This window comes from Phascolarctos cinereus, unplaced genomic scaffold (genome assembly GCF_003287225.1).
Source record: "Phascolarctos cinereus isolate Bilbo 61053 unplaced genomic scaffold, phaCin_HiC Scaffold_9;HRSCAF=440, whole genome shotgun sequence".
Classification (NCBI taxonomy): domain Eukaryota; kingdom Metazoa; phylum Chordata; class Mammalia; order Diprotodontia; family Phascolarctidae; genus Phascolarctos; species Phascolarctos cinereus.
This window is the reverse complement of record NW_027556402.1, coordinates 234,974,585-235,046,673: the sequence shown is the minus strand read 5'-3', so window position 1 is coordinate 235,046,673 and position 72,089 is coordinate 234,974,585.

The following is a 72,089-nucleotide window of genomic DNA, read 5'->3' as shown; positions in this document are numbered from 1 at the left end:
AGTTTGGAAGAAATATAAAATTCTAGACCCATGGGATCATAAAACTAAAGATGACTGTGGCTTCTGATGGTATCTAGTCTTGTTATTGTTGTTGTTGTTGTTGTTGTTGGTGGTGGTGGTGGTGGTGGTGGTGGTGGTGGTGGTGGTGGTGAGTCAGGTCCAACTCTTTGGAATGCCAGCAAAGAACATTGGATTTGGAGGTAGAAGTAGCCTGAGTTTTAATCTTAGCTCTGCTACCTGTGTGATCCTGGGCAAATCACTCGACCTTTCCTGGCTTCAGTTCCTACATCTGTAAAATGTACATACTCACGTTAATACCAATTGCTGCATGGAATTGTTCTGACTGCACTATCAAAATGAAAGTTATTACATAAATCTGCATATGTATTTTTCTATTAATATATAAGCAAAACTAACACTCTGACCAAGTCTGAAAATATATGCAATATTACACGTACATGATTCTTTACATCTTAAAAGAAAGGAGGAAGATGTCTCATCTCAACATTCCACAAAGGTGGATTAGACTAAGAAAATTTATGGCATATTCACAGGAAGCCTTTTATATGGATGGGTTCTGATCTATGATGATTGTATACATCTATGAAAGCCAAGAGGGCTAGGGCATACATAGACTCATTAGTTCTACAAGACTTTGAGTTCTATATTGTGACTCATACCAGTGCTATGCTATATTCCCCTGGACTTTGTGACCAACTAGCCAGGACAACACAGTCTTCTTCCTTTCTTAGTTCTCTTGACTTGGGTATCTATGTGTGTCAATATTAATACTAATATTAATTTTAATATCTGGCAGTTATATAGTGCTTTGAAATTTGCAAAGTCCTTTATAAATATCATATTTTATTCCCCCTCAAAAAAATCCTGGGAGGTAAGTACTGATATTATCCCAATTTTCTAGAAAAGGAAACTGAGGCATAGAAGTTAAATTGCTAGTGGTTTCCAGCTTCCTTTATTAATCTTTCTTAAAAATGGAAATTTGTGTGGTGGTGCCCAAAGAAGAACTAGGGAGATGAAACTCAAGAAAGCAGCTAAGCTTTTTTGTTGAGGTCACAAAATTGGACCTTGCTTTTAGGTCTCTAGCACTGGGCTAGTTGATGAAAGGGGAGATCTATATAGCTGCTGATCCCCATTGGTCAGGAGAAAAGAATCCATTTTTTCTAGTAATCTCCTTTGGAGAATTGTTACTAAATATGTTCCAAAAGTGTTCGTTAATTTATTTATTTTCTGTCAGCTTGCAAACATTTGCTTTCAGCTGATTTAGAACTGCAGATATGGAAAAAATATTGATGTATGGAGGAAAGCCCCAATCTTTCTCCATAATTCCAGAAATCCTCAAAGACAATTTTATTACAAAAAATTCATTATAAAACATGTTTGGAAAACACACATACACATGCATACACACTGAACTAAACTAGATCTCTGTTCTCCCTCCATCAAACAGACATTTCTTTTTCCTTATCTCCTCTCCCTGGGAATCTTAAAAAAAAATATATATACATATGTATATATATATATATATATATATATACATATATATATATATGCATATGCCAAAGCGACAAGGCTTCAGTGTGAAGCAGTACAATAAGTAGCACAGGGCAAAAGGGGTTTAACCTGAAGGCACCAACATCTAGCACAGAGCCACCTGCTTTCTCCTCAAAAAGGAAAGGTTTCTGGTCATGATGGTCCCCTTTTCTGGAGCCTGTCTTGTGATGATCTGTTGGCTCATTCCATCAGAGGATGAAGCAATATCCTGACTACTTCCTACTTCCTATTACTATGTTATACCTATTGGCGGGCACAATTTACATGCAAGCTTTGTACTGAAGACCCTGAAGAGCTGGTACTCAAGGATGGATGGGTTTTTGCTTGTTTTGTTTTCTTCTCCAAAATTGTATCCAAAGTGTCTCTTCCCTCTTCCTCACATCCTGATTGCATATTTCCTAAGCATAATGAAGATTCCCCAACTAAAAAAATACTGAAGAACAAACAAATATTTAGAAACTTGCCTTGTTTTTAAAAAATATTTATTGTGGCTTATCCCCCCCCTTTAATGATTTATTTAATATTTAAACATTCTGAAGATGGATCTTATTCTATCACATTATATTTATACTGTCTTGTCACATTTTGTCATTTATGTAAAAAAATAAAAGTTGATGTCCCCCAAGGGAAGCTTCTTTACAATTGAGGATTTTCTCCTAAAAAACACAGTTAGTTAACTGCTGGGAACTAGAAGGGTACCCTTCTCTGTTTCATAATGATGTATTCTTTTTATTTAATTTTAAATTTTATTTGACTTGTTTATATTTCATATATTTATCGTATATTCAAGTATTTTGTTTATCTTTCCCCCATTTAAGATTTCTTAGGTACAAACAACTGGCATGAGAGTGTCTTTAAGGTTGTAATTGTATTTTCCTTCAAGTGCCATGGAAAAAAGGCAAACAATATTGATATAGGATTTTTTAAAATTAGTGATCTTAAAGGATAAAAGGCTCATGATCTCCCAAAGAGCTTGTGGCCACCTGACCAGTGACCTTGCAGAAACCCAAACTTGTTGCCTATTCCCCAAAAACATGAGAGAAAGGAATCACAGTAACCTGTTTTCTTAACAAATTCTCTCACATTAAAGGGAATGATAAGGGAAAAGGAGAAGGGAACACAATTAAACACCTACTATGTTTCTAAAGCACTGTGCTATGTGCTTTACAAATATTATCTCACCTGGTCTTCACAATAACACTGTGAGGTAAGTGTTATTATTATCATCCCCCATTTTACAATTGAGGAAACTGAGGCAGGTAGTGGTTAAATGATTTGCCTAGCATGTTCTCTTACCTTTTTTCTTCCCTTCCCTCTGTTTTCCTCCCATCTTTCTCCTCTTCCCTCCCTTCCCCTCCTCTCCTCAATTCTTTTTCCTTCCCTTCTCTTCTTCTCCCTTCTTTCTCTTCTCTTACTCTTCCCTCACATGCTATAATACAATGTCAGGCTCAAAGAATAATGAAAAGTCAAGGAACAGGGACATGCATTTATTGTCTGTATCTAAATTCATTAAGGCATAAGCTCCAAGAATATACATAGCCCAATTCTAACTTAGTATACAGACATGGGGCACTCTAATAACTGAGGCAAATTCCATCCTTATCTTATCTCCATGATTGAAGAGAATAGCCCTACCTTATTCCTCATCAACTGTCATTTAATCATCAGTCTTTTTTTTTTTGCTACTTGCATTTTTAGAATGTATTTGGTACTTTCTTTTTCCCCAGTTACATGTAAAATAATTTTTAACATTAATTTGTAAAACTTTGAGTTCCAAATTCTCTCCTTTCCTCCCTCCCAAACCTATTCCCCATTGAGAAGGCAAGCAATTAAACATAGGTCATACATGGGTAGTTATGAAAAACATTTCTATAACAGTCATGTTATGAAAGAAAAAAAAAACAGACCAAAAAAACCCCCCTCAAAAATAAAGTTTAAAAAAGTATGCTTCAGTCTGTATTCAGACACCATCAGTTCTTTCTCTGGAGATGGACAGCATTTTTCATCATAAGTCCTTCATAGTTTTCTTGGATCATTGTATTGCTAAGAATAGCTAAGTTATTCACAGCTGATCATCTTACAATATTGCTGTTACTTGGAACAGTACATTTCACTTTGCATCAGCTCATGTAAGTCTTCCCAGGTTTTTCTGAGAGCATCCAGCTCACCATTTCTTATGGTACAATAGTATTTCCATCATAATTACATACCACAATTTGCTCAGCCATTCCTCAATTGATGGGCATCCCCTCAGTTTCTAGTTCTTTGCCACCAGAAAAGAGTTGCTATAAAGATGTTTGCACATATAAGTCCTTTTTCTTTTTCTTGCTTATCTCTTTTGGGATACAGACTCAGTAATGGTATTGCTACATCAAAGTTTATGAATGGCTTTATAGCCTTTTGGGTATAGCTACAAATTGCTCTACAGAATGATTGAATCAGTTCACAACTCCATCAACAAATACATTAATGGCCCCAAACCCCTCCAAATACCTGTAAAAATGGGTCTAAAAGTTCTAAAGCAGCAGAACCCACAAAAAGATGGAGTGAAACAAATTTCTAGTCCAAGACAACCTGGATAGTTAATCTAAAAGGTATATCTCACTGGGCGGGGAGAGGAATGCAGTTCGGCTTGGGTGCAGGCAAAACAGGCTACAGCAAACCTGGAGCAGCCCTCAGAGGACTGAATCATGGGCAGCTGTGGTGGTTTCCAGACTTCTTGACCCAAGATTGCCTAAGGCAACTTAGAAGGTCAGTAGGAAAAGTCTGTGACTGAGGTGAGAGAGAAGCTTGGTCGCAGCCCCAGTCCCCACAGCCCCAGGTTGGCAGCTGCTTCTGGAGTTTCCTGGCCACAGACTGAGGGGAAATTGAGTGGCTGATCAGAAGCAGATGGCAGGGATCTCTTTGCTGGGGCAGGATTCTCTTACTTTGCTGGAATCCTCCTCACAGTTCCAAGGCAGAAAGAATACTTGTGGTAACTCAGAGACCAAAGCACAGGCCAGGAAAGGAGTAAACACCTTGCTTCTTATCGTACCACCTTGGATGAACTAAAACTTTACAGGTCTCTAGAAGTATCTCTGAAAACAGCTGCACAAAACCCCCAAAGCTTGGGACAGTACATTCTCTACACTGGAAGCAGACCATCTACCATAACAAAGAGTTTAAAAGTTAACCAATTGGCTGGGATCATGAGCAAGAATCTTACTTTGGTGACAAAGAAGATCAAAACATATAACCAGAAGAAGATGACAAAGTCAAAGATCCTACATCCAACGCCTCCAAGAAAAATATGAATTGCTCCCAGGCCTTGGAAGAGCTCAAAAAGGATTATCAGAAGCAGTAAGATAAGTAGAGGAAAAACTGGGAAGAGTAATGAGAGTGATACAAGAAAATCATGAAAAACAAGCCAACAGCTTACTAAAGGAGATCCAAAAACATACTGAAGAAAATAACACCTCAAAAAATAGACTAACCCAAATGGCAAAAGAGGTCCAAAAAGCCAATGAGGAGAAGAATGCCCTAAAAAGAAAAATTGGCCAAATGGAAAAGGAAGTCCAAAAGATTACTGAAGAAAATACTTCCTTAAAAATTAGAATAGAGCGATTGGAAGCTAATGACCTTATGAGAAATCAAGACTCTGCAAAACAAATCCAAAAGAATGAAAAATCAGAAAACAATGTGAAATATCTCATTGGAAAAACAACTGACCTGGAAAACAGATCCAGGACACATAGTTTAAAAGTTATTGGACTATCTGAAAGCCATGATCAAAAAAAAGAGCCCAGACATCATCTTCCAAGAAGTTATCAAGGAAAACTGCCCTGATGTTTTAGAACCAGAAGGTAAAATAGATATTGAAAGAATCCACCTATCACCTCCTGAAAGAGATCCCCAAAAGAAAACTCCTAAGAATATTGTAACCAAATTCCAGAGTTCCCAGGTCAAGGAGAAAATATTGCAAGCAGCCAGAAAGAAACAATTCAAGTATTGTGGAAACACAATCAGGATAACATAAGATTTGGCAGCTTCTACATTAAGGGACTAGAGGACTTGGTACATAATATTCTGGAAGTCAAAGGAGATAGGATTACAACCAAGAATCTCCTACCCAGCAAAACTGAGTATAATCCTTGAGGGGGAAAAATAAACATGCAGTGAAATAGAGGACTTTCAAGCATTCTTTCTTTTTTTTTTTGCTAGACAATGGGGTTAAGTGACTTGCCCAGGGTCACAGAGCTAGTAAGTGTTATGTGTCTGAGGCCAGATTTGAACCCAGGTCCTCCTGACTTCAAGGCTGGTGCTCTATCCACTGTGCCATCTAGCTGCCCCTTACTTTCAAGCATTCTTGATGAAAACACCAGAACTGAATAAAAATTTTGAATTTCAAATATAAAACTCCAGTGAAACATGAAGAGGTAAACAGGAAAGAGAAATCATAAGAGACACATTAAGGTTGAACTGTTTACATTCCTGCATGGAAAGATGATATTTGTAACTCATGAGATCTTTGTCAGTATTAGGGTAGTTGGAGGGGAAATTATATGTATGTATTATATATTGACAGATAGATAAACAAAAGGCACAGGGAGAGTTGAAGATGAAGGGGTGATATCTGCAGAATAAAATTAAGAGATGAGAGAAAATTATGCTGGGAGAAGGAGAAAGGGAGAGGTAGAATGGGGTAAATTGTCTCCCATAAAACAGACAAGAAAAGGCTCTTACAGTGGAGGGGAAACTGGGGAAGGTGAGAGAGAATGAGTGAGTCTTATTCTCAGGATTTGGCTTAAGGAGGGAATAACATACACACTTAATTGGGTATGGAAATCTATCTTACCCTATAGGAAAATAGGGGGTGAAGTGGACAAGACAGCAGGGGGATGATAGATGGGGAGGGCAGATTGGGGAAGGGGGGTTATCAGAAGCAGACACTTCTGAGGAGGGTGGTATTGAATTAAGGGGAATATGCTTAGTTTTTCACAGCATGACCACTATGGAAGTGTTTTTCATGACTACACATGTATAACTTGTATTGAGTTGCTTGCCTTCTCAGTGAGGGTGGGTGGGGAGGGAGGAAGGGGGAAAATTTAAAACTCAAAGTTTTAAAAACAAATGTTAAAAAAAATGTTTTCACATTCAACTGGGGAATAAGATATACAGGAAATACGGTTTAGAAATCTATCCTGCCCTACAGGAAAATTGAAGGGAAAGGGGATAATAGAAAGGGGGAAGAGATAGAAGAGAGGGGAGATTAGGGGAAAGAGTGTTCAGAATGCATGCCATCTTGGGGTGGGGGAGGGATGAGATGGAGAGAAAATTTGGAACTCAAAATCTTGTGGAAATGAATGTTGAAAACTAAAAATAAATAAATTAATAAAATATAAAAAATGAAGATTGAATGAACAACAATAAAAAAATGCATTAATGTCTCATTTTTCCCACATCCCCTCCAACATTTGCCATTTTCCTTTTCTGTCCTACTAGCTAATCTAATAGGTATGAGGTTGTACCTGAGAATTGCTTTAATTTGCATTTCTACAATCAATAATTTGTTAGAGCATTTTGCATATGGCTGTGGGTAGTTTTGATTACTTAATCTGAAAACTGCTCATAACTTTTGATCATTTATCAATTTGGGAATGGATCTCCTTTTTATAAATTTGACTCTTTTCTCTATATGTTTGAGAAATGAGACCTTTATCAGAGATACTTGCTTCAGTTATTTTTTTTCAGTAAGTATTGCTAACTATTTCCCTCTATCCTATTTCCCCAGCCCATTTAGTGTATCTTCACTCTTCTTTCACCTTGTCCTTCCTCAAAAGGGTTTTTCTCCTGACTACTCCCTTCCTCAATTTGCCCTCCCTTCTATCACCTCCCTTTCTTTTATCTCCTTCTCCTCCTAATTTTTCTGTAGGGTAAGATAGATTTCTGTACCCAATTGAGTATGTATGTTATTCCCTCTTTGAGCCAATTCTGATGAGAGAAAGATTGATTTATTCCCCATCACTTCCTCACTCTTCCCTTCCACAGTAAAAGCTTTTCTTGCCTCTTCTACGCAAAATAATTTGCCCCATTCTACCTCTTCCTTTCCCTTTCCCCAGCACATTCCTCTCTCACCCCTTAATTTCATTTTATTTTGATATCATCCCTCCATATTCAACTCACACCTGTGCCATATATATATGTATGTATGTATGTATATAGATTTATGTATATATAGATATAGATATGTACGTATATGTAAATAGATGTATATGAATAATAAGAAAATTTTATAATAATAAACAAGTTTTTATGAGTTACATGTATCATATTCCCATGTAGGAATGTAAATAGTTTAACCTTATTAAGTCCCTTATGATTTCCATTTCCTATTTACTTTTTTATGCTTCTCTTGAGTCTTGTATTTAAAGGTCAAATTTTCTATTAAGCTCTGGTCTTTTCATTGAGAATCCTTAGAAGTCATCTATTTCATTAAATATCCAATTTTTCCTCTGAAGGATTATATTTAGTTTTGCTGGGAAGGTGATTCTTGGTTGTAATCCAGTTCCTTTGCCCTTCAGAATATCATATTCAAAGCCCTCCAATCCTTTAATTTAGAAGCTGCTAAGTCTTATGTTATCCTGATTGTGGCTCCACCATACTTGAATTATTTCTTTCTGGCTACTTGCAATATTTTCTCCTGGACTGGTGAGCTCTGGAATTTTTCCTGGGAGTTTTCATTTTGGGATCTCTTTCAGGAGGTGATTGGTAGATTCTTTCAATTTCTATTTTATCCTCTGGTTATAGAATATCAGGTCAGTTTTCCTTGATAATTTCTAAAAAGATGATGTCTATGCTCTTTTTTGCTCATGGTGTTCAGGTAGTCCAGTAACTTTTAAATCATCTCAGTTGTTTTCCAATGATATATTTCATATTGTCTTCTATTTTTTCATTCTTTAGGTTTTCTTTTGTTGTTTCTTGATTTCTCATAAAATCATTAAAATCCATTTTCTCAATTCTAATTTTTAACAAATTATTTTCTTCAGTAAATTTTTTGTGCCACTTTTTCCATTTGGCCAAGTCTTCTTTTTTAACACATTCTTTTCCACCTTGGTTTTTTGGACCCCTTATATCGTTTGACCTAGTCTTTTTTTTAAGGTGATATTTTCTTCAATATTTTTTGTGTCTCCTTTACCAAGCTGTTGAATCATTTTTCATGATTTTCTTGCATCACTCTCACTCCTCTTCCAAATTTTTCTGCTACCTCTATTATTAATTTTCAAAATCCTTTTTGAGCTCTACTATGTTCTGAGACCAATTCGTATTTTTCTTGGAGGCTTTGGATGTTGCAGTTTTGACTTTGTTAACTTCTCTTCCGACTATGCATTTCATCTTCCTTGTCACTATAGTAACTTCCTATGGTAAGAATTTTTTCTATCATTTGTCCATTTTCCCTGACTATTTCTTGACTTTTAACTTTTTGGTAAAGTAAGACTCTTGTTCCAGTATGGAGGGTACTCTGTCCCAAGCCTTAGGGGTTCTGTGTAACTGTTTTCAGAGATTCTTCTAGGGACCTGGAGGTTTTCAGTTCTACCATGGTGGTATGATCTAAGGAGAGGTGTGTTTACTAACTCTCCTGGTCTGTGCTCTGGTCTGGGAGTAGCTACAGGCACTCTATTCTGCCCTGGAAATTTGAGGAGGATTCCTGCTCTATTGAGGCTGCAAACTCAGGTGTGCTAGCGTTCCTCCTCTCCTGGGACTGCCATCCAGGATTGTGACTTTTATCTGAGTTTGAGTGAAGCAACAGGGCCCTGCTTCAGTGCTAGTAAAGAGGCCTCTGTAATGTCCTTCTGATTAGCTGTTCAAGCCCCTTATTCTCTGTGGGCTGAGAGCTCTGGAAAGTGCAACTGCACCTACTTGATTCAGTTGCTCCCAAGGCCTGTTCCTGGTTTGGTGGGGTCTGGGCTGTATGCTGGTGTAACCTGCACTGGACTGTGCTCCACTGTGACCCAGGTATGACAGACCATTCCTGCTGACCTTCTAAGTTGTCTTTGCCCAGAAAAAATTTTACCCCACCCTTTTGTTGGTTCTTCTGCTCCAGGAATTGTCTTATAGCATTATTTAAAGGTGTTCAGAGGGATCTGGGGGAGTGCTTAGGTGAGTCACCGCCTTTTCTCCACCATCTTGGCTCCACCCTGCTATTCACCATTGTTATACTTTCCTAAGGTACCAAGGTATTGTCCCCTTGTTACATGGAGGTTTCTGAAAAGGCAGAAAAAATACTATTGTGGAGGAACTATTGGTTAATTCAGATTAAGATGAAACTATATCTTTAGATTTTTTTTTAGCTGTTGAGGGGAGACACAGGTTGTACTGAGAACCTGAAACAAAGGTGTCCCTCAGTTAAATGTACTGAGAGGTCATATTAGAAAACATAGAACTGGGTGATGTAAGAAGAGATGCAGTGCATCGTGGTCTATCAGCTTATTTCCAAATAGTTGCTGTCAGAATTTTGGAGGTTTAAATAGAAATTTTAAATCAAATAACTTTTTTGAGTACTAGCAATATTTATGTAAAGCTTGTTGGGATCCTACTGGACAGAAAGGTGGATTTTTTTGAGGCTCACAATTTGAAGTAAGAGATGAGTCACCAAGTGCAAGGAGACTGTGATTTGAGGCACTAGATGCCTGAAATGACAAGATGAAGATGTAGAAGATAAGACATGAGAAAAAGCAGAGACCAGGAGTAGTCCGAAGCAGCAGGGCTTGAAAGATATAGAAGGTGATGAGAGAAGCTGCATACAAAAAATAGAATACAGAATCTGATAGGAGCTAAGCACTGCTGACAGATTTTGCAGTTAATACAAAGAGCTGTTTCATTGGAGGAAAGTATTGTGACTGGTGAAAACTGGTTGGAGGAAAGCAGAATCATCCTTTTCCATGAAAGTCTAATTGAGTTTATTGTGCAATCTACAGTCTGGGAGAAGAGAAGCTTTCCAGGGCCTTTCTTGATATATCCTTTCCTGCTTTTATTATATTAGAAGAGAGAAAGAGAGGGGAAATTTTTGGATATACTTTGCCATGAGCTATGCCATTTGGAGAAGGTTTGCTTTCCTGAATGCTTACGGGAAGAAACAGAATCCCAAGTATTTGAAGAGTTGGTTAGGAAAGGTATCTGGTCCTGTCACTCCTTAATAGCTTCAAGGAAAAAATTGTTCAAAGCTCCCAAATAGATCTGATATACTTTGATTTTTTGACTTAATGTTAACTGCTTGAAACTGAAATAGTTTAACACTCTGTAAATGCCTTTCAAATGGCAGTTACGTGCTAAAAGCACTTGATACTGCTCCAGAAGCCCAAGAGTGCCATAAAAATGGATTTGCCCAGCAGGTGATATGTGATACAGAATATTTTCAGAGAGATGAAGGACATCAATACCTGTGGTCCAAAGCTATGAGTTAATCCTAGGAGCTCATATATCTCATTGCTAGGTAACATGCTGTGTGTGTCCATCTTTCCTGCTCCCAACCACAGACACCATATGCACTGCTGGGAGATTGTGACTCAGGTTTATGGATTGGGTATGATGTCTTAATTAGTGGTCTCTTCATTTGCATTCTATTGACTAAATGTCAGAATTATTCGTTCTTTTTTCCAACTAATGACTATTATGATTATTATTGTTTTTGCTTATTTAATAAATGCTTCATGTTTAATATTCAATAGTGTAAATATACCTGATTTTGTGTAAATAAGAAGCACACTAGTGGGGGGGAGGACTCAAGAGCTATAATAAAGAGTAGCAGGACTGCATCTTCCTTATGCCCAGGGTTACCCTAGAATATTGATTGAGTAATATCTAAAAAATTATGCCCTCACCTAGTTTGAGAAAATTCCCGGACCTGCCAATATGGGTGCAGGTTGGGCTAGAGAGACAATTAAGGGATATTTAGGAGAGCATAGGTGCCATATTGGATACCATACCAATGGGAATATTCATTAATAATGCATCATCACAATTCCTTTCCCTAGCTCTATGACTTATAGAAATTGGCTATATATAGGCACTTTTTCTCCTAAGACTCCCATTTAGGTCCTATTACCCTTTATATCTCATCTGTGGCTATAATTATTTTCTACTATCATTTTCCTCTTCCATTCTTCAGAATATCTGAATCCCCTGAGAGCACATCCTCCATTCTAAAGCTATAACCATATCTACTAAAGGAAAAGTTTAGGAAACAAGACAAAGGAGAGCCCTCACAGCTTCCCTCAATCCATCAGGTACTTTATTACATGTTGTTTCACTGTATCTGAGCGAATTTTGTATTAGACTGTGGATACCCCAGACTCTAGAAAATATGAGCCCTTTCCCACCTGGGTTGAAGGAAGGAAAGAAGGAAGGAGGAAGGAAACAAGAAAGGAAGGAAAGAAGGAAGGAGGAAGAAAAAAAGTAAGGAAGAAAAGAAAAAAGAAAAGAATGGAGGAAGAGAGAAGGAAGAAAGGAGAAAGAAAGAAAGAAAGAAAGAAAGAAAGAAAGAAAGAAAGAAAGAAAGAAAGAAAGAAAGAAAGAAAGAAAGAAAGAAAGAAAGAAAGAAAGAAAGAAAGAAAGAAGGAAGGAAGGAAGGAAGGAAGGAAGGAAGGAAGGAAGGAAGGAAGGAAGGAAGGAAGGAAGGAGAGACTTTACATTATTTAAGTTCTTGCTATGTGCCAAATGTTATGCTAAGTGCTGGGGTTACAAAAATAAGTAAAACAGTCTATGTCTTCTCAGAACTGACATTCTAAAGGAGGAAACACCTTAAGAAGAGAACAATTTCAACAGAAAACAAAGGATTATGTCTCTCTTCCACATTACATTCCTTCAAATATTCAAATATAATTTTGTTTCTCTGGGATAAACATCCCAAGATCTTTCTACCTTTTGTTCTATGGTATGATCTCAAGATCCTTCAACATTATCTTCCTCAGAATGTTTTTCAATTTGACAATGTGTGTCTTAATATATGGACCCCAAATTGGAAGCTGAGATTCTAATAATGGTCTGACCAGAAATGATGCATTATAACTATCCCTGATTTCAAGACAAAATGATCTCTTTGACTTATTTGGTTCTCATTTGTATTGTTCAGATAATATGGCATGGTGAGTAAATGAGCATCTTCAAGACCAGGAAGATGGGTTTAAGCCTTTCCTGTGACATGCAATAATTTTAGGATATTAGACAAGTCACTTAACCTCTCATTGTGCAAGGTAACTTTCTAAGAATTTTAGTTGCAAATGGGTTGCTATTCCATACTGGGGCTCAAAAAGTTAATAAGTATCTTTAAGCACTGACTTTTAGTGAGCTAGCATACCCTCAAACCCTCAGGTCTTTTTTTCTTTCTGATAAATCACTACTTAGCCATTTCTCCCACATGATAAATCTTGTTAGATTAATCCTCATGTAAAATTATGCTTATTTCTCCATTCTCTTCTTTAGTTCATTCAACACAGTTATGACACAAATGCACTTTATGGAGACAGGCCCTTTGTAGATATAGAATAGGTTGAAAATTATAATAAATAAAGAATGCATCTGTTTAGGCGTATTTAAAAATAGTAATCATGAAACAAACACAAGTGAAAAATACATGACATATTGATATTGTATTCTAAGCTGTAGTTACATAAATACAGTTGTCAGCTAATACTAAAACCTTGAAAGGGGAAATATACAAAGTGGTATTCCTAGGAATATGTCGAATAAGTTGATAAGCACCATGGTCCTAGATGAAGATTGTAATTTTCAGGTTCAGAGCACTTTAGTCACAATCAATATTTCTAGTGAAATACTACTCAAGTTCCGGAGTATTTATCAATATCTACTCTTCACTCACCATTTTACTAAGCATTTCATCTGTTACAATATTTTGTTTTTGTCTTTGTTTCCAATGAGGGGAGGTGGAGTAGAGAAAATAAAAGCTTGTTTAATTGAAAAAAAACTCTAAAACAGCATCCTAGCTCTCACAGGAAACTTCCATTTTATGTGGGGATCTCCCAGTTCTTCCTAAGAAATAATTCTGCATGGAAATACATACTCTAAAACTGACCTAAACCAAGTAATTTGGGGATGTTTTACATTCACATGGGAGATTGACATGCCTCTTCATAACTGGTCAAAAGCACATAATGGAATCTCCTCTATGACTTTCTCCCTCAATCATTTTTTCATCAATCTGAAAGAAAAGTGTTCCTATCAGCTGAACCTTACCCACCATTGCTAGTTCTATTCCCATACCATTTGTTTTTGATACGTATTTTGTGTTCATGTATCTCAGTACATGTGAAATATAAGATTGAAAGTCCCACGAGAGCAGGGAGTATGTGAGTTTTGCCTCTGTGTCTGCAAAGCCTGGAAAGTAGTTTCTGCTTAGTAAAAACCAGTTGAATTAATATTAAATAACTGCAGTTATAATTGCCATGAAAGTGATGAAAGCCTTTTTTTAAACTAGTTCATAAATTGTCTAACAAATATCTCAGAATGCATTAGTAAGCTGCTTTACTTCTCTGTTTTGTTTTTATTTTTGTTTTATCTGGACTCCAACTTTTGATGCTGGATCACAATTAGGAAATTCTTATCGTAAGCAAGTGAGTCCCTCTCATAAAGGACAGTCGGCATGGACTAAATCATGACATTTTGAGTTTTCATTCATTTTAGAATCATAAAACGGTAACAGGTAGGTGGGGCCATAAATTAAGTAAAGTGTAATTTTAACCCATACTTATTTAGGTAAAAATCCATAAATAAATTAAGTAAATAAAATGCTAAACCAAGAGTATAAACACAATGGTTTTGTGATTAGATGCCAGTTTTGTTTGTTTGTTTGTTTTGGTATAAGGTTCTTTTTCTTTTTTTCCAAATTTCTTAATAAAAGAAAATCACTGCAGATATTATAACCATGTTTTTACCACCTAAATCTTTATCTGTATCTTACTCTTCCTTCCTTCCTTTCCTTCTTGTCTTCCTCCCTCCCTTCAGTTTTTTCCTTCCTTCCTTTCTTTTCTTTCTTTCTTTCTTTCTTTCTCCTTTCCTTCATTTTTTCCTTTTTTTATCTCTCTTTGTTTTTGTCTCTGTTTCTATCTCTCTGTCTCAGTCTCTGTTTCTGTCTCTGTCTCTCTCTCTCTGTCTCTCCCTTCTTTTATTGAGTACTTTTTTTTTTTAACACTGGTCCCTTCCCAGCAGTCAACCTCTTCTCTGACAGTATAGCACATGAAAATCATTTAATTAAAACCAAATCAATTTAATTTGAAACAATGACTCAATCCATAACTCAGTACAGTTTTGATACAGTACATATAATGCATTATAATTGTTAAGTGATAATCTCCCAACAGTTTCAGGCACTGTGCTATGTGCAAAAGATTCAAAGATAAAAATAAAACAAGTTTTGCCAAGAAACTTACATATTTGGGGGAAGGCAGGTCACACATATATACACACATATACGTAGATACAACACATATATACACATGCTGTATATATGTGTATATACATATATATATGACCTGCCTTCCCAAATCAATACACATATACATGTATATATGCGTACACACACACACAGTCTATATGTGTACACACACACACACATATATATATATATATATATATATATATATATCATCACACAAAAAATAATTAAGAAAAGCAAGTTTATGGATAGTGACAGAATCAATAAGTCTTGGGGAAGTTGGGAAAGTATTTTTAAGTAGATTTAGAACTGCAGTTTACAAAGACTTAAGCATTCTAACAGCAAAGTTAAGGAGGGTACCCATTCCAGGTGCTGGGACTATCCCATGCAACCACATGGGAAGAAGAGATGGATTATTTTATACTGCAAAAAGCAAATAGTTAGTTTTGCTTTTACTTTTAGTGTATGAGGGGGAATGATATGAATCTATCTTGGAAATGCTGGACCAAAGATGGTATATGAGAGACTATGATTATATGATTAGGTGACAGATAGAGGAGTGTGTATTTTGTTTAGAAGTAAAAGGAGCTACTTAAGTTTCTTGAGCTAGGGTATAACAGATTCTAATCTGTGTAGATGATGGATGAAATAAGGACTGCATATAAGAAAATGAGTTTGGAAGGGCTGTTCAAGTCATCTAAGTTAGAGAGCTTAGGGCCTGAATTGGAGTGTTTTTCTTTTCCATGAGAGAAGGGAACAGATATAAGAGATGAAGTGGAGGTAGAACCAATAATACTTGGATCACTCATTATGAGGGCTAGTGCACCTAACTGATGCTAAATCATTCTACATTGTCCATCTATTGGGCCTACTATGACCTCATAATTGGAAATTCTCCAATTCAGGGTAATGTATGACCGAATATAGTGCTGATTCAGGCAGCTGTGTCCACTAATGACGAGGAAACCTATCCCTGTGTATTCTTACAATGAATTTCACCTCAACCCATTATTATAACTTTAAGCCTCAGATGTCACTTCCTGAACTTCTAAATTTAACTCCAATCATTGACTGACTTGGTCACTGGGCTAGGTGACAAAGTGCATTGAGTGCTGTTCTTGGAATCAAGAATACCTGAGTTTGAATCCTGTACCAGATGCTTACTAGCTATATGGCCCTGGACAGATCTTTTAACCTTCTATCTTCAATTTTCACACAAATTGTGTAGAATACCACCTACTTAAACAAGTTATTGTGAGGATTAAATAGAATACTAAAAGCAAAGAATTTTGCGAATATCAAAGGACTGTATACATGCTAGTTATTTGTTGCTATTGTTCGTATTAAAATGTAAACAAAAAGACTGTAACAGTGAAAGGGAAAGACTGATGGACTGGAAGGTTATAGGAGGGCTTTTTCAGCCTTGAATAGAATATCCAATGGGAGATATGGCATGGAAGAACACGGGATCATTATGACATCCTGAATCACACAGTTAGTAATGGATCACTCTTGGAAGTAAACACAGGGCCTCTGACTCCTAATTCTATGTTCCTTCTATAACACTTCAATATGTCAATATTTAATGAATTTATGGTCCCAGGAATTAATATGATTAAATGGAGGTCAGGCCCAGTGAAGACATTCCATTCCCAGGAAACAGTCACTATCTTCTTTTTACTTTCTCTGTAGACTGAAGTTATGGCACAGCAAGACTCTAGAATAGTCACAGCACAACTGATGCTACTGACCTTTGAAAGATAAAAGTACCATAAAGTATTAGGTCTTCCCATTAATTACTGGAACTATGAATCTTCAGGACTCATGGGGAGCACGTGAAGGAGGAGGATCTATCTAGTGAACTGCCTCTTGGCTCTTTCTGTATTTAAAAGAAAAGACTCTCTAATATAAGGAACCTGGATTCAATTCAGAGTTAAAGAAAGGACAAAAATAATTAAAGCAGAAAACTGATTTAAAACATGCCAAGGAGACAGAAAACAAGTTTTAAAAATCTAACTGAAGCCAGAACTGGGTAGCAGGAGCACAGAATGGGAGGTACTAATTGCCTCAGTGAGTCCTCTAAAACCACAGGTAAGCTTGATGGGTTTTGGTTCCAGGCACACTTCAAAGAAGCCCAGCATCTGGGATCAAATAGGGAGAACTTGACCTCTTTTTCACTCACTAAAAGTGGCTGAATGACTTCAGGGAGCTGAGATGGTGGAAGAAGCATGAAATCTCTGTAACCCGTCCATGTTTATGTCCAAACAACCACAAAATAGCATTTCAAAACAAATTCTAGAACAGCAGAACCAGCAAAGATATGGGGTGAAACAATCTTTGAGTCCAAGAAATTTGGAAGATTGGCAGGAAAGGTCTTTCTTACTTGGGTAAAAGGGGAATGCAGTCCAGGGCAAGAAGAATCCCAGCAGTTCAGCAGCAAGCCCAACTTCAGCCTCAGCTTTAGGGCAGTGGAGCAAGCAAACACCAGTGTAGTACCCCCCACATACCTTCACATAGCCAGGGGATAGCTTTAGAGGCTTCAGCATAGCCCTGGGCAAACAGCTAGCTTCCAGTAGCCAGATGACCACATGCTTTAGTGTGGGCCTACGGAAACCCAGAAACACCTCACCAGCCTCAGTACATACCAGACACCAACACAAGGTCCCTGGCTCAGCACCAGTTATGCTGCCAGACACCAACAGCCTGCGGGCAGTGCCAGCCACTCCCACCCCACCCCCTCAGTTCAGCACCAGACAGAAGGGTCCTCCGTGGGCCTCAGGGCAATGCAGCACCAAGTAAACTGCTAGGGCCCGCAGCCTTTGCAATAAGGAGCCTGAGACTGTGCTTATTACACTCCTGGAGAAGAGCTCAAATTTAAAACTAAAGAGAAAGGCCAGAAAAGAAAGGAAGAAAGGAAGAAGGAAAGAAGGAAAGAAGGAAAGAAAGGAAGGAAGGAAGGAAGGAAGGAAGGAAGGAAGGAAGGAAGGAAGGAAGGAAGGAAGGAAGGAAGGAAGGAAGGAAGGAAGGAAGGAAGGAAGGAAGGAAAAAAAACAGAAACTTAATGAATTGTCAGACTTTCAGGACTTTGTTACAAAGAAACCCGAACTAGATAGAAGATTTGGCATAAAAGAGGCAAGAGAAATGTAAGGTACATACTGATGACTAATTACAAGGGATTAAACAAGGACAGACTGCTTACCTTTTATGTATGCAAAATGTAAAATGTATTTCTAAGACTCTTATTAGTAATTGAGTAATTCACAAGAAAGGTTGGGGTACAAATGAGTATGATATGACTTCAAAAAGTAATTATCTTATACAAATGAGATGCAAGAGGAAGAACTAACATAAAGAATTAGATTAGGGAGGAAGGCTGTTAGTTTTGGAAACCTATTTTCATTGGGAATGTGTTCAAGAAGGAACAATATGTACATATCTAGAAAAGTATAAAAATCTTCTAAATTCAGAAAGAAATGAAATGCTAAGGGAATAAGGAATGGTGAGAGGATAAGGGAGGAATCTATAGAGGGTGAGGGAATAGGTTAAGGGGGTATAGAAGGGTATTTAGATTGAAGAGAATGGGAGAATAAGAGAGGGATCTTTGTAAAGAAGAGTGAGAGAATAGATTAAAAGAGAGTACAGAAGGGAGGGATCCTTGGAGGGAGGGTAGGCTAAGTAATAGGAGAGCAAGGTATCTGGTAGAAGTGAAATAGAGGAGTCAGGAGGGATAGGAAATAAGAGATATGCACAAATATAAAACAAACATTAGGAGTAGAATTTGTTAAGGAAAGTATATGTTTATATACGTATGTATGTATGTATGTGTGTTTATGTATATGAGTATGTATGTATCTATATCTATATATAAAAATATCCACACTTAATTGTAGCCTTCTGAGGCTGGGGAGAGGAGGAAGGAGGAAAAAAGAACAAAGTAAAAAGTGCACAGCAGAGAACAAAAGAAAACTTACAAGGAAGCAAAGAAGAGATGGATAGCACTCAACGCAATGCATAGTATAAATTACATAGGTTTTCTTGAAATGGAAATTTATTGCTATATATTTTGACTCCTTTATTATGCTCTAGTATGTGCATAACACATTTTTTCTTTCCCTTTTTTGTATTTAAGTTCTAATATGTTTATAATACATATCTTTTTTTCTTTTCTTATTTTGTAAAGTTTAGAAAAAAATAAAAAAATAGGAAAGCAAAATAAAAAATTAAACACAACCTAAAAGATATGAGAGGTAGATGAATAATTGGGAAAATAAACTAGAGTAGAGTAATGCAAAATAATTGTGAAAAAATAGTCAGCAGCTTGGAAACAGAAAACAACTGCTTAAAAAGTACAGTTGGCCCAATGGAAAAGGAGATACAAAAATCCACTGAAGCAAACAACTCCTTAAACAGTACAATTGGCCAAATGGAAAAGGAAACACAAAAGCTAACTGAGGAAAACAACTCCTTAAAAGTTAAATATGGGCAAGTGGAAGCTAATGACTCTATGAGACATCAAGAATCAATCAAATAAATTCAAAATTTAGAGACTGGAAAAAAAAGAAGAAAATGTAAAACACCTCATTTGAAAAACAACTGACCTGGAAAATAGATCCAGGAGAGATAATGTTAGAATCATTGGCATACCTGAAAGCCATAATCAAAAGCAAGACCTGGACAGCATCTTTCAATAAATTATCAAGGAAAACTGTCCTGATATCCTATAACCAAAAGGTAATAAGCATTGAAAGAATCCACTGATGACCTCAGGAAACAGAACCCAAAATAAAAGAAAAACTCCAAGTAACATTATGGTCAAACTTCAGAACAATTAGGCCAAGGAAAAAAAATACTACAGGTGGCCAGAAAGAAACAATTCAAGTATTGGGGAGCAACAGTCAGTATTACAAAGAACTTCACAGCTGCTACATTAAAGGATCAGAGGTCATGGAGCATGATATTCCAGAAGGCAAAGCATCACCTACCCAGTGAAATTAAGCACAATACTACAAGGGGAAAATGGTCATTCAATGATATTGAAGAATTTCATGATTTCATGAGACCAGGATTTAACAACCCCCCAAAAATTGATCTTCAATAGAGACACAAGAGAAGCCTAAAATAGATAAAAGAGAAAAGAAAACATAAGGGATTCAATAGAACTGAACTGTTTACATCTCTACATAGGAAGGTGATATTTATAATTCTTAAAATTTTACCACTAGTAGCATAGGTAGAAGGAATATACACAGACCAAGGGTATGGGTATAAGATGAATTTGAGGGAATGACATGAAAAATAATTAAGGAATGAGAAGGAGGAATACACTGGGTGCAAAAGGAAGGGACAGATATGACGGGGTGAATTATTTCACATGAAAAGGCACAAAAAACCTCTAACAGTGGTGGGAAAGAAGGGATGGTAGGTGATGGCCATCACTTGAACCCTACTCTCATCAGTATTGGCTCCAAGAGGAAAGTAGGAGGGGAGGAAATTAATAAAGGGGCAGGAGACTGGTAGAAAAGAAGGCACACCCAGAGAGGTGGTAGACAGCAGCAAAGCACCGGTGAGGAGGGAAAGGGTGAAAGGAGAGAGGACAAACAGGAAGAAAAATAGGACGGAGAGAAATACAGTCAGTAATCATAAACATGAATATGAATGGAATGAACATTCCCACAAAATGGAAGTGGAAAGCAGAGGATCAAAAGTCAGAAACCTCTTCATTTCTCAAACATATACAGCATTGGGTCAAATTTATAAGAATACAAGCCACTACCTAACTGATAAATGGTCAAAGGATATGAACAGGCAGTTTTCAAATGAAGAAATCAAAGTTATTTATAGGCATATGAAGAAGTGTTCTAAATCACTTTTGATTAGAGAAAGGCAAATTAAAATAACTCTGAGGTACCACCTTACACCTATCAGATTGGCTAATATGACAAAAAAGCAAAACGGTAAATGTTGGAGAGGATGTGGGAAAATGAGACACTAATGCACTGCTGGTGGAATCATGAACTGACCCAACCATTCTGGAAAGCAGTTTGGAACTATACCCAAAGGGCAACCAAACTGTGCACACCCTTTCATCCAGCAATACCATTACTAGGTCTGCATCCTGAATAGATCATAAAAAAGGGAAAAGGATGTACACGTGCAAAAATATTTATAGCAGCCCTTTTAGTGGTGGCAAAATGTTAGAAATTGAGGAGATGCCCATCAGTTGGAGAGTGGCTGAACAAGCTGCGGTATATTAATGTAATGGAATACTATTGTGCAATAAGAAATGATGAACAGGTAGATTTCAGAAAAAACGTGGAAAGACTTGTACAAACTGATGCAAAGTGAAATAAGCAGAAACAGGAAAACATTTTACACAGTTTCAGCAACATTGTGTGATGATCAACACAATACATGACTCAGATCTTCTCAGCAACACAATGATCCAAGACAACTACAAAGGACTCATGAAAAAAAATGCTATCCATATCCAGATAAATAACTGCTGGACTCTGAATGCAGATCAAATCATATTTTTTCACTTACTTTATTCTTTTTTGTGTTTTTTTCCCACTTGATCTGTTTCTTCTTTCTGAACTATGACTAATATGGAAATATGTTTCACATGGTAGCACATGTGTGACATATCAAATTTCCTACTATTTTAGGAAGAGGGGAAGGGAAAAAGGGAGAAAAATTTGGAACTAAAACTCTCATTAAAATGAGTGCTTAAAATTGTCTTGTGTATTTGAGGGAAAATAAAATACTATTTTTAAAGAAGAGTGGTTGAAGAGAGAGAGATTGTGTAATTTCAGCTTTAATTTCATCAGCTTCCTTTACTCACTTTCCCATAGTTCTATGTTTGGTGATTGACTTCACAGTGAAAGATTAAACCTATAGAAAAAAGGAAAATTGGAATCATCTATGGCTGTACTTAGACACAGACTGTAATTTTAAATCTTCCACATTTTTCCCCTGAAAGATGTAGAATATCTTGATATGTAAATATCATATAGAGACAGAGATAGTGTATGTATATATATATATGTGTGTGTGTGTGTGTGTGTGTGTGTATATATATATAAAATGTGTATATACATATACTCATGAATATGCATATATGCATATACATATGTGTGTATGTATATATACATATATATGTATATGTATTTGGCTCTCTATCATCCTGAATTTTTATTATACTTTGTCCTTGAGCCTTTTTTCTCTTCCTCTGCTACTGTAAACAGTGATTCACGGCCAGCAGTCAAATTTAACAGAGTAGCAATTTTACCCTTTATAGCTGATATTTTCACACCCAGATCAGGGCAAAAGTATTACTTATCACAGTAATCATTTTGGATAAAGAATAGAAGCTTTGAACAGTTGCATTACTGGGTGTAATCAGTTTTAATAATATTCTAAACACAAAGACTTAAATAATTCCAACAGTGAGAATAACCAAGAAAACTCAATGTCCTAACCCTTTCTGTAGAATGACATAATGAAAGACCAAGATACTGGCTTCAAGATGTAATCTACAATAAAATTACTTCTCAACATACTAAATTATTAGCTTCTTCATGGTAGGGACCATTTATACTTGACTTCGCATTCCTATACTCTAGTATATGTTGCTTTTGTTCTAGACCTATGTTTCCATCAGTGTTGATTGATGATTCCCAATAGGGAGTTATGGAAATTCAATTCAAATCCAATTCAAACAGAACAGTTTGAATTGAATGGAAGGATCTGTGACTCCTTCAGTATGGGTGTTTCCTCTAACAGTCAGGATCACAGCCCTTCAAGGTGTCATAGTGGATAGAATGCTGGATTTGGCATCTAGTCAGTCCTGTGTTGAAATCCAGCCTTAGTCACTTGATAGCTGTGTGACCTTTGGGAAATCATATAAACCTCTCTTAAACTCAGTTTTCTCATCTGTAAAATGGGCATAATGTTAATACATAGCTTCCAGTCATGTTGTAAAAATCAAAAGAGATAATCTATGCAAAGCAAAAGTAAGGAGTAGAATAATAGAATGGAATGAGCACTGGAATTAGAGACAGAAGCTTGGGGTTCAATAAATCATCTAGCATTTAAGTGCCTATGCTATATAAAGCACTGGGCTAGGTGTTAGGGGATACAAAGACAAGGTGGATAAGTTCCTTTCCTCTAAGAATTTATAACCTATCAAATAGTTCAAGAAACCGACTCTGCCACACATGCCCTGTGTGACCTTGCCCAAATGTGACATCTTTGGTTAAGCCTCTATTCCCTCACTTGTAAAATGAGGAATATAGAATAGTTCCTCTTAAAAAATCCCTCCAGCTCTAGCACCTTTGAAATGTGGAGAATCTTAGCACAATAAGTCAGTTCAGTTAGTTATCTCAACACAAAATTATTATTTTGACCATTGACTAAATCTACTGACTTCCAAGATAATTTCCCTGAACAAGTGCTTAATTTGAGGAATAGCAAAATGGCAGATAACTTAGGGAAAGCTCAAAGTATGCCCTACTGAAGTTGCTAAAAGTAAATATAGCATTAAATCAGGGATAGATGCCTGATGCCTTTGTTTTTTTTTTTAAATAACACAATCATTTCTGTATATAGCCACCACTACCACTACCACTACCACTACCACTACCATCAAGACAAGAAGCATCATTACCACCACCACAGCACCAACTGAACTTTCCCTTGTAACAAAAAAAAAAAAAAATTAAAACAATCATCATGATGAGTATGGCTCTGTCAATATATACACTTTTCTGCCCCTCTATTCCCCTTGTCTCTCTCTCCCAGGAGGATTGTTTCACTATTTCTGTTCTGCAACCAAGTTTGCTTATTACATTTACTTAGATTTTGATGATAATCCACAAAGTTTTGGGACTTGTCATGGGGCATGGCTGCTTGGATAGAAGGCATATTAGTCAACTTGGACCTTAGTCATTTGTATCTAGTGGGCCCCAGCATAGGAATCATTGATCCCAACTAAGTGCCATAACTGTAGTGTAGGAGCAGTCCAATGTCAACCTGCAACAGGCTTTGCTAGCAGGTTCCCACTTCATAAAGGAGTCATATTCAAAGCAATATTATCACTTGGACAGGAAAGCACCTATCGATCTATGGTTCTATGGTTCCATGCACAATTCCTATCATTGCAAATACCCAAACCAAAATTCCCTTCCCTAGCTCCTACTCAGTCTGTTAGTTAATCACATTTATTAAAACTGTGCTTCATTCTGGGAACACAAAGAAAACCAAAAGACAATCTTTTCCTTTTGTTTTAGAGCTCACAGTCTAATATGATGAAGATATGATGTGGCCCCCAAAGTAAATATAAGCTCCTTGAGGACAGGTACTATATCACTTTTGTATTTGCATCAGTGAACCTAGTGGAGGCCTTGACTCCATTGCTCAATAAATGCTGGTCGATTGATTTTGTTGATTTGTTGAATCTGTTCATACAAATGCAATGTTTTGCTGAATTCCTCACATCCATTATTTCTTAAGATGTTCAGGATGTTCCTGCCCTTTGTTTTCAGTCCTTTGCTATCACAAAATGTGCTGCCTTGAATATTCTGGTATATATGGGTCCCTTCTTTCCGTCTTATCTTCACAGTGACTTGGGAAACTTCATCTGACTGGAAACCACACAAAGAAGTGTAAAAATTTGATAGATTGAGATTCCCAACCCTTAGTATTTTATTTATTCATCGTTCCCTAAACATTTCTTTGCTTTTGTTTTATTTTACTATTTCACATGGTGACCTTCTTTAAGGGCTTCCAATGATGCATTTCTGATTATTTTGTTTTTCTGTCTCATATTTTTCCCTTTACATATTTTAATCAAAGACAATCTGTTTGAATTTAGATTAGAAAAGTATATAATTATGGAAGGTCTGAGTTGAGGTTAACATTAGAGATCATCTAACCTGATTTCATTTTACAGATAAGAAAACTTGAGACCAAGATAAATAAAATGTTTCCACAACTAAATGGTAACTGAGCCAGTCCTAGAAACTTGGTCTCCATGAGTTCCAACCCATTATGGGGGAGGGGCAGAAGAGAATTTAGCATCCAAAGACCAAGTTGGCAATAGAGCCTGTAATGCTTACTAGCTATATGACTCTAAGCAAATTGTTTAAATTCTTAGAGACTCGGTTTCCTCATCTATAAAATAGGGGCAATAAAATGTTAACTACCTTTGTACCACAAAGTCCTGTAAACACAAGGTGTCCAAAAAGTCAGAGTGCAGTGTGCAGCTTATGAAAGCTTATTTAATCTTAAAATTACACTTATTTGGGGGACTCTATACATTTATGACCAAAGCCAACTCACCACTGCCATCATTTTCATTTCAATTACTGTCACTGTTATTACAACAGAGTCTTAGCCTCTTCCTCTCGTGAGGAGTAGACCATAAGAACTCAGTTTTTAGATGTATGCATTTGTGTGTGAATGTGTATATGTGTGTATGGGTGTGAAAATTTAAAGCATTGCCATAGGTGTAAAAACCTGTCCTTGGCTGAGTTATAACCCCAACTTATCTTTTGGCTACCAATGAAATCTGAGAACTACTTCTGCTAATTTTAATAAGTTATTTCCTTTAAAACAGCTTATAGTATTATTATAACAATATCAGCAAGTAACTATCCAGACACACACACATATAATATAAATGAGTATGTATATTTTATATGTGTGTATACATACATACTTACATATATATACAAACAATACATATACCTAATCTTTAAAGTCTCCCTTTGAGATAAAAATGGCACAAATTCACTCTTGGGGGACTTGGTTAGTTATTGTTTTTTGTACTTAAGGACCAAAACGATATCACTGTGTTGGAGTCAATGTACGGTGTATCTGGGTATTTCCAATCAGACCACTATGAGCTCAGAAGTTTTTACCACAGGTCAGGCACAAATAGTCCATATGAATATTTGGGATAGGGTCTTTGCATCTTTTTCACTTCTTTACTTTCAACTTTTAAGAAACATTGACTTTGGTGCCAATTCTCTAAAGCTATGGACAAAGTTGTATTTACCCCTTATTTCTACATTCTTGAGCACTCACAGTGGTCAATTGGTAGTCTCTCTTTTATCCTGAACATTGAGGTTCTGACATAATTTGTAGCTATTATTCCTTAGAAGATGCTCTCTAGGTTGGTACAAGCATAAACAATAAAAAATAGTCATAAAAGGTAACAGAAAGAGAAGTTGGAACAGTTGCACAGATCAAAGTCTACTAGCAAAGATTTAGAAAAGGCCAGAAGAAAATATGACAACAATTTTCCTAAAATCCAGAAAGAGAAAAGTAATACGCACTTTTATTTGTAAAGAGACTTCTAAAAAGTTTAAAGGCTGTATCTACCAAAGACATAGAAAAAGCCAAAGAAAATACGATGATAATTTTCCTGAAAGCTAGAAAGAAAATACCATGCTTTTATTCAGAAAATTGCTTCTAACATATTTGGGGGAAGGCGGACTTAAAGAAAAAAAAATCTAGCCTCTGGGTTTTACCCTGCAGCCCAGCTCTTTGTAATTTGATGGACTTACAAACCTCATTTTATTGCTCTTCTGATGTGAACTTGTCTGACTGTACTATAAATCCTGCTACTCACAGAATCAAAAACCTGGCCTAAAGGTGCAGTTCACATTCCCAGCAGATGCTAGTGAGACAATTAACTTTCAGTGCTACAGAGATGTATCATTCCACTAATGTTAACTAAACTCTTAGAGTATTAATCAAATTCTTCCCCCATTCAGATCAAGTGTCATCAAATGTTGAGATGGCCTTTGACAACATTTTTTAGCTGAGAAAGATTTTCTGTCAATACATCAACCATATCAGCATGATCCCAAAAGGGCTAATTGACAATCTGAACATTAAATCAAATTTGAAATTCAGGATATATTACTTTTACCATCACCAAGAAGGGTGAAAAACCAACTCAGTGGATAGACAGATAGATAGATAGATTGAATAATTGGTAGATAGATTGATAGGTAGAGATATATAGATGTGTTTGTATGTTTTATAGTTATAATATAGGGGTGTGTGTGTTTATATGCTCATTTTTTTCAATTAGGTGCTTACTAGGAGTCAAGCACTGTGCTAAGGCCTGAGATAGAAATACTAAAGCAAAGGCAGTCTTGCACACAGGGAGCTTATACTATAATGGGGGATAAAAAAAGATTCAGGAGGGTCACTTTGGTAAGTTAAACTACAAAGATGGTGACTGGGACCACATTGGGAAATGGTGGCACATGTTTCAGGCACAATAGCAGAGTTTATCTGATAACTGGAGTGAGGGAAAAAATGAAAAAAAAAATAGAAAGCCACATAATTTTATTATGTATTTAAAAGGAACGGCAAGTGGTACATAACAGATTTGCCATTTTATGGACAATGATCTTTTTTTCTATTCTACTGTGTTATGGAAATGCTTGTTTTAATTCTTAATTTTAGAATAAAATAAATAAATGGTTTTTTTTTAAAAAGAATAGAGATGATAGGGTAGCAGGGGATTCCACATGCCAAAGTAAAAGAGTTGGAAAACCTGTCACAAAGGTGGCTGAAAGTAGGAAATAAAGTGAATCAGGGCTGTGGCATGCCTGAAATAGTGGGACAGGTGAATCTGTCACCAGTGAGGCCAGCCTGCTTGTTTACTAACTGCAGAAAGATCATAGAATCTTAGAATTTATGATTTGTAAGGTACCTCAGTGGCCTACTAGTACAACCCATACCTAAACAAGAATCCCTTGTATAAATGAACAAGCAAGTGGCCTTTGCTTGAGCACCTCCAGTGAAGGAAAACTTTCAGTATCCAAGTGGAGCAAATTTTATGTCCAGAGTGCTAACTGGTGGGAAGTCATTGTATTGGTTTTTGTGGTTGCTGTTTTCTTGTTACTTTTTATCTAGCCTATATGCAAATCCTTGAATCTACCACTCTCAATTCTATTGTGCCAGATGGGTCCTTTGCATGCATTTAGCATGTCCTTGGTTTGTATTACTGTACACATTAAGCAGATACTCTTGGGCAAGAAGAAGCAGAGGGTGACAGAATGTTGGACAGAATGATTACTCACTACATGCATGTATCATCTCTACCTCTGGGCTTCAGTTTATTATATTTATATTCATATATATATATATATATATATATATATATATACATATATATATATACACATACATACATACACACACACATATATATATATACACATATATATATACACATATATACACACACATATATATACATACATATATACATACATATATATACATACACACATATATATACACATACATATATACACACACATATATATACACACACACACATATATACATATATATATACACATACATATATATACACACATATATATAATACATATATATACATACATGCTTAGATTAGATTTATTATATTTTTATATTTATTATGTTATGTTATATCACACCATGTATTTTATCATATCATATGATGCTTGTAAATAGGTGCTTATATGTTGTCTTCTCCATTAGACTGAGATCCTTGAGAGCAGGAACTGGTTTTTGTTTGATTCTTTTGTTTTTTGCCTTTGTATCCACAATACTTAGCATAGTGCCTGGTAAGCTTTAATATAGGCTAGTTGACTAATTGCCTAACTATCAAGGGTGAAGTTTACTCTGGAGCTTGGGAGAGAAGAAATCATTTGACCTCTCCCCGCTTCAAGTGAGGACATGTGTGGTCCCAGACCTTCTGCATGGAGAAACCCAAAGAGAAACAGAGCAGATGTCGGAAGGCAGATATGTAGGGGAAAGTCAAATCCCCAACATAACCCTTATATTTCCTCTTTGAGGACTGAGAATCAATCTCTCCCTCTCTCTCTCTCTCTCTCTCTCTCTCTCTCTCTCTCTCTCTCTCTCTCTCTCTCTCTCTCTCTCTCTCTCTCTCCCTCTCTCCCTCCCCCCTTCTATCTCTATCTCTCCATGCGTCTCTGTCTTTCTAGTTCTCTGTGTGTCTCTATCACTCTGTATGTCCCTCTCTTTCTCTCTCTCTGTCTCTCTCCCTCTCTGTCTCTATGACTCTGTGTTTCTCTGTGTCTCTAGGTCTCTGGCCATGCCTCCTGGTAAGCTAACTTTAGACAACCCATGTATACTTACACATAACCTGCACTGGACATAGATATCCTACAGAAGCAAAAAGGAGAGCCCTAACTTTCAATTATGAAGCCTCAGCCAAACCTCATAAAATATATTTGAAGGTAAGCTGCTCTCAATTCAACTTTTAAAGAAAAAAAATCAATTGTTTCGGATGGGCAGGAAGAGGCTTTAAAAGACATCTCAGGTGTCAGGACACAAGGCACCATTGAGGAAGAGATTCTGGGATGCAGGTCAGCAGTGAGGAGAAAAAAGACTTCCAGACACTAGAAGGCCAAATATGGGAAACAAGCATCTGGAGGAGGGAGAAGAATTGAACTAAACAAAGAACAGTCCCACCAAGGAAGAACTTTTGCTGAGGCTTGAGGAAAGAGGAGATAGCTTTACCCTTTGGTTGCACATATTCTTGCTAATGAGATAATGCTGCACTCAATTGCCTCTTCCCACTAAAGGAATACAAGTGCTGCCAGCACCCTATAAGTTTTTATCCCCTCAGATAGATCTCCAGTGACCCCACCCTAGTTAAGACTTTGCAAAAGAATACTGAGTAGATAGCCTATAATGATCCCTCAGATTCACTTAATGCACCCCTCAGCCTCTAATCAGAATTGAATCATAAGCACCCCAGAAATTTTATTCATTCTATTTCTTAAAGACTGTGTAGTAGTATATGATAACTTTTAATAAAATTCTTACAAGCTTGTTTATTTTTTGTTTCATTCTGTTTTATTCTCTTTTGCTCTTATCTAGATAAAATTCATAAGCTTGGGTTTTGTTTGTTTATAAATATATAACTGGTTCAAAAAGAAAACCAGGACAGGATGTATAGCCTGAAATTCTGCATTCTTTTTTCAATAAATTAATTTGCACAAAACCACTTGAGAGTAACTGAGGGGTAGTCAATAAAGAAACCAACTAATAGACATGAAGGCTTGTGGTCAAGTCTTGTCTGCTACATATTCATTTTGTGACTTTGGGAAAGTCACTTAACTTCATAGTCATTCAGACAACTTTCTAAGACTTTAAGTTTCAGAGCAAATTTGAGTGATACAAAGCATTTCATCTGCCATTTATGTGTCTTTGTACATGTACCAATAATAATTCCATGCCTGGAATGCACTCTCTCTTCACCATCAATGAGAATCACTGGTTTCCTTCATAGTTCTGAAGAAGGGTTGGTTTAGGGGGAAAGACAATTGAGTTTTTGGTTTTGTATATGTTATGATTGAGATAACTATGAGACAACTGGAATGAAATGTGCAGTAATCTGTTGGTGATGTCATGTTCAAATAGATTTCAGGGAAGATGATCAGACTGGACATGTTGAGCTGGGAATCATCTGCATGGGGAAAAATGAAGACATTGGAACTTTTGAGATGATCTCATAAAATAGTAGAGGGGAAAGAAAATAAGACTCAGGACAGAGGTAACATGGAAAATGAACCAACAAAGAAAACTAAAAAGCAATGGCCAAACGGTAGGAAGAGAGCCAAGATAAATCAATACCACAAATACCCAACAAGGAGAAAGTATTTAGGAGAAGCTGGTAAATAGTGTCAAATACTACAAACAGACAAACAAATAAAAAACTCAAGAAGAATGATGATTGAAATAAGGTCAGTATATTTGACAATAGACAAATAGTAACTGGAGAAAACACTTACAGTTGAATCACAAGTTTGGAAACCAAATTGAAGAGGGATTAGAAGAACGTGATAGGAGAAAAAAAGGAGACACTGAAAGTAGATAATTTTTTCAAGGAGTTTGGCTAAGAAGAGTAGAAGAAATATAGAACAAGAGCTAGTTAAGATGACAAAATTTTTTGAGTTTTGTTTTATTTATTTGTTTCTTTTTAGGATACAAGAGACATCTGTTATTTATAGGCAACAGGGTAGGAACCAATAGATAGAACAATTTTGAAGATTAAAAAGATAGGGGAGGCTGATAATGGGAGCAATACACTAGAGAAGATGGGAGAGGAAGGTATTTTGCATTTTCATAATTTCCTATACCTTTGTGGGTACATGTTGTCTCCTTAAATAAAATGTAAATTCCTTGAGGGCAGGTCATTTCATTTCTGCCTTAATATACCGAGTACCTGGTATATTAAGGCAGAAATGAAATGACCTGCCCTCAAGGATGACTGGTGTAAAACTGTTGGTTGATTATATTTACTTTTATTTTATTTATATGTTATATTTGCTTTGTGTGTTTATTCATGATGGTAAATTACAAATGCATACATAGCATTATTTAATAATCTTCATGTGTGCTGTTTCTGTTTGTATTCTGGAAGCTCTTTAAACAAAAGACTGGCCTTGTTTATATGTTAATAGAGCATCCCAAGCCCAGTGTCTGGAATATAGTAGGTGTTTAATTAATGCTTGGTGGATTGAATAATTGACATCATAAGGGGATTTTTAGTCAGGTAGAGTGCAGTAGATAAACTGTGAGATTCCTTCAAACACAGATTATGAGATTCATTCACTCACTCTCTCTCTCTCTCTCTCTCTCTCTCTCTCTCTCTCTCTCTCTCTCTCACACACACACACACACACACACAATCCCTAAGTTATTTCATTCTCATTTCTGAGATTCCATTTGGCCTCTTTCTAAGGCTGTTGTTATAAAGTCTGAGATAAGAACAGGGTCTTTATTTCATTTCTTTGATGCATTCTCAACGAGTCAACTCTATATGTGCTTGACCTTTTCAAGGTTCTGAGGTTTGATTGGATGGCTGCCTCCATTATCACCTTTTACAACCCCCACTACATGAGGGAAAGGGAAGCGACTTGGAGACCCAATCAAATCCAGAATATTGAAAAGGTTAAGGCAATGCAGCAGACTACTGGCTTTCCCAGCCTGCACTGATCATTAACATTCAAGTGCCTCATTCCAATGACATAGATTGTAATAAGAACAGATGAGAAGGTAAGATTTTATTCTGGTAACAAAGATCATACAGGCGATGGTGGGAGTTGGGAACCTCCACCTTTGTCCTGGTGCTGTTTGGGTTGTTTACAATCCTGTTCTCCTATCTGGGACTCAAATGAATGTCTTGTTGACTGGAGTCAGGGCCAGGGATATAGTTTCCCCCAACCTTGCTCTGTGACTTTATTTCCCTCTGTAATTGACTTTGTCATGTTTTCCTTTTTCCCTTGCTCCATCTCAGTTTGGCATTTAGCAATGAAATTGGTTTCTGAAATGCAAGCACCTTCTTGAAGCACCAAAGTCAGAGATTTGGGCAAAAAATCCAGGCACCTTTCAGAAAAGATAGGGGTGGAGCTTTAACTTACTCAATTCCTGAATTCTGTAGTGGTACTCAGTATTAGTTTTTTGGTCTACAGTGTAAGGGCAAAGCTTCAAATGTTTTCTTCAAGGGGTTCTACCTTTATTGCTCTATCATTTTTTTTTAATTTCAGGTAATGAAAATTGGCAGTATCCTTTGGAATGTGGGCAGACAGGTTTTAAATGAATAGATAATAGAAAGATGATAGAGGATAGTTTGATAGAGTGAAATAGAAAAAAAGAGAGGGAGAGGGAGGGAGGGAGAGAGGGAGAGAGAGAGAGAGAGAGAGAGAGAGAGAGAGAGAGAGAGAGAGAGAGAGAGAGAGAGAGAGAGAGAGAGAGAGAGAGAGAGAGAGAGAGAGAGAGAGAGAGAGAGAGAGAGAGAGAGAGAGAGAGAGAGAGAGAGAGAATCATTATAGCATGACTTCTTAAGGAGAAACACTTTTCTTTATAGACAGGAAAAAAAACAAAGTTAATAGACAGACAGACAGACAGACACATAGATAGATAGATAGATAGATAGATAGATAGATAGATAGATAGATAGATAGATAGATAGCAAGATAGACTCACTAGATATTATTTTGGGAAGGAAGCTGAACCTATTATTTAATTGACATCATGAACTCCCAGCATGGAAACTCCTCCTACAAGTGCAGATTGACAATTAATCTATAACTTAAAATCTTGAAGTGCCTTGTCCCTGTTCATAGACACAGAATATGTGATTGATGGGACTTGAATCCAGTTCTTCTTTACCCTCAGGCCAAATTTCCATCAGTAAAACATAGTTGCTGCTCTGTAGAAAACGTGTATATATATATATATATATATACATATACATATATATACATATACATACATACATATATATACACAAATACATATACACATATGTATACACACATATACATATATATAATATATATATACATATGCATATATACACATATGTATATATACATTTTATTCCATTGAAAAATATCAAGCAGATAGCACGTCATGAGAATTTTTTATGACATCTAGATTGTGCCACATCATTTTGGGGTGGTGAAGGAAAATGTATGCATGGAAATATCACATTTTTGGAGAAAGATATATCGCTTCTGATTGGTAGAAATGAAAAGACCTAATTTGATCCTAATGCTTTTACTACCAATGCAACTTCAAGCAAGTCTGTCTCTCTCTCTCTCTCTCTCTCTCTCTCTCTCTCTCTCTCTCTCTCTCTCTCTCTCTCTCTCCCTCAATTTCCTCACCTGTAAAAGGTATAGGTTGGGACTATATGAAGCCAAATCTCTCTTTCTTCCCAAAACCCAAAAGCTGTGAAGAGTACAATAGGTATTTCAATATATTCCAGTTTTGACTAGTATTTAGAAAGACAATTGAAAGAAGAGAGTATGGCAAATATTTTGGAGCATGCAGAGAAAGAAATGACTTAGAAATAACAGCCATACACAGAAGCTTTTTTTCCCTTTCTTTAATATAACAAACCAATTCACCTCATCCCTAGGAAAAATATGCTTTTCTGATTAAATTCCCAATGCAATAAATCTTGCTTTCTCACCCATTCATGGCTGCTTTGAAAAAAGCCTCTTTCTTTTCTCAATAATTAAAGGTCAGTTCAGCTTTTTTTTTAGCAGCTCAGTCTTAGGGTTATTATAAACTTGGTGGAAACCTGGATGGTGCTGGCTGCTGTGCATTAAAACCTAACATCCTCTGGCTTAGATAGGATTGGTTGTCATCTCTTTCACATGGCCAGCCACACTCTTTTTCAGCAATACTACTTCAACATGTGGCATGAGTGTGACTATGCAGAAGGATCATGAACGGGACCATCTGCCTCATACATACCACAATTAAAATAAACATTTCTAGCTGACTTTAAAAAGATGAATTTGTTAAATACTATGTGAAAGTCACTATGTTTGGCACTGGTGATACAAATACAAAGATGAGATGGTCCCTACCCTCAAGGATCTAACAAATTCTATTGGGGGGGGGTTTCAGATAATTAAATACATCATTAAATAAATACATCATGTATTGAGATAATTAAATATAAAAATTAACAATAAAGTGTATAGAAACCAGAGAAATAAAAAAGGGCTTCTCAAAGGAGATGAAAGGAAAACTCAGCCTTTAAGGAAGACAAGAGTTGTAAGAGGTTAGATAGGGAGATTATCAATAAGGCACAGTATGTGCATGAGTGGTCATGAAGGCAAGAGAAGGAATGTTAATTTTGCAGGACATAAAAGTAAGCCAGATTGGCAGGAACAAAGAGCTTCTCAAGGCAGGCATAGGGTAGGGAAGCATTCTAAAATAATTTTGGAAAGATAAGCTGAAGTTCACACTGTAAAGAACTTTAAGCAACAAACTGATAAGTCTGTATTATATAATAGGGTAGCTAGATGATGTAATGGATAGAGTACTGGACTTGGAATCAGGAAAACAACTTCATGAATTCAAAATGAGCCTCACACACTTACTTACTGTGTGACCCTGGGCAAGTCACTTAAATGTGCTTCCCTCGTTTTCCTCACCTGTAAAAATAATCTGGCAAAGGAAATGACAAACCACTCCAGTATCTTTGCCAAGTAAACCCCAAAACGGGGTCATGAAAATTCAGACATAACTGAAATGACTTGACACTAACACCAAATACGTAGCGTGGACTTTGACTCCAAATTATAATGTGATACTTTAAGTTTATAGGATTGAATAGATCTTTGGAGGGAAAGGTGGAATTCCTCAGAGAGGAAGATTTGCCCAGAGGGAAAGTTTACAGGATATAGTAGATGCTACATGTTTATGTGTTTTTCCCCCATTATTTGTAAGATGGGAAAAAAGGTTTTGTAGTCAGTATATATTGTTATCTTGAGTCCTTCTAAAACATCATCCATATTTGTTGAGACCTAGATGTGAACTCTGCTTGGAAATATCCCATAGGAAACCCTGTATAGGAAGACAAAAAAAGCTATTGACATAGTATTTGGGGGAGCAGTCCCCAAGATTGAAAACCCATAGTTGGCATGTTTTTTCATTAAGTACAGGAACCACTGAAGATTCCTATGAATGGGTCATAACTATGTTATGATAATACCACTGTGGAAATGGTATTAGAGAGGAAAGAAGGAGACTAATTAGGAGGCTGTTATAAAAGACCAAGGGAGAGACAGGATCTGAAGTAGGGTACTTGGTGGGGTAGTTTTATGAGCACAAAGAAAGAAAGTGATGAGCAAGCTATAATTTATGACTTAACCATACCATTTCTAAACAGAAACTAATTCAATTCATTCTTTGAAAAAAATAAGTTTCTGAGATGTTTTATTTTTATTTACTTTAGCATGTTGTCACTAGAGCCGCAGGAAAAGAAATACTTTCTAAAATTTGAATTTATCAAATTCAGGAAAGAGGCAATTTGGGTAGTGAATAAATCACAGTCCTCAAATCCAAAATTCCTTGATTTAAATCTTGTCTCTGACATATTTTGGCCAAATGACTTTGGATAAGTCATTTAAATTTTCACTGCCCCAGGCAAATCTCAGACTATGGGTTGCATAGATGTGAACTTGTTTTTTTTTTTTTTTCAGAGAGAGTTCCCTACATTATTGATATTGTAGGCTCAGTCTTTATTCTCATTCCTAAAAAATATAGAATCCAGAGCAGAAATGAAGGTGAGGAATTGATTCAGATTGCTTCCTCTTGTAGTCAATAGTGATGGAGTATTTACAGGGTGAGGGAAGCTAGGTGGTGTAGTGGATAGAGGGTGGGGCCTGGAGTCAGAAGGAATCCTCTTCTGTTTTCAAATATGACCTCAGACACTTACTAGATGTGTGACCCTGGGCAAGCTAACCCTATTTGCCTCAGTTTCCTCATGTGTAAAATGAGCTAGAGAAGGAAATGGCAAAACCACTCCAGTATCTTGCCAAGAAAACCCAAAAAAGCAGTCACAAAGAGTCAGACATGACTGGCAAGCAACCCCAAAACAACTTGACAGTGTGTGCCCCAACAACCACAACTTTACACAGTATGAGACTCACATAATGTATAACTACTATTTTTTTCTTTTTATTTAATAAACATTGAATAGGATGGGGATTTAAATATACATGTTAGAATGGAAAAAGAGGATTATACATAAAAGTTATGATCTCTATCATGTATACCTTGATTTTCTTCATAAGTATATACTAAGATCAGCCTGTAGCTTTCAAAACCACCCTTCTCTAAAGCTTGCTTTCTTGTATTCCTTCTACTCCTTTCTCTCATTTTAGAAGGAGTGTGTGTGTGTGTGTGTTGTGTGTGTGTGTGTGTGACTTGTTCTTCCATCATCAAGTGCCAGTTTCACACAAGGACATAGAGACAAATGCATTTCCTTCTCATTCCCTAAGAAAAGATAATTCACTGTATTATATTAACTACAAATGACAAGCATGTAGAATAATCTCACACACACACACACACACACACACACACATATACACACACACACACACACACACACACACACACACACATACATACACAAATACCAGTATGGTCCATATCACTTGGAAATGAGCTTCCATTGACAGCAAATTCACGTGTGCTGAGTGTGAATGTGAATGAATTCTTATACTCATTGTTTTAAGAAAAACAAGTACCACAGCTGTCAATAAATGATAAGATAACTCCCATTCTCATTCCTAGGCTCCATCTCCCAATCTTTGCAATCTTTTCTAGAATTTCAAAAGGTTCAAGAGACATAATTTCTGGGTAATTCAGTCATTTTATTAATAACACCAGCATGTTAATTAATAAAAGGAATATCATTTTGCTGTCTCTATCTTAGACAAAAGACCATCATGGCAGCAGCCTCACAGTATATATACCCTTCAAAGAGCAGGTGTTCTCCAGGGTGGGAATCAACCCTCATTGATTGACAATTAATGATAAAATGAATATTACAATGATGGGCTGAGAGTGGCATCATATCACCCTTGGACAGAAAGACTATGTCTATACACAGACCGCCCCCAGCCTTGGGTAATTTAGGCAAAATGGTCTGTGTCCACCCATATTCCATTGAATGGGATTCATCTTAGACTGGATATTACTTGTAAGGTTGGGTGGAGTTGGATAGAGAAGGTTAAATCAACCTTTTGAGACTTGAGGTCTTGCAAATAGAAAAAAAAGGTGAATGTTGAATCTCCCCAACTCCTTAGTTATTGATAATCATTTCTGTCACTTTACTGGGGATTTATAGAGACAACTATGCTGATTCATTGCTAGTATAGTGGTCTGAAACTCCATTGACTTGGCAGCAATGGTTTTCTTGCTTGATTGATTTAATACCACAGACAGTGCCTGCTGCTTGTCATGGAGCAAGAAGTCAGACATATCAATCAGTGCAAAGATAGGAGTATAGGTTAGGGACAAGCTAGGCCTAGCAGGAACCCAGAAGATAACCATCAAAGAAGACCCCAAGGTCTGGAGTTAGGGGAGCAGTGTAGACTATGGGTATACCCAGGCACTGTAGGTGAGAGAAAGAAAATGGAGAAAAGATAGGTAGGAGTTCGGGGAGGGGTCATGAAAAGCCAGATAATGACATATAAGCAATGATGCACAGGTAGTCTAAATGGGAAAAATGTATAGATACAGAAAGTCAGATAATAACAATAACAGTGATAATAATAATAATAATAAACAATAGCTAGCATTATATAGGCTAAGGTCGCAAAGTGTGTTGCAAATAGCATGACATTTCATATTCATAATAACCTTACTAGATGGATGTTATTTTTAATGCCATTTTGCAAATGAGGAAATTGAGTCAGGCAGGTGTTAAAAGTCTTGCCCAGGTGGTCACACAGACAGAACTCAGGATTGATATGAGCTTATGTCTTCCTAACTTCAGTTCCAGGTTCTGTTCATTGCATCAACTAGCAGCCTACATTAGGAATATATTACACTACACATACATTTTGACTCAGCAAAGCCTTATGTTATTTGAGCTATATCCACAAGGAGATCAAAGGAAAAAAGAAAAGGACCTATATGTACAAAACTATGTAAATCAGCTCTTGCTTGTGATGGCAAAGAATTGGAAACCGAATAACTGCCCATCAATTGGGCAACAGCTAAACAAGTTGTAGTATATGAATATGTTAAGATACTATTGTGCTGTAAGAAATAATAAAGGAAATGGTTTCAGTAAAACCTGGGAAGATTTGTTTAAAATGATGCAAAGTGAAGTGAAGAGAAGCAGGAGTACAATCTATCCACTGACAGCAACATTATAAAGATAATCAACATTGAAAGATTGAATAAACCTTAAAAAAAAACATTGACCCCCCTACAATTCTAAGTTCCCATGATGAAATATGTTACCGACCTCCAAATGGAGAACTAGTGGATTCAGAATACAAATTAAATATCTTTTTTTTTACTTCTACATTTTTAAAAAACATGACTAATGTAGATTTTTTTTTTGCTTCATTACACATATCTGTGGTAGGTTTTATTTTTCTTGCTTTCTCATTGTATGGAGAGAGGAAAGAGGGAACAATTTGAAGCTGAAAAAGGGAAGACAATGTCTCTGTGCTTCAGAGATTGAGATTTTGAAAAATGAATGTGCTGCATTAGAAATCTAAACAAAACATAAAACCAGAAAGGGGAGAAGGAGACATGGAAGTGGTCTAAATAACCGTATGTTCTAGGGACAAAAAGCCAATAGTGATGAGAAAAAAAAAAATCTGGTCCTGCCATGAATCTTTATATGCAATTTATTTTAGGGCAGGACCAGTACAAGGGTGTAACTAGCCTGAAAACTCTTCAGACCTATTGGATAATGATATTTTATTAGTCTCAGTATGGGGTAACCAGTGGAATGTGTTGAACTGAGTCTAGAGATACAGATATGACTTGAAGCTTGTCATTAAACTCTTTCAGTCTTCATTTCACCTTCTCAAATGAGGGAACTGGTAGGAATACTGAGAAGCAAAATTAGAAAGAGAAGGAGGGAGGAAAAGGAGAAGGAGGTTAAGAGAAAGGTCAAGAGAAAATCACTGAAACATTTTATAAAATGTAAAGAAGAGAAGGAAATTTATAGGAAAACTGATGAGCAGGAAAACTTTGAAAGCAACATGGTGAATTTATTATACACTTCTTTTTTAATAGCACTTTTTCCAATTATATGTATAGATAATTTTTAACATTCAAAATGTTCTGATATACACTTCTTAAAAAATCAAGTTGAAAGTGAGATTAATGGTTTCATACATAATACTGATTTTTTTCTATGACAACCCTTCTAATACTTGTGAATAGTTCTCATGACCCACTTAACTCTTTTCTTTATAGATAAATCAAATGGTTTTTTCATCATCAGTAAAAATGTAAAATAAAATTAAAATAATGTTTTATCATGTAGGTTGAAGCTAATCTTTGATCTAGTAAAAATGATATGTAGAATATGTTAAATTCATGGCTATGGGGTTTGAGAGTTAAATATAGTTGTAGTCTGATTGGAAGAGGTAAGCTCCAAATACCATGGGATCATAAAAAGTGTTAGTCAAATCTTATGTTAATGCACTCATAAGTAATACATTCACCACTTTGTAGTAGTTTAAAATTATTCAACACTAATGTCATGTGAGAAAGCAAGGCAGATTGAGACTTGAAAATAATGGGAGTTTCTGAACAATAGTTTTCATTGTAATAGAATTTCTTGTGGTGAAATGTGACATGTTATTTCACTTTTTCAACTGATAAACATTTATTATGCACCTACTATATGGCAGGCACTATGCTAAGTACTAGGATACAAAGAGACAAAAGACAACCCTTGCCTTTAAGGAGCACACAATCTAATGGCAAAGACAACATACGAACAAATATATACATAGTGAACTATATGCAAGATAAGTAGGAAATAATTAAAAGAGGAAAGGCACTTCAATTAAAAGGGGTTGGGGAAGGCATCCTGTAGAAGGTGAGAGTTTAGTTTTTAAAGGTCGTGTGTGTGTGTATCAATGGCAGCTCTGTTTTGGTGATTCTTCCTTTTGACACATTAATGGAAATCAAGGGGAAAATGTTATCCTTTTTCAGTGATAAATCCGGAGCTCTATGATATTGTTCATTTCTTCAAACAAATTCATGAAATGGGACACAAGACTCTATATTCTAATATAGATTTTTTTTCTTGAAGAATGGGAGAAAATGTAGCAAGTTAGAAATCTTGATTATTGCAAAGGAGTCAAAAAGAAAAAAAAATCTATAACACTTTAAAGCTAGGAAAAGGAGTCCCGTAATACTCTTCCAGAGAGCTCATTTTCCTGGGCAGAAGTTTTATGAATTCCATGAAATCAGCTGATTTTTGAGATGAATTTTCTTCCATAGGGTTGTTAACAAAGAATATCATTGCCATGTTTACCTGAGTTGTCTTCCATATTTCATTCTATTTCCACACTGTGTTTAAAATGGGCTGACAATTGATTTTGATATAGCTACAGGTGACAACAGAAAATATCAAATTGAGAAGCAAAATATGCACATCAGAACTTCCGACTTACATGCACACATTGAATGTTAGGGTAGAGACATATGAGGTAAGAGGCTTTATTTATCTCCTTTCATGGATTTTATACTTTGAACTCCTGGATATTTCTACTCCTATCGTTTTGACAATATAGCTGCTGCTCTTTGTCATCCATCCCCTTCTCTCCTCGCACAAAGCCATCACACTAGTTGAGGCCCTCATCACCTCTTGCCTGAACTATAACTAACTAGTATCCTTGTTTTAAATCTCATCCCAATTCAATACAGCCTCCAAACATCTGCTAAAGTGATTTCCCTAATGAGTAAGTCTGACCTTGCCACTCACTCCTCTAGCTAAACTCAAGTGGGTCCCTGTTAATTCTAGATTTAAATATAAACTGCTTTCATTAAATGTCCTATATAACCTGGTCCCAACTTATTTTTCTATATATTTTCCTTCATGCACATAGTCCATTCAAGCTAACTGATTTTTTCTTCTTTATACACAGAAGTCCATCAACCATCTCTGTACTGGGTATCCTGGCTGATCTCCACACCTGGAAGGTAGTCCTTTTCCACCAGTCCCTCTTAGAATCCGTACTTTCTTTCAAGGCTAAGCCTAAACATACTTTTTACGTGAAGTATCTCCTAATCCCTCTAGATTCTAGTGACTTTTTCCCAAAATTACCTTATATATCTTTGATATAGAGCTACATATGAATATGTTGCTCCATAACTAGATTATAAGCTCTCTCAGGGGAAAGACTATTTCATTTTTGTCTTTTTATTCTCTGAATCTGGTATAGTGCCTGGCACAGAATAGGTATTTAATACATTCTTATTGATTGGTTGGTTGTACGGTACTTAACCTAATCAATGTATTTGTTGTTGTTGTTGTTTTTAACTTTCTATCCTCCAGATTAAAGTTTCATTGCTCAACTTAGCAAACAAATACATATTTTCCCTAGATCTCATAAGGTTCACACCATCTTTTGCCATATGCTTAACTATTCCTTTGTTTTAATTTATGATTTTGGAAATTTAAATTATTTTCCCTAACACCATTTTTTCCTCTAAAATGTTATTCTAGAAGTTTAAATTCTTTTCCCTAATGTCATCTTTTTAGAACAATAATGCTTCTTAAGCAAAAAAAGATGGTGTTAGAGGAAAGGATTTAAATTTCCAGAATCACATTGAAAATCCAGAAACTACAAATCTTTCTGAAGGACCTGCTTTTCCTTAGCAAGAGTGATGAAAATGCCACTTGCATCCCCCACAAGATCACGCATTTTTTTTTTTTTTTGTCAAGGGCTTCACAATTGCTAACACTGCTGCCTGGATTTCTTCTGGCACTGTCATTTGCCCCCAAAAGAGACTCCAGAAATGTTTATAACCACAGTGAGAATGGCTGCAGATCATATCCCCGCTTGCCTAAAACACAATTATATAATACAAAATCCACCTATAAGGTGCTTAATTTGCAGTAGCTACTCTTCTTTTTCACAAGACTGCAGTATGTGTATGGTTTAATGCAGAAATCACTGGGCTTCAATAGGCCTGAGTTTAAGTTCTACCTTGGTCACTTCCTAACATTGTGATTTTCAGTAAGTCATTTCCCTTTCTCTAACCCTCAATTTCCTTACATGAAATATGAGAGGCTTGAACTAGACATATTTATGGTACCTTGGGGCTCTAATCTTTTATGAGAATAGAATAGGTTCTAGTTGTTATAGCATCTGAAGAAAGACAAAAATATAATAAGATCAACCCTTATCATTTTTGATGAAATCGTATGGACCCAACTGAAGCTCTCTTGCCTCTATAACGAGATATACTCTAGCAGAGTGTGTGCTGGGCAGGTCTAGGGACCAATTGTGCTCCTCATAGTGTAAAATATGCCAACAAAAGGAGGTCATGAGGGGTAGCTGGCAGCTGGCTTTCCCCAATTTATCTGAAGCCTTTAATCCACAAAGATCTCATAGGCAATTGTTTTATGAAATGACATCCAAACAGTAGTAGCTGCCAACAGCTATTTTGTTCTTGACATCAGTTTCTGAAAACATCACCTGTGAAAAGTTCAACATTTAGCATTTCTTCAGTTTTTTCTTTTGAAGGGTAGACCTAGACCTTATAGAAAGTGACAATCTGGAGTACCAAACATATTATTTCTTATCACATGTGAGGTGAAGTAATAATTGTATAATCATGAAGCCAGGGCAAGATCCCTGAGCCCTGAATTCTAGTAGGCTTTGCTATTAACTATGTGACTCTGAACCAGTAAATTAGTGTCTTGTTCCTTCATTTCTGGTCTATTAGAAGAGAATGACACCTGTCCCTATTTAGTTCTTCAGAGGATAAAATGAGATGATAGTAAAAGGGCTTTAAAGTACTAGCAAGAGTAATATTGTAGTTCTCTCCTTTCTAAAGTGTATTCCCTAATCTTGGTTATTTTTATGTATCTAACTGTTTATTAATTTCTTGGTTTGTTCATTAATTTTTTTGTTTGTTCATTCATTTATTCATTCATTCATGTATTTGTTTATTTATTTGAAGTCAACCATGTACATACCTCCTCACTCACACTCATAAAAAGAGAATTAAGAATCAGGACTAGAAGTGGAACACCATTCATCCAAACAACAAGGCAAAATGTCCACCTCAGAAACACCTCCCAGCAGCTCATCAGCTTTCTCTCAAATTTATGTCCTCCCTCCTATTTTTCCTCCAGCACCCTGATCCCCCAGTACCTGGATTTAGTTGGATGAACTAGCCCCTCTGCCACTAGTGTTCCAGCTGAGGAAATACCATGAGACAGTGGCAAGAGAGCTACATGTTTTAGTCTGGGAATGTGGGTTCAAATCACGGATCTACCATTTACTACTAGTGTGCCCTAGGGCAAGTCACTCTTTTGTATCTTAAGTTTCTTCATCTGTAAAATGAGGATGAGAGATTTGACCGCTAAAGGTTATTTTCACTTCTGAGTCAGTGATCCTATAGCCCCACTTTTCATTCACAGCCTTCAAACCATAGAATAGGAAGGGTCCTCAGTGTCCATCTAATACAACTTGTAGCTGAGCAAGGATCCCCTCTAGAACATAGCCAATATTTGCTTGAAGATCTCCACTTAGGGGGAACCTTCTTCTTCCCCAAGGCAGCCCATTCCACTTTCATGTAACTAATTCTTAGGGTCAATGTTCTTACATCAAATTTAAAATTGCCCTTTTGTACTTTCCAAACATTGGATTCATATCTGTCATCTGTATACTCCTAGATAGCATCCTTAGCTTTTTGCATGAACATTTCATTCTCTTCTTACTGCATAGGTCAGAATATGTTTGTGGGTTACAAATATCATCTTTCCATGTAGGAATGTAAACAGTTCAACCTTAATAAGTCTCTTATGATTTCTCTTTCCTGTTTACCTCTTCATGTTCTACTTGAGTCTTGTATTTGAAGGTCAAATTTTCTATTCAGTTCTGGTTTTTTCATCAAGAATGTTTGAAAGTCCTCTATTTCACTGAATGACCATTTTTCCCCTGAATGATTATACTCAGTTTTGCTGGGTAGGTGATTCTTGGTTGTAATCATATCTCCTTTGCCCTCTGGAATATTATATTCCATGCCCTGCGGTTAATTTATGTAGAAGCTGCTAAATCTTGTGTTATCCTGACTGTGTTTCCACAATACTTGAATTGTTTCTCTCTGGCTGCTTGTGATATTTTATCCTTGACCTGGGAACTCTGGAATTTGGCTACAATATTTCTAGGAGTTTTCCTTTCAGGAGGAGATTGGTGAATTTTTTCAATTTCTATTTTGCCCTCTGGTTCTAAAATGTCAGGGAAGTTTTCCTTAATAATTTCTTGAAAGATGATATCTAGGCTCTTTTTTTGATCATGGCTTTCAGATAGTCCAATAATTTTTAAATTCTCTCTCCTGGATCTATTTTCCAGGTCAGTTGTTTTTCCAATGAGATATTTTACATTGTTTTCTAATTTTTCATTCTTTTGGATTTGTTTTACAGTGTCTTGATTTCTCATAAAGTCACTAGCTTGCAATTGCTCTATTCTAATTTTTGTCAGTATTAGGGTAGTTGGAGGGAAAAATTATATGTAGATAGATAGATAGATAGATAGATAGATAGATAGATAGATAGATAGATAGATAGATGGCACAGGGTGAGTTGAAGATGAAGGGGTGATATCTGGAGAATAAAATTAAGTGGTGAAAGAGGATTATATGGGGAGAAGCAGAAAGGTACAGGTAGAATGGGGTAAATTATCTCACAAAAAAAAAAACAGAAAAGAAAAGGCTCTTACAGTGGAGGGGAAACAGGGGAAGGTTAGAGGGAATGAGTAAATCTTATTCTCATAAGATTTGAAGTTCTGCCCAGAGACAAAGGATCAGAAAGACTTTCCATAATGGTTTACAAGTTCTGCCTAGAGACAGATAAACAGGAAAAGCAGGAAGCCCCTGGAGGTTAAACTAGCAGTCTTTCACAATTTTTACCTTGCTAGAGGAATTGGAGCACAGGTTAGCTCTTGCTTAATGCACAGCAAATGTTTGCAGATTCATCAAGTTTTACTGCTTTCGGGGTACAAATGAAATTTCTGGGTTTTACTACTGAGGAAACTTCATCAATGTCACTCATCATCATCATCATCATCATCATCATCATCATCATCATCATCACTTCCTGGGGCCAGCTAGACTAGTTTTTTCCCCCCTTTTCTATGTGACAGCCCTGTTAGTACTTGAATACAGCTTCCATAACCCCATTCAGTCTTCTCTTCTACCATCTAAACATTCCAACTTCTTTCAAATAATCCACATAGAACATGATTTCTGGGATCTTTATATTCTGATTGCCTTCCATTAAATGTTTTCCAGTGTCTCTCCTATAATACGACACCCTAAACTGAATACAAATAGTCCAAATGGACAAATCAGGATCAAGTAGAGTAAGATGAATGTTTCTCCTTTCTGGGTAGATCATAGGATTATGGATTTACAGATGGAAAGAATTCAAATGTCATCTTTCCTTAGAAGCTATGTGTTCGTGGAGTCTACTAATGCATTATCCACTTCTGGATAATGGTCAATGCTCTCGTGCTTTCCCAGTCACCAATGAGTGAAATGAGGGCATGTGCTTGCTCCAAGGCTTTCTAACATGATGTTTTCAGCCATGTCCTCAAATGCCTTCAATGAGGACGAACACTGCATCAAAAGTAGCTACCATCCTGATAACAAATTGTTCAACTTGAAAAGGCTGCAAACCAAGACCAAAGTAGAGGGAGTTTTGGTGCACGATTTTCTGTTTGCGTATGATTGTGCACTCAGTGCAGCCTCTGAAGCTGAGATGCAACAAAGTATGGATTGATTGTCTGCTGCTTGTGCTAATTTTGGCCTGACAATTAACGCCAAAAAAACACAGGTGCTCTATCAGCTGCACCACACCATCCATACGTGGAACTATCAGAGCAAATGGAGAAGTTTTGAATGCTGTGCATAAGTTCACTTACCTTGGGAGTGGTTTTCCAGGGGTGTATACATAGATAATGAGGTTGATGCATGCACTGCCAGCACTAGCTCAGGGTTTGAAAGGCTCTGAAGGAAAATGTAAGACAGGTATGGTATCAGACTGACTAATGAACTGAAGGTCTACAGAGCCATTGTGCTGAACTCATTGTTGTATACCTGTGAAACCTGGACAGTATACCAGTGCCATGCCAGGAAACTAAATCGCTTTCATTTGAAATGTCTTAGGAAGATTCTGAAGATCACCTGGCAGGACAAGATAGTAGACGTTGAGGTCCTTTCTTGAACTAAACTGCCAAGCATTCAAATTCTTCAAAGAGCATGGCCACATTGTTCGAATGCAAAATGTACACTTGCCAAAAAGACTATTTTATGGAGAACTCATACAGGGTAAGCATTCACATGGTGGTCAGAAGAAGTGATACAAGGACACTCTCAAGTCCCTCTTAAGAACTTTGGAATTGATCCTGTGACATGGGAGACACTGGCACAGGGCCACTCAGCATGGCATACCCTTGTCAGAGAAGGTGCTGTGCCCTAGGAGCAAAGCAGAATTGAAGGAGCTCAAAAGAAACACAAGATACACAAACTTGGAGAATCCACCACAAATGTTCACTTGGACTATTTGTGCCCAACTTGGGGTAGAACATTCTGAGCTCATATCGGTCTGGTCAGACACACTGTCACTTGTTTTGTTTTTGTATTTTTAGGCAATTGGGGTTAAGTGACTTGCCCAGGGTCACACAGCTAGTAAGTCCCAAGTGTTTGGTCTGAGGCCAGATTTGAACTCAGGTCCTCCTGACTTCGGGGCTGGTGCTCTATCCACTGAGCCACCTAGCTGCCCCAGACACACTGTAACTTAACTCTAGCATAGTGTCTAGCATAGTATTTTGGTCCTCTTTGAGAATGAAGGATGACAACCGACCAATAATAAATTATCTCTATGCCTACTACATACCCTCTAGAGTTCCTTCCAGCTCTACATTTATCATTCACCTTGTTACATTTATAACAATGGCTATTTTGGGATGCTGATACTGTCACCCAGCACCCAGTATTTTAGGCATCAATCCAAGCTTTGCTCATGGAGCGCACTGCATTAGACAGATATCAGAGAATGAAAACACATGGACCTGAGTCTTGTTTCTAACACTCACTATGATTACGGACATCACACAATTTCTCTGACACAAAATTTTCCCACCCATAAAATTAGAATGATAACATTTGTTACCATGGAAATATTGTGATGAAATAATAACTTGTTAATCCTTGAGATGCTATAGAAAATGAGTATTTAAAATATTTTTGAGAGAGACGGGAATGTGAGGTAATAATCTTTGAAAGCCTTATCAGTTTTCTTCTTTTGTGGGATTTCCTTCTTTTTTATAGGATGATAAATTTGCAGCTAGAAACAACCTTGGAAGGTGTATCTTCATGACATCATTCAAAGGATCATCAGTTTGGAGCTAGAAGAGATTTCAGAATCCACGTAGCCCAAATATCTGATTTTAGAGATAAGAGAACGAAGACTCACAGAAAAAAGTAACTGGCTGAAGATCACACAGGTGGCAAGGAACGAAACTAGGAGGTCTTTGGGCTCCAAATGCAGAGGTCTTTACAGTTTATCAGGCTACTAAGGTCCAGGTTTGTAGAGAGACTCACAGGACTGCTCTTCAAGGATTGATTTGGCCCTACAACGCTCTAATTATGTAATTCATCTAATCTTTCGCTTCCCTTCCAACCTCGTCCCCAAATGCCACCTGGCCTGTTTTGTTTGTAGCAATGACACTGGCCTGCCAGGAACTTGACTGACAGTGAGTAGCTCAATCAATACAATACATTTTCAAAAAAGTCTTTAAAAATATTAACTTTGCTCTTTTCACTAGCAGTAAAATTGGCTTGCAATTTCACCTTCCATCTTAGGGGAGTTTTAGGTATACTTGTTAATTAAATCAGAGTTGTATATGTCATCTGGCTCTTCTTCTTTTATGGCAGATGCCTAGTTTATTGATAAATATGGGAGAGGGAAATCATTTCCCAGCCAATGAAGTAAGGGGAAGATCATCAAGACTGAGATATCGTGTGGCAGCTAGGTGGCTCAGTGGATAGAGCACCAGCCCTGAAGTCAGGAGGATCTGAGTTCAAATGCAGCCTCAGACCAAACACTTGACACTTACTAGCTGTGTGACCCTGGGCAAGTCAATTAACCCCAAATGCCTTAAAGAAAAGACTGGGGTACCTCTCTTTTTACACTCATTTTATTTTTCAAGTAACAAAGGAAAAAACAAAGAGGTAACCCCTGGAGAGGCCATATGCCACCGGGCTCCTATCTCCAAATGACTTCTCAAGTTCAGTTTCAGGGAATGCTGGGCCAAGGAGATGAGATCAAAGAAAAATCAACAAATTGTGTTGGAACGAGAAAAATATTATCAAGCTGTATTCATAATTTTAAAACTATATATATATATTTATGCTGTATGTGTTATCTATGCATGTATATGAATATATATGTATGTGTGTATGTGTATATATGTCTATGCATATTCATTGTGGGAAGAACAGTGTTTGAAACTGTTATTTCATTGAAATAGGGAACTCCCAATGAGGACTTCCCACTACCAAGGCAACTTGGTAACTGTTGTGTAAATTATAGTCTCAGAGACTGGAAGTTAACTGACTGGCTCAGGATTTCAAATCCATTATAAGTTGGAGGATGGACCTCGATCAATCAGAAGTATTTATTAAGTAGCTTTTTGTTGTTATTCAGTCATTTCAGTCCTGTCTGACTCTGAGACTCCATTTGGTTTTTTCTTGGCAAATATACTGGAGTGGTTTGCCCTTTCCTTCTCCAGCTCATTTTACAGATGAAGAACCTGAGGCAAACAGGGTTAAGTGACTTGCCCAGGGTCACACAGCTAGTAAGTGTCTAAGGCCAGATTTGAACTCAGAAAAGATGAGTCTTCTTGACTTCAGGTCTGGCACTCTATCTACTGTGCCACCTTGCTACCCATTAATTAAGTGCCCACTATGTGCCAGGCATTGTGCTGGGCATCCAAAAACTAAAACACAGAATAATCTCTGTTTCAAGGGGTTTATAATTTTGGGGGGCACTACACGCATATGTATATGTACATATATGTGTGTGTGTATATATATACATATATACATACACGCACATATGTATCGGTAGAACAAACACAAACTAAATATTTTAGTTACAAATGAGGTACTTAGACAGGGGACACAATCAATTGGGGGGGATCAATAAAGTCTTTGCAGAGAAAGTGATGCTAATTCTGTGTCATGAAAGTGAGGGATTCTATTTCAGAGATAGGAGGAGGGAATGTCTTTCCAGACATAGATACCAAATAAAAAAGCAGCAAGTCAAGAGAAAATTGCTATTTGTGAAGGACAGAGGGAGACAAGTTTCAATGGGCTGAGGGGTTCAGGAGGTGGAATACTGTATAATGACACTGAAAAGAGAGTTCATCCTGATCTGAAGTCAGCTTCTGAAACACTGCTTCTCAAACTTCAAACTTCTCAAACATATCAATACATACTTATTAACAGAAGTGATGATAATAAATGGAACATCTAGGCTGCTCAGTGGTTAGAAAACCAGGCTTAAAGTCAGGAAGACTCATCTTCCCGAGTTCAAATCTGGCCTCAGACACTAGCTTAGGCAAATTACTTAATCCTGTTTGCCTCAGTTTCTTTATCTGTAAAAAGAGCTAGAGAAGGAACTGGCAAGTCACTGCAGTATCTTTGCCAAGAAAACTATAAATGGGGTCAGAAAGAGTCAGACAAAACTGAAATGAATGAACAACAATAAATTGTGTCTTTTCCCAGGCTTCAGAGAGGTTCGGTTAAGTTTTCCTTCCTCTTTCCTTCCTTCCTTCCCCTCTCTTCTTTCCTTCATCCCACATTAAATTATGAGTTCCTTGAAAGCAGAAGTTATTTTTACATCTCTTTATATCCACAGTGTTTAACACAGTGTTGGGTACATATGCACTTAATATGTACTTATTAACAGAATGACTTCCTTCCTTCTTTCCTTACTTCCTTCCTTACTTGCTTTCTCTTTCCGTTCATTCTATCCTTCCTTTCACACTTACTTCTGTCCCTCTTTACTTTCTTCCATATAATTCTTCCTTGGGAGGAAGGAACATTTTATTCAAGCAGCTAAAGTTTTTAGAGAAGCATATGTAGTCACAAGATACATGTTTTATATGATTTGAACACCAGATTAAACATGCGCTGTCATCATTGATATACACAGAAATGTACAAATTTGGAAGTTTTTGTTTGTTTGCTTTCTAATTGGAAATTTTAATCATTCCAATTACCCCCAGTGAAAGAGGAATGAGGCGATGGGAGAAAGTACGTATAACACACACACACACACGCACTCACACACACACACACACACACACTCCCCCCCCCCCCACACACACACACCAAAAACATGCACTAAACTAGAAATAAGGAAAACAAGGTTCTAGCCTCAGCTCTTCCTATAACAAGCTATATGCCTTTGGGCAATCTGTATCACTTCTCTGGACTCTAATTTCCTCATTTTTTAAAACTGGGAGATTGAAATGAGTTCTCTGTAAGGTCCCATTGAGCTTGAAACTCCTCTGCTTCTCATATTCTTTGTGGAACAACCACCATTATACTAGGAATCAGCAGATTTTAGAGCATCTTCTATTGCACCAGTTATCACTGCCGTATGACACTAATTACAAAAAAAGTAAATGCATATTTAACAAACATATGCACATAAGCTCAAACATTCTCTTAAAATTAGTAATTGATTATTAAAATGTGCAAACAATATAGAATTCATCTAGAATAGACAATTACTTACAGTAATTACCACATTCAGATGTGAGGGTATTCTAAAGCCAAATACTAGTCATGTTAGCTTCATTATTACTTTTTAGTGGTAAAACCATCTGACATAGCTTAAAGGAATAGCAAGCTTAATATTAAAAATAATCTTTGTTAAAATAGAACTTTCTGACCATTTTAATACAATTTAACATTGACTCTAGAAATTGTCTATTCCTATATTTGTAAAGAGCTTAGCACAGTGTCACACACATACTATGTGCTTAATAAATGTGCTTTTTCCTTTCCCTTACTGACTGATTAATGAGACAACTGATACCCAAAGAGATTCATTAACTTTATATAAAGTTGCAAAGGTAATACATGGCACAGGTGTCATTTAAACCCAAGGATTATGAATTTCAATCCATTTCTCTTTTCATCACACTGTTTGGTCAGTATTTATACAGTTGCTACTAATCTCTACAGATTGAGATATGTAGCATTGACTTTTAGAATGTAAGCTCCCTGAGGGCACAGACTATTTTGTTGGGTCTTTTTTTCTGTTTTTATACCCAGTGACTAGTAAAGTTGATGCTACATATTTAGCACTACTTTAATGTTGAATGAGTGAGTGTATGAAAGAATGAATGAATAATGAGCTTTAATGTCACAGTATTTATCATTCAATGATCAACAGATTGGGAATTAATTGAAATGTACAACAATTTGCATAATCTTGGCCCAGTGAGGCAATATTGTGGATAGAATGGGAACGGTTTGATATTCTGTTATCCTCTCAGAACTACTCACTTTTCTATCTATGAAGAGAAAATTACTATTTACTACTATTTTCTTAGATGATAAGAATAACCATTTGGTGACCAGATAGACCATATATTTGGCCTACAAAGGAAGTGTGGCTTATTTGATAGAGAGTCTCAAGGCCGGGACAACCTAGATACAAATTCCACCACTAGCATGTGCTAGCTATGTGACCTATGCCTTATCTTCTCACTACCTCGGGCCACTCTCTGAGATTCAGTTTCTGAGTTGTTGATCTGTATTGGCTTGAAGTATCCTTAACTAATATTCTCTATACCACTGCAGTCATAGGCTCACACCATTAAAAATCACCTAGAAAAGAAACTGCATGTAACTACATTTAACTAGTGCTACAGGTATCTTTTGAAGGAAGTAAATATTTATCATTCATGGAATTAGTTGTTTTGTGTTTTGTCAATTTTAAGCAATTGAGTTTTTGATAATTTTTTCCTTAAAAAAAAGGAAAAAAAATCCTTCCCTCCCTTAAACTTCTAAATATAGTAAGACCTTTGAGCACATGCAATTACTCCACCTGTAGCCAATCTATGAGTAGCCCTGGGGAGGCCTTCTTGTAGAAATCTGTAATAGTGAATAATAGAAGGTGTTGCCCTTCATTCCAATTTTTTTTCTGCCAAAAACAGATGCCTCCCTTTTATTAGTATGGGAAAGATTCCAGGAAACATACCTGGATCTGATGGGTGAAAAAAGGTGGATGATAGGTCCAATATATTTATAAATACACTTTTAAAGGGGAAGCTAGGTGGCACAGAGAATAGAACACCGGCCATAAATCAGGACAACTGAGTTCAAATCCAGCCTCAGACACAAAACGATTACTAGCTGTGTGACCTTGGGCAAGTTATTTAACCCCATTGCATAGCAAACAAAACAAAACAAAACAATAAATAAATAAACTTGTAAGATGTGTGTGGCAGATATTGTCTACTCTTATTTTTTTTATTTTTAACCAATGGAACAACATAAACTTTTCCATATGCACTGTAGAATAGAAAGATGGAACTGTCCATTAAGATATGAATTTCTGTTAGCTTGATTTTGTTTTTTAAGTGTATAATAAATCCTCAGGTAACTTTTTAAATTTTATTTTATTATTTTTATTAATTTAATTTTACTTTTCAGCAATCACTTCCATATGCTTTTGACTTTTAAATTTTTCTCCCCCTCCCTAACCCACCTTCCCCAGGACAGCGTGCAATCTGATATAGGCTCTATATATACATTCCTATTAAACATATTTTCATGTTAGTCATGTTGTAAAGAAGAATTAGAACCAATAGGAGGAAGCACAAGAAAGAGGAAACAGAAGGGGGAAAAAAAGAGCATACGGTATGCTTCGATCTGCATTCAAACTCCATAGTTCTTTCTCTGGATGTGGATAAGATTTTCCATCACAAGACTTTTGGGGATGTCTTAGATCCTTGCATTGCTGAGAAGGGCTGAACCTATCCAAGTTAGTCATCGCACAATGTGGCTGTTACTGTGTACAGCATTCTGGTTCTGTTCACTTCACTCAGCATTAGTACATACAAGTCTTTCCAGGTTTTTCTGAAGTTCCCCTGCTCATCATTTCTTATAGCACAATAGTAATTCCATTATATTCATATAATCACAAATTGTTCAGCCATTCCCCAATTGATGGGAATCCCCTCAATTTCCAATTCTTTGCCACCACAGAAAGAGCTACTATAAACATTTTTGGATCTGTGAGTCCTTTTCCCATTTTTATGATCTCTTTGGGATACAGCCCTAGAAGTGCTATTGCTGGGTCAAAAGCTATGCACATTTTGATAGCCCTTTGGGTATAGTTCCAAATTGTTCTCCAAAATGGTTGGATCATTTCACAACTCCACCAACAATGCATTAGTGTTCCAACTTTCCTACAACTTCTCCAACATGTATCATTTTCCTGTTTTGTCATGTTAGCCAATCTGATAGGTATGGTGTGGTACCTCAACATTTTTTTTTGATTTGCATTTCTCTAATCAACAGTGATTTAGAACAATTTTTCATATGACTATAGATGGCTTTAATTTCTTCATCTGAAAACTGCATGTTCATATCCTTTGACCGTTTATCAATTGAGGAATGACTTGTATTATTATAAATTTCACTTAGCTCTCTATATATTTTAGAAATGAGACCTTTATCAGAGATAGCGTTTGTAAAAATTCTCTCCCAGTTGCACTGGATTTTTGTGCAAAAAGTTTTCAATTTGATATAATCAAAATTATCCGTTTTGCATTTCATAATGTACTCTACCTCTTGTTTGGTCATATATTCTTCTATTCTCCATAAATCTGACAGGTGAACTATAAGCTTTAAAGGTTACCTGAGGAATTTGACAAAACAAAGGCTGAAGACATCCGTCTAAACCAAGGTATGGTCCCCCATATTGGCATTGGGACTTAGGGAAAGTGGACTCAAAATTAAACTGATTGCTACTAAACATTCCTCTTACCAAGCTCACTTTTGGGTACTACATAGCCGATGGACAAGTCTTTCCTTCTATCGCTACCTTTTTATATGATCTAGGGCAAGCCACTCTAATCTTTGAGCCTCAGTTTCCTTACCTATGAAATGATGGGGTAGGACTAGACCATTTCTAACAACCTTTCTAGGCCATATGTTGTCTATTCCCTATTCTAAAGTTGCATTCGTCTCTGACATGCCATGGGCTTGTCCCTTATAGCTCCAATATTCTGTGCCCTATATTCTAAGGTTTCTTTCAGCACTAACATTTTCTGTTCTGTTCCCTAAGATCTCTTCCATCCCCAACATCCCCTAAATAGAAACCACCACTATTACACAACAATCTTGGAGGATTCTTGCAGCATTCCTTTCATGGCACAGACTTCCCCCTTGGTAATCAACATCTGCTAATGTGCTTTGTGATCACATGAATGCTATCACATGAGAAATATTTACACCATCAAACAGGAGGTACTTCCTGTGGGAACAGATTCAAAACTTCCAAATTTTCTCTTTCAAATATTATCCCCATTGGAGACATCACAGTCTATTTGTTATAAGATTGATCAATTAGCCTTGAATACCAGGGCATGTGGTGGCTATGGATTTTACAGCATTTTACTACATTATGTTCTCTTTCTTTGCAGCTTCCAGGTTATTAATCTTATAAGCTCTTGAGACATTTGCTTCCATTATAGTACAACTAGATTCCTCTTGACCTATAAGTTAAATCTCAATTTCTCTGACCAGAATCTTAGTTAATGAATTTTTTTTTATGGGAGCCTCCTGCCTTTTTTCTAATACCCTGCTAATCCTGAGGTTATCCAAAATAATATTTGTTTATGCTACTTATGAGATGACACTGTATGTCATCAGTTTCAACATCACTGACTATTCAAAACAATGACAGATTTGTGGGCATTATTATTCCTGAGTCATTGGTCTTTTGAGGTGATAAAATATCAAAGTTCCACACTTGGTCGTAGGAAACTCTTGGGTTGGAATTTTGCTTCTATAGATTAAAAAAAAAACAGACTCCTGGAGGTCAGGGACCATTTCATTTCTTGTTTTTATATACTCAGTGCCTGGCATATAGGTGGTTGGTTGTCCTTTCTCAAAGAGGACCAAAATGACATCACTATGTTAGAGTCAAATTACAGTGTGTCTGACTGTGGCTGATTAGACCAAATGAGCTTGGAATGCTCTATCATAGATCGAGCACAAATAGTCCATGTGAACATTTAAGGTAGATTCTCTAAATTTGTGCATCTCACTTTTTTTGTTTGTTTGTTTGTTGTATTTTTCTAAGCTACTTCAATTCTGCTTTGTTCATAGAGCACAGCACCTTCTCTGATGAGGGTGCACCATGCTGCAAGGTCCTGTGCCATTGTTTCCAATGTTACACAATCAATTCCAAAGTTCTTAGGAGAGACCTTGAGAGTATCCTTGCATTGCTTTTCCTGACCACCATGTGAATGCTTGTCCTGTGTGAGTTCTCCATAAAATACTCTTTTTGACAAGAATACATTTGGCATTAAACACAGCCAGCCCTTTGTAATATCTGGAACATAATAGGTGCTTAACAAATGTCTGTTGTTTGATTTATTTTATTTTTTACCACATGTGTAATCAAGGGGCAAAAAACTTAATTTCTTTATGCCTTAGTTTCTTCATCTACAAAACACAATTGCAATAGTTTGAAAATTATCTGCTTCAGACTCTCATTATAAGGATTAAGTAGACTAAATGGTATTATAAACTTTTAAATGCTAAGTGAGGTTCCGTCTTTACTATTTAGAACTGGAAGTTTATGTGCCCAAGGTAACACAAGGCAGAGAAATCAACAATATTAACAAACTTGAGAAATCATAGCATATATATGGAAATTGTTACCTCTGAGTAAACTGATGTTTAAATTTGGAAAGGACTTTAACAATGACATGCGTAATAACCTTTGGAGCTATTAATTAATCTAAATGTCTTCTAGCCATGGAGGACTGGAAGTATAGTTTCATTCTCACTTTTCCATACTCCATCTGTCCTTACAAAAATGAGAATGCCTCTAAGTATTAAATAAAATCACATGTAACCATGAATTTCCATATATTTCATTTGCTTAAAGCAAGATATCTATGCATATTTAATCCATATCAGAAAAAAAAGAGTATATAATCCCCCCATACACATATATATGCTCATGTACACATGAGCACACATACACACACACCAATAGATAATCATAGATTTGGACCTGGAAGAGACTTCAGAATGCATCAAATCCAATCCCCTTACTTTATAGTGGATGAAACCAGAGCCCAAAGAAGTTTAGAAACTTTCCCAAAGTCATAGAGGCAGAAGAACCACAGGCAGAATTTTAATGCAAGCCCACTGGGTCCAAATGTAGTGCTTCCATTTCATCTCTACCTTCTTTTACCCTACTCTTACTTCAATATGTATATCAAATGCCACCTTCTCTTTAAAGCCCTCTCTGATATACCAGCTTTTGTCATATTCACATGTGTAGTACATTTATTTGTGTATGTGTATATTATTTTCATAAAAAGCATAATCTCTTTGAAGGAAGTAATATTTTTTTATTTATCTTTTACCCTCCCCCCCACATAGTTAACTATATCATGAAAGCTCAGTGAATGAATTGAGTGAAGATAATAATAAACCACAATTATATTTCTAGCTAATTTGATCTCACAATTCCACATCCTACAACCCTGACTGAAGCAGGAACCTTACCTCTGATCACAGGTTACATATGAAATCAGGAATTAATCATATATTACTGTATATTACACAGCATGAAAATTCAGCAGGGTCTTTACAGATCATTTAGTCCAATATACACTTTCTTTTCTCCATATTTTAGATCAAGAAAAGACTTTATAAATTGTCTATGCCAGGGGTTCTTAACCCTTTTGTGAGTCATGAATTCTTTTGGCAAGATGGTGAGCTTATGGATGACCTTCTACAAATAATGTTTTAAACTCTTAAAATAAAATAAGACTGCAAATGAAACACTTGTATTAAACTACAGTTATTTAATTTTTAAAAAATAAATTAATGGGCTCCAGGTTAAAAGAGGCCTTCAAATAATCCAACCTCCTCATTTTATGTGTCCAACAATAAGAGGATCAGAGATATAGATCTTGAAAGAACCTTAGAAACTGGAGTCCAATACTTTCCCCTTTTTTAGAAGGCACTGGGGCTTGAGGGATGAAGTGATTTCTTCAAAGCAGGAATTAAGAAGCAAGACCAGGAATTGAACTCATGTCCAGTGATAATAAATGCAGAATTATTTCCAGTATGTCATTCTGCCTTACAAATAAGGAAAATGAAAATAAAAGAAGGGAAACAACTTATCTAAAGTCATTCTACTAGTTGGTGGAAGAGCTGGGACTCAAGTCAAGTCAACAAGCATTTAAGTGTCCACTCTATGGCAGGAACTGCGCTAAGTGCTTAGGATATAAAGAAAGGCCAAACAAAATTTAAAAAAAAAAATCTGTCCCTTCTCTCAAAGATCTCATCTTCTAATTACTCAAATTCAAGTCTACTGACTCAAGGCTTTGGGCTCTTTCCACTAAGCCATAAAGCTTTCGATTATTTTCTGTTACAAGGAGAAAATTAAATCATTGATGGTAAGTTCAACAAACTATTATGGACTTCAATATACACATTTGCATAACAATGCTTTATACTTTATTATTACTTCTTATAAGGTCTTTCATGCAAGTGCTTAATAAGCATTCATTAAGATTAATGTCAGACACAAATGATATGCAAATCACAAGTTCTCAGATGCCTTAAATAAATTTAATTTCCCTAGATGTGGGCCTTTTCTTAATTCTCTGGGAACATTTCAGCTCAAGAAGGGGCTTGTGTTTCTTTCCATTGCTCTGGAAATTTTGGAAATTTCTGATTTTGTATACTCAACCAAAGCTCTGTTGCATGGTTTTTCAGCAATTGAGATCCAGAATTGAGGAGTTTAGGGAGGAGGAGGAAGTAGGAGTAAGGCAACTTGATGCTTTATTTTTGCCTAAACAATGTTTTACATCCTGTGATATCAACTAGTATATCAACAGTATTACTTCAGTGGACTTTCCTTATTTTCTCTTGACAGTGTCCTCAGGGTTGACAAATGGCCTTGGTTTAATGTGGAGAGAAAGTATTTGGGAGCTATATATACAAGCACATGAAATCATCACATTCAACAGCAATGACAGAAAAAAGAAACAAAAGGTTATTACCTCAGCGACCTCTTGGGGCTGAGTCTGGGGAGATTTTATTCCTGCCCTCCCTAATATGTTAACCCTTTATCGGAGGTCATTAGCTTTGATTATTTTTTTTTTTGCTTCGCATGATTTGTTGCTGAGGTTTTAGATGGGAGAGTAATATGAAGTAATGAATTTAATAGCAGACTCAGAGTTAGGATGATATGGGTTGGAATACTTCCTCACATACTTGCTAGTGGAATGACCCTCTGCAAATCATATAACCTCTCAATCTTGGCTTTTTCATCTGCAAAATGAGAAGATTAGGTTGAATGGCCTCTACAGTCCTTTCCATCTCTCTATCTAGGACCCTATAACCCTGTAAATCACTGCCTCTCTTACTACCTCAATACAGTTATCTGTAAAACAGAGTAGATTGGCCTCTAAAGATCCCTACAATTTTAAATCTATGATTCCAGGCAGAGTCATAGATGAAAAGCTGGCAGTTATCTTAGAAGTTATCTAGCCCAATCTCCTCATTTTACATATGAAGAAACTGAAGCCTAGAGAAGGAAAGTGATATGTCCAAGGTCTCAGCAATAGTAAACATCTGGATTAGGATTAGAACATAAGTGGATCCCCTGTCTTCAGCACTAACATTCTTTCCTCTACACCATGTAGCTTTATCTATACACTATGGTCAATGACACACAATTATTAGTTGAGAGTCAACAATTATATTTTTTAATTTATTTTATTAATTTATTTTGATTTATCAACGATCACTTCCATATGCTTTTGAGTTTAAAATTTTTCTCCCCCTTCCTCCCCACCACCCTCCCCAAGATGGCACACAATCTGGTATAAATTATACATTGACATTCCTATTAAACATATTTTCACATTAATGAAGTTGTAAGTAAAAATTAAAACCAATAAGAAGAACCATCAGAAAGATGAAACAAAAATCAACAGAAAAGGGGAAAAAAAAGATAGCGATTCAACTTCCACAGTTCTTTCTTTGGATGTGGACAGCATTTTCCATCACGAGGCCTCTGGAGATGTCTTAGATCCTCGTATTGCTGCGAAGGGTTAAGTTTAGCGATATTAGTCATTGCACAATATGGCTGTTGTTGTGTACAACGTTCTCTTCGTTTCGCTCATTTCGCTCAACATCAGACCATACAAGTCTTTCCAGGTTTTTATGAAGTCAGCCTGTTCAGCATTTCTTATCACACAATAACATTCCATATATTCATATACCACAACTTGCTCAGCCATTCCCCAATTGCATCCTCTCAATTTCCAATTCTTTGCCACCACAAAAAGAGCTGCTATGAATATTTTTGTACATGTGGGTCCTTTTCCCATTTGTATGATCTTTTTGGGATACAGACCTAGAAGTTCGATTGCTGGGTCAAAGGGTATGCACATGTTGATGGCCCTTTGGGCATAGTTCCAAATTGTTCTCCTAAATGGTTGGATCATTTCACAACTCCATCAACAACGCACTAGTGTTCCAATTTTCCCACATCTTCTCTAACATTTATCGTTTTCCAGTTTTCTCATGTTGGCCAATCTGATAGGTGTGATGTGGTACCTCAGAGTTGTTTTGATTTGCATTTCTCTAATAAATACTGATTTAGAGCATTTTTTCATATGACTATAGATGGCTTTAATTTCTTCATCTGAGACCTGTCTGTTCATATCCTTTGACCATTTATCAATTGGGGAATGGCTTGTATTCTTATAAATTCGTCTTAATTCTATATATATTTTAGAAATGGGGGCAGCTAGGTGGTGCCGTGGATAGAGCACCGGCCCTGAAGTCAGGAGTACCTGAGTTCAAATCCGGCCTCAGACCAAAACACTTGACATTTACTAGTTGTGTGACCCTAGGCAAGTCACTTAATCCCAATTGCCTAAAAAAAAAAAAAGGAAAAAAAAAAGAACAGAAATGAGGCCCTTATCAGAGAGACTAATTGTAAAAATTATTTCCCAATTTTCTACCTTCCTTCTAATCTTAGTTGTATTGGCTTTGTTTGTGAAAAAAACTTTTGAATTTAATATAATCAAAATTATCAATTTTGCTTTTCATAATGTTTTTCTTTTTTATTTTTTAATTTTTCTTTTATTTTTCTTTTTTTTATTTTTAGTTTTCAATATTCACTTCCACAAATTTTTGAGTTCCAAATTCCTCACCCCTCCCCCCACCCCAAGATGGCAGGCATTCTGAATACCCCTTCCCCTAGTCTGCCTTCTCTTCTATCTCTCCCCCTCTTCTCTTATCCCCTTCCCCTTCTATTTTCCTGTAGGCAGGATAGACTTCTGTACCCCATTTCCTGTATTTCTTATTTCCCAGTTGCATGTGAAAACATTTTTTTAAACATGTGTTTTTAAAACTTTGAGGTTCAAATTTTCTCTCTTCCTCCCTCCCCACCCACCCTCATTGAAAAGGCAAGCAACTCAATATAGGTTGTACATGTGCAGTTATGCAAAACACTTCCATAGTAGACATGTTGTGAAAAACTAACTCTATTTCCCTTAATCCTATCCTGCCCTCCCATTTATTCTATTCTTTCTTTTGACCCTGTCCCTCTCAGAAGTATTTGCTTCTGATTACCCCTTTCCCAATCTGCCCTCCTCTCTATCCCCCTGCTCTCTTGTCCCCTTCTCCCCTATTTTCCTGTAGGGTAAGACAGATTTCCATACCCAATTGAATGTGTATGTTATTCCTCCTTAAGCCAAATCCTATGAGAATAAGATTCACTCATTCCCTCTCACCTTCCCCTTTCCCCTCCACTGTAAGGACTTTTCTTTTCTGTTTTTTTTTGTGAGATAATTTACCCCATTCTACCTCTCCCTTTCTTCTTCTCTGAGTATATCCTCTCTCATCCCTTAATTTTATTCTCCAGATATGACCCCTTAATCTTCAACTCACCCTGTGCCCTCTATCTACTATCTATCTATCTATCTATCTATCTATCTATCTATCTATCTATCTATCTATCATACATATAATTTTTTCCTCCAACTACCCTAATACTGACAAAGGTCTCATGAGTTATAAATCATCTTTCCATGCAGGAATGTAAACAGTTCAATCTTAATAAGTCTCTTATGATTTCTCTTTCCTGTTTACCTTTTCATGTTCCACTTGAGTCTTGTATTTGAAAGTCAAATTTTCTATTCAGCTCTGGTCTTTTCATCAGGAATGCTTGAAAGTCCTCTATTTCACTGAATGACCATTTTTTCCCCTGAAGGATTATACTCAGTTTTGCTGGGTAGGTGATTCTTGGTTGTAATCCTATCTCCTTTGCCCTCTGGAATATTATATTCCATGCCCTGCGGTCCTTTAATGTAGAAGCTGCTAAATCTTGTGTTATCCTGATTGTGTTTCCACAGTACTTGAATTGTTTCCTTCTGGCAGCTTGTAATATTTTCTCCTTGACCTGGGAACTCTGGAATTTGGCTACAATATTCCTAGGAGTTTTCCTTTGGGGATCTCTTTCAGGAGGAGATCTGTGGATTCTTTCAATTTCTATTTTGCCCTCTGGTTCTAATATATCAGGGCAGTTTTCCTTGATAATTTCTTGAAAGATGATGTCTAGGCTCTTTTTTTGATCATGGCTTTCAGATAGTCCAATAATTTTTAAATTCTCTCTCCTGGATCTATTTTCCAGGTCAGTTGTTTTTCCAATGAGATATTTCACATTGTTTTCTAATTTTTCATTCTTTTGGATTTGTTTTACAGTGTCTTGATTTCTCATAAAGTCACTAGCTTCCAATTGCTCTATTCTAATTTTTAAGGAAGTATTTTCTTCAGTAATCTTTTGGACTTCCTTTTCCATTTGGCCAATTTTTCTTTTTAGGGCATTTTTCTCCTCATTGGCTTTTTGGACCTCTTTTGCCATTTGGGTTAGGCTATTTTTTAAGGTGTTATTTTCTTCAGTATTTTTTTGGGTCTCCTTTAGCAAGCTGTTGACTTGTTTTTCATGATTTTCTTGCATCACTCTCATTTCTCTTCCCAGTTTTTCCTCTACTTCCCTTACTTGCTTCTCAAAATCCCTTTTGAGCTCTTCCAAGGCCTGGGACTGATTCATATTTTTCTTGGAGGCTTTGGATGTAGGAGCTTTGACTTTGTTGTCTTCTTCTGGTTGTATATTTTGATCTTCTTTTCACCAAAGTAAGATAATATAGTCTGACTCTTTTTGCACTGCTTGCTCATAATCCTAGCCAATTACTTGAGTTTTAAACTCTTTGTTAAGGTAAGAGTCTGCTTCCAATGTGGAGAATGTACTGTCCCAAGCTTCAGGGGTTTGCATAGCTGTTTTCAGAGATACTTGTAGGGACCTGTAAATTTTCAGTTCTTCCAAGGTGGTATGATAAGGGGCAAGGTGTTTACTCCTTTCCTGGCCTGTGACCACAAGTATTCCTTTCTGTCCTGTAACTGTGAGGAGGGGTTCCTCTCCACAGCCACTACAAGCTCCACCATGCCAGCGTCCTCCTCACCCCAGCACTGCCCCCAGAACTGTGACCCAGATCCACACATGGGCAAAGCAAGAGATTCCTGCCTCAGCACTGGCAAAGAGATCCCTTCAGTCCCTCTCTGATCAGCCACTGGATTCCCCCTCAGTCTGTGGGCAGAAGCTCGGAAGCAGCTGCCCCCCCCCAGGGCCAGCTCTTGGGGAATGGAGCTGAGACCCCCTTCCTCTCTGCACCGACAGAAACAGACTTTTCCCACTGACCTTCTAAGTTGTCTTTCGCATTGGTGGATTGAGGAGTCTGGAAACCTCCATAGCTGCCCGCGATTCAGTCCTCTGAGACCTGCTCCAGGTTTGCTGCGGCCTGCACGCCCATGTTGAGCTGCGCTGCGCTCCCAGCCCGGAGTGATACACCTTTCTGATCAATCATCCAGTTTGTCTTGGGCTGGAAATTTGTTTCACTCTGTCTTTTTGTGGGTTCTACTGCTTCAGAATTTGTTTAGAGCCATTTTTTATGAGTATTTGGAGTGGTTTGGGGGGGAGCTCAAGCAAGTCACTGTTTTCACTCCACCATCTTGGTTCTGCCCCCCCTTCATAATGTTTTCTATCTCCCATTTGGTCATCACTTCTTCTGTTCTCCATTGATCTGCTAGGTAAACTATTCCTTGTTCTCCCAGTTTTCTTCAGCGTTTATATATAAATCATGAACCCATTTTGACTTTATTTTGATATATGGTATGAGATTTGGGTCTATGCCTAGTTTCTGCCATACTCTTTTCCAGTTTTCCCAGCAGTTTTTTTTTTTCAAAGAGTGGGTTCTTATCCCAGAAGCTGGGGTCTTTGGGCTTATCAAATAACACATTGCTATAGTCATTGACTACTGTGTCTTGCATATTTAACCAATTCCAGTGATCCAACACTCTATTTCTTAGCTAGTGCCAAACAGTTTTAATGATTGCTGCTTTGTGATACAATATAACATCTGGAATTGCTAGGCCACCTTCCCCTGCATTTGTTTTCATTAGTTCCTTTGATATTCTGGACCTTTCTTCTTCCAAATGAATCTTATTATTTTTTCTAACTCTATAAAATAAATTTTGGTACTTTGATTGGTATGGCACTGAATAAGTAAATTAGCTTAGGTAGGATTGTCATTTTTGTTATATTAGCTCGGCCTACCCATGAGCAACTGATGTTTTTCCAACTATTTAGATCTGATTTTATTTATGTGAAAAGTGTTTTGTAATTGTGTTCATAGAGTTCCTGGGTTTGTTTTGGGAGGTAGACTCCTAAATATTTTATAATGTCTACAGTAAGTTTAAATGGAATTTCTCTTTCTATCTCTTGCTGTTGGGCTTTTTTGGTAATATATAGAAATGCTGATGATTTCTGTGGGTTTATTTTATAGCCTGCAACTTTGCTAAAGTTGTTTATTATTTCAAGTACTTTTTTACTTGATTCTCTAGGATTCTCTAAGTATATCATCATGTCATCTGCAAAGAGTGATAGATTTGTTTCTTCTTTGCCTTTTCTAATACCTTCAATTACTTTTTCTTCTCTTATTGCTAAAGCTAGCGTTTCCAGTACAATATTGAATAACAGTGGTGATAATGGACATCCTTGTTTCACCCCCAATCTTATTGGAAATGCTGCTAGGCTGTCCCCATTACATGTAATGCTTGCTGAAGGTTTTAGATAGATGCTATTTATTATTTCAAGGAAGACTCCATTTATAGCTATGCTTTCTAATGTTTTTAATAGGAATGGGTGTTGTATTTTATTAAAAGCTTTTTATGCATCTATTGAGATGATCATGTGGTTTCTGTTGGTATTGTTGATGATATGCTCAATGATGCTGATAGTTTTCCTATTATTGAACCAGCCCTGCATTCCTGGTATAAATCCTACCTGGTCATAGTATATTATTCTTGTGATAAGTTGCTACAATCTTTTTGCTAGTATTTTGTTTAAAATTTTTGCATCTTTATTCATTAGAGAAATTGGTCTGTAATTTTCTTTCTCTGTCTTGACTCTTCCTGGTTTACGTATCAGCACCATATTTGTATCATAAAAAAGTGTGGTAAGGCTCCTTCTTCACCTATTTTCCCAAATGGTCTACATAGTATTGGAATTAATTTTTCTTTAAATGTTTGATAGAATTCACATGTAAATCCATCTGACACTGGAGATTTTTTTCCTAGGGAGTTCATCAATGGTTTGTTCAATTTCTTTTTCTGAGATGGGGTTATTTAAGTATTTTACTTCCTCTTCAGTTAATCTGGGCAATTTATATTTTGTATATATTTATCTATTTCACTAAGACTGTCAAATTTGTTGGCATACACTTGGGCAAAATAATTCCTAATTATTGTTTTAATTTCCCCTTCCTTGGTGGTAGCTTCACCCTTTTCATTGTTGATACTAATAATTTGGTTTTCTTCTTTCCTTTTTTAATTAAATTAACCAAAGGTTTATCTATTTTATTGGTTTTATCATAAACCAGTCTTAGTTTTATTTATTAGTTCAACAGTTTTCTTAATTTCAATTTTATTAATTTTTCCTTTGATTTTCAATATTTCTAATTTAGTGTTTAGTTGAGGATTTTTAATCTGTTCTTTTTCTACTTTTTTTACTTGTATGCCCAATTCATTGATCTCCTGTTTTTCTATTTTGTTTATGGAAGCATTTAGAGATACAAAACTTCCCCTAAGAACTGCTTTTGCTGAATCCCATAAGTTTTGGTGTGTTGTCTCATTATTGTCATTCTCTTGAATGAAATTATTGACTGTTTCTATGATTTGTTGTTTGATCCAATCATTTTTTAGGATTAGATTACTTAGTTTCCAATTATTTTTTAGTCTATCTTTCCATGGCCCTTTATTACATATAATTTTTATTGCATCATGATCTGAAAAAGATGCATTTAATATTTCTGCCTTTCTGCATTGGATTGTGAGGTTTTTATGCCCTAGTACATGGTCAATTTTTGTGTATGTGCCATGTACTTCCGAGAAAAAAGTATATTCCTTTCTATCCCCATTCAGTTTTCTCCAGAGGTCTATCATACCTAACTTTTCTAATGTTCTATTCACCTCCTTAACTTCTTTCTTGTTTATTTTGTGGTTAGATTTATCTAGTATAGAGAGGGGGAGGTTGAGGTCCCCCACTAGTATAGTTTTGCTGTCTATTTCTTCCTGTAACTCCCTGAACTTCTCCTCTAAGAATTTGGATGCTATACCATTTGGTGCATAGATGTTTAGTAATGATATTAACAATTTTTTTTTAAATTCAAATAAATGGTATCATGTGATCCTGGAAATGCAATCGAACAAGGATTTTTTAAGGTCTTATGTGTGCTAGTCATTGTGCTGGTCCTAAGGATGACAAAAATAAGAAAGAAATTGTCTTAGGGAAATGATTAATTATATTTATCTGGCAAGTTATGGTTCTTGATCCCCTTTGCAAATACCATAGATCTAGAAAATGTCTCAGATGTCATCTAGGCTTCCTTCTTTCTATTATAAATGAAGGAACTGAAGATCAGAAAAATGAAAGGATTCCACAAAGATCCTATAGCAAGCAAGATAAATGTTTGCTTCCTGGTCTTCTGATCTACTAACTCCATAACTATCTCTGTTTTTAAATATCCTTTGCTGCCTTCCAATCTCCTCCTTTGATCTTCACAAAGACTCATAGATGTAAGGACTGAGAGGGGTGTTATCCTCATTCTGAAGATGGAAAAAGTGACAATTACCAATAGGCCAACTTCATAAAATTTTTAAAGGGTGTAGTTGGGGTGTCCAAGTCTTATGACCACAAGTTTAGTTTCAGACATTATAAAGAAGAAGAAAAATAGTGAGGGGAAATGAGAACTATCGAATTTCATTTTGGGTTTCAAGAAGTTTACTTCTATTAGCATCAGTTTTCTTAGCTGTAAAATGGGGATAATAATAGCATCTCCCTTACAGGGTTGTTGAAGATCAAATGTGATTTTTTTTTAAGCAAATTGATTTTCAAATTATTTTTCAAATCTAAAAGCCCTATATAACAATTAGTCATCACCATTACCATAATCATTACCATCATCATTGTTGTATACCAGAAATGATGGTGATTGTAAGAAGATCCCTTACCCCCCAAGAAAATTAAGAGTGGAAAACCTACAAAATCCCTGTCAGCCATCTTCTAACCAAAACATGTTCTTGTTGCAGCAAACAGAAAGTAATAATAATCATATTCCCACCTGCACCTTGAAGTTGTTTGGACTTAATTTAAGGCATCTAAGAGCGTGCAAACAGTTTTTCTGCAATATAGCCCTGGTTCTGTATTTGATTATCCAATGTGTACAAACAAATATGATTCCATAAACTCATGCAGTATGTATATCATTTTTCTCCTGGTGTAGACTAACCAGGAATTTCCTAGAGGAATTTATGTTATGAAAAATGCTTCTCTTGTTTGACAGCTTCAGGGCCTACATAAAACACTCTTAAAAAGTCCTTCCCTCCCCCCAACCGCAAGTGAATGGAAAGTATACTAGTAAATGTCCCATAAAAAATAAGCACTCTTAAGAGCCCCTATTAGTGAATGTGCTATCAAAGAATTAATCTAAAGGCTGTTTACTAAGGTTGATTGATTAGCTAAGATAGATAGTTTCAAAAAATTTCATACTTTTCCCTATTATTTCTTGGTTTTCCTCCTCCTATGCTCTCAAAATACAATATCCTTATCCCCTTCATAGACCATAAAATCCATGAGAGCAAAAATTATGCTTAACCTAAGTTTTGTGCCTTCTCTAGTTTCTGTTTCAGGCATTGGAAATAGTTTTGCACAAAAATGGGAGAGCACTGAGCATATTCAGGGAGCAGAGAGCAGTTAAGAGCTATTGCTTCACAGAATGTGTGTATTGGGACGGGTGAGAGTAACATACATTCTGTCTGGAAAAGTAGAATATCAGATTTTATAGAGCCTTTGATTTTAGGCAAAAAAGTCTGAGCTTTATTCATCTGGAAGTAGGGATCCACTGAAGATTCTGTAGCAGGAGAATGACAGGAGAGGCTTCACAGAAATGGAAGAAGTACTGAGCCTAGAACTCAAAAACCTCAGTTCAGATACCAGCTCTACCTCTATTTACTTCAGTGAGTTTGGAAAAGTCTTTTGATCTTTTTGGGTCCCTGTATTTTAATGAATATCTATATAATGAAGTCTTTGGTTGATATGGAACTCTAAGATTCCTTTCCACCCTATACTTGTAATTTATGAATTTAAAATGTGCTTATAGGAGAAGAGTGGAAGAGAAAAAGGAAAGTGGGGAAAATCTGTTAGAAATCAGGAAACTATGAATGCTTGTACCAGAGTATGACAGAGGGAACAGAGAAGAGGGAATGAATTTGAGGAACATTACACATTTAAAACATGTTAACTGGGATAAGGAGAGAAAGAAATCGTATAGCATGTAAGTTTGAAGAAAAGAATGTATTCATTAAAGATACCCTTAATATGTAAATAAACCACCTTCATCAAGAAATTAAAGGGTAGTTATAAATGGTTGTTTGCCTTTTTATCTAATTTATTTTTCTGAGATTGAGTTACATAAAAAAATCAATTTCATTTTTTGTTAACCTGAGAAATTTCCATTTTAATAAATATTTACCTTTGTCAATTGAGCTGTATGTTTTTGGCAGACAATTGAGGGAAATGTTTTTTAAAATGCATTTTGGTTTTTTTATTTTGAATTTTTTATTTTCATTTTTGATAGTGGCAATTTAGTTTTCTTCATTTTAAAATAAGAATAGTTAGTGATTTATCTAATTATTTTTATAATCCAGATCTTATTTTTTTAATCCACTCAATCTCTTTCCTTTTTTATTTCAATATTATTAATCCCTTTTTTTCCTATGATTTAAGAATTTTTTGGATTTTTTCTGATTTATTACTTTTCAATTGTTTTTAGTCATATGCCCAGTTCATTCGTTGATTGCATTTAACACCACAATACCCTTAATATATACTTTTGATACTAAAAATGGGCCATAATGAATCTGGAAAGTATCCTCACAAAACTCCACTTGATGCTCTCAAAACCCCAAACCTTTTGCCCCAAAAGGTATAGAAAAATTAACACTTGCTCCTGAATAAAAGGAAAAAATTGATATATATTCTTAGAAATTATGATAAACAGATCAGAAATCTACAGAAATATATTTCTGAAACAAGTAGGTACCACTTTATCAAAAATTAATTAAAGACTGACAACTAGTATACACAAGAAGATTTGTCAAATGTTACTGAAAGTGGTTTACCTCTAAAATAGCTAAGATCCAAGAATAGAATCAGCATGTTCATAAGCTCAGCCAACAACATGTCAAACAAATAGCTGAGTCATGTAGATTTGTTAATAGAAACAGAGGGGTCCACCACAGCGATTCAGCACCACAACATTTACCTCATAAATTACAACAATGTAGTCTTTAAGGAACCTACAAGTAGAGATCAACGTAAATTACACAAGGAAATGACAGAAGTCATGTAACACATTACTGGGGACTGACTGAATTGAGCATTATCTCTGACACATATGACCTTGGACAAGTCACTTAGCATCCCTAGGGCTGTTTCCTCTACTATGAGACAAGAATATTAGACTGGATCATTTCTGAAGTCCCTTCTGCCTCTAGATTTGTGATTCTATGACTCTAGCAAGATCCACAGTAGTGGTTATAGTTATATATCTGAAGCTCACTCTCTTTCTTGAAATACCAGATGGCAAATCTCTACACTATAAATACAGACCTTAGAATATCCTTGATAATTCAAAAAGCAAAATGTACTGGATTGAGGCCATTATCCTAAAATTATAAATGAGAAATGGAAGGAATCTTAGAAGCCACCCAATCCAACCTCCTCATCCTACAGAAAAGGAATTGAGGCCAAGAGAAGCTTAGTGATTTCCTCAGGACAACACAGCCATTAAGTGTCTGAGGCAGGATTGGTTTCATAAAACTATGGCCCACATTCATCTATTGATATTGTTAAAAAAAAAAGTCCTGAAGAACAGCAGTTATATCAAAGATTCATAATCCACAAGCTGGGCCAAACAAGAAAGCCGTTAAAATATAGAGACCACAAAGAAGAAATCAAAGTGATGTGGGAAAAGGATGAAGGACCTATCATCCCATCTGCTACAGGAGCTGTCTTGAGTATGTTTTCAGAGGGAAATGGAGGGAAGGAAATAAGCATTTATATAATGCCTACTATGTGTTAGGCATTGCGTTAAACACTTTAAAAATATCTCATTTGATCCTCACAACACTGTGTAGTAGATGATGTAATTATTCCCATTTTGCGTTGAAGAAAGTGAAACAAACAGAGGTTAAGTGACTTGTCAGGGTCATGCTGCCACTGAGTGTCTGAAGCGAGATTTAAACTCAGGTCTTCCTAACTGCACTCTATCCACTCTACTATTTTGCTGCCTCATAAGGGAGCCTACATAAGTTGAGTTTACATCCTAATACTTTTATTCAACAACTAAAAGCAGCTAATTTATCAACTTGTAAAAAAGTCCACAGAACAGTTATTCAGTCAATCAGTGTATATCAGACACTGACAATGCACCATCTACTGGGCAAGAAACAAAGACAAAAATGAAATATTCACTGCTCTGAAAGAGCTTGAATTATCTCAGGAAAGACAATATGAACATTTATAAGTACATGGAGAAGACTTTTGTTTTTAATACAAATTAATTGAGGGAAGAAGGTCAGACACTTGTAATTGGGAGAGCTGAGAACATCTTCATGTAGAAGACTGCTGGAGCTATGCAGAAAGTATAGTATATAGAAAGCTAGGCTCAAAACTCGGTTCAGATACCTGGTTCCAGTCACACCTTAGACATAGCCTGGCTGGGTATTCAATCATTGACAAGTCTCTCCAACATCACAATATCCCCAAACAATTCTATGAGACTATAAGTTTACTCTTCCTCTAAAACATAAGCTCCTGGATGGCAAAGATGTTTTTTTGTCATTGTCTCAACGTTGCCAAGGATCGTTCTTGGCATTTGAAGTACTTAATGAATGCTTGTGGATTTTCGTGCTATAGTTTCCTTAACAGGAATACCAATGGTTTTGCAGGTGCAGGATAACAAAAACAACAAGAAAACAGCAACAACCACATCACGGTCATCATCATTCTGATGATTGTAACAATAACTCCCACGCATATAGTACTTTAAGGGTGTCAAAATACATTTCATTTCACCATCACCTAGTATGTGCTTAATAAATAATTTGTCACTAATTCATACATCAATTTCTAATCTTCTTATGTAGAGTAACTCAAAGCTCTCTCAGAATCTTCACAAGCTTCCAATTTCTTCTTATCATGGCCCAATGAATATGTTTCTATCCTTGATCACTGGTATCTAAGAATTAAGCAAAGGGAAACTCCATGTTTTATTCCTTAAATGAAACAGTCGTGCTAATCATTGGCAGTTGAGGGAAGCTAGGTGGTGCTGTGGACAGATCACCAGCTCTGAAGTCAGGAGGACCTGAGTTCAAACGTGACCTCAGACCAAACACTTGACATTTACTAGCTGTGTGACCCTGGGCAAGTCACTTAACCCTAATTACCTAAAAAAAAAATCAGTGGCAGTTGATATGATATTGGGGAGAACACATTGTGATGGTGGCCTGAGTCAATGGTATTTGAGAAGAATCACCCTAAGCCCTT